The sequence below is a fragment of the Pelophylax lessonae genome, assembly GCF_965119305.1.
Source record: "Pelophylax lessonae genome assembly, chromosome: 11".
Classification (NCBI taxonomy): domain Eukaryota; kingdom Metazoa; phylum Chordata; class Amphibia; order Anura; family Ranidae; genus Pelophylax; species Pelophylax lessonae.
Genome location: NC_138778.1, coordinates 51,318,867 through 51,390,955, shown reverse-complemented (window position 1 = coordinate 51,390,955; position 72,089 = coordinate 51,318,867). Strand labels below are relative to the sequence as shown.

Below are 72,089 nucleotides of genomic sequence, written 5' to 3'. Positions count from 1 at the left end.
CACAAAAAAAATCGCAGATCGCCGCCATTACGCGTTAAAAAAAAAAACACCAAAAATGACAGAAATCTTTCCCTTTGTTAGTAAACGCAATAACTTTTGCGCAAACCAATCAAAATACGCTTATTGTGATTTTTTTTACCAAACATAGGTAGCAGAAAACAAATTGGCCAAAAATTTTTTAAAAAATTGGTTTTTACATCTTTTTTGGGGGGAATTTCATATAAAAAAATGTTAAAAATATTGTTATTTTTTCAAAATAAACGCTCTTTTTTTGTTTATAGCACAAAAAGTAAAAATCGCACAGGTGATCAAATACCACCAAAAGAAAGCTCTGTTTGTGGGGAAAAAAAGGACGTAAATTTCGTTTGGGTACGGCGTCGCACGACCGCGCAATTGTCAGTTGAAGTCGCACAGCGCCGAATCGCAAAAAGTGGCCTGGACGGAAGACAGCAAAATCCTCCGGTGGTAAAGTGGTTAATGACTGCAAGAAATGTCATACCTTTGTAATTGCCAACAAGGGTTTTGCGACCAAGTACTAAGTCATGTTTTGCAAAGGGGTCAAATACTTATTTCACTCATTAAAATGTAAAATCAATTTAAAACTTTTTGGAAATGCTCGTTACCTGTATAGAAGACACCCAGGAGCCAGAAATCTTACTGATTGATTTGGGATCAAATATTTATTTCACTCATTAAAATTAGTTTTTCTGGATTTTTTTTGTTGTTATTCTGTCTCTCACTGTTAAAATAAACCTACCATTAAAATGATAGACTGATCGATTCTTTGTCAGTGGGCAAACGTACAATATCAGCAGGGGATCAAATACTTTTTTGCCTCACTGTAGCTGAAATCTCCCACTTGTGATGCGATCCAATCAGTTAATACCCTTTTTTGAGCTACTTCCCATGCTCAGTAACTCAAATAATTACAGACCGCAATACATATATATTTTTTGCGGTTTGCAAGTGGTTTACTGTGATCATGGCTGAAGATATCCGTTATTACCGTTACCACCAGTTCGCCCGAGGAATGATTCAGCGGTGTGGCCATCTGCTCCCAGAGGCACTCTTTGAACGACTCTATGGCCTTGGAGGATCAGAGCGACGTCATGACGTCACTTCCGGTCCAGGCTGGAAGAAAAAAATACAAAAATTAAAGCAAAAGTTCAAAACTTGTTTTTTTTTTTTTATGTCTTTTGCTTTTAAAGGTAAAGAAGAAATTTTGGGTCTTTTTGACTCTAGAACTCTCCATAAAGAGGACTTGTCATCCTTATTTCTATTACAAGGGATTTGTGCATTCCTTGTAATAGGAATGAAAGTGATCAAAAAAGTTTGACAGCGTCAAAATAAAAGTAAAATAAATAATAATAAAAAAAATTTAAAGCGCTCCTATCCCTCCTAGCTCGTATGCAGAAGCGAACGCTTACGTAAGACACATATGTAAACAGTATTCGACCCACACATGTGAGGTATTGCCACAAACGTTAGAGCGAGAGCAATAATTCTAGCACTAAACCTCCTCTGTAACTCTGAACTGGTAACCATTTAAAGTGTTGCCTATGGATATTTTTAATTCCCATAGTGTGTCCCCATTTCATGAGCGTGCACAATTTTAAAGCACGAGATGTTAGGTGTCTATTTACTCAGCATAACATCATCTTTCACATTATACAAACAAATTGGGGTAGCTATTGTGTTTTTTTTTTTTTTTGTTTTTTTTTTACTCATTAAAAAATTAAAATGATTTTAATTAAAAAATACTTTTTCCCAAAAAATTGCATTTGCGAAACCGCTGCGCAAATACCGTGTGACATAAAAAAAATTACAACAACCGCCATTTTATTCCCTAGTGTCTCTGATGAAAAAAATTATAATGTTTGGGGGTTATAAGTAATTTTCTAGCAAAAAATAGGGATTTAAACAAAAAGTGCCAGAAAAAGCCAAGTTTTCAAGCAGGTAAGGGTGATGCTGTAATCTTGGGAGGCAGCCCAGGACACAGCATAAAGATGCGGAACTGTCCCTGCAAATTCAAGAAAGTTGGCATCTATACTGTAAAGTATTCATAACCCTTGAAATTTTCCACATTTTGTCAAACAAAAACGTAAATGTATTTTATTGGAATTTTATGTGATAGACCAACACAAAGTGGCACATAATGGCAAAGTGGAAGGAAAATTATATTCAACATTTTTTACAAATAATTATCTGAAAAAGTGTGGTGTCATTTGTATTATTCAGCCCTCCTGAGTCAACACTTTGTAGAACCCCTTATCGCTGCAATTACAGCTGCAAGTCCTTTGGGTATGTCTCTACTAGCTTTGCACATCTAGAGAGTGACATTTTCTTCTATGAAAAATAGCTCAAGCTCTGTCAGATTGGATGGAGAGCGTCTGTGAACAGCAATTTTCAAGTCTTGCCACAGATTCTCAATTGGATTTAGGTCTGGACTTTGACTTGGCCATTTTAACACATGAATATTCTTTGATCTAAACCATTCCATTGTAGCTCTGGCTGTATGGTTAGGGTTGTTGTCTTGTTGGAAAGTAAACCTCCGCCCCAGCCTGAAGTCTTTTGCAGACTCTTAACAGGTTTTCTTCTAAGATTGTCCTGTATTTGGCTCATCCACCTTCCGATCAACTCTGACCAGCTTTCCTGTCCCTGCTGAAGAAAAGCATCCCCACAAAATGATGCTGCCACCACCATGTTTCACGGTGGGGATGGTGTGTTCAGGGTAATGTGCAGTGTTCGTTTTCCGCCACAAATAGCAATTTGATTTTAGGCCAAAAACTTAAATTTTGGTCTCATCTGACCAGGGCACCTTCTTCCACGTTTGCTGTGTCCCCCACATGGCTTCTTGCAAACTGCAAATGGGACTTTTTCAACAATGGCTTTCTTTTTGCCACTCTTCCATAAAGTTTGAAAATAATGAAGAATTTGATGAAACTACTCATTCTGCACCAAAACTAAAAAAAAATTGGGAATATATCAAATGATTCTTTAGAATTTCCAATGGAGCTTTGTGCCAGAAAGATACATCAGAATCGCCGCTGTCGTCACTTTCCATACCTGATCACGAATTTTCCCCACGAATCGCTATCGCTTAGTTCTTCAAGTACTTCTCTGTCACTGTTTTCCAGTTAGTCTAAAAGCGCTTTTCCGCAAAAAGAACTCTTTTTGGACGCTATGGTCGTTCTCAATTTTCCAGGCACAACTGGAAAAGCACAGGCAGGGCACTGGAAAAGCCACCGGGAGAAATTCTGTGGTGAAATGGCATGACACAGTGTAATCCGTTAGGATAACAAATTTGTATCATGTGATTTGGTGTATTTACATTTTTGAAATTGCCGCTGATTCCACCCCCCCTGCCATGCAACACTCGCAGGGAAGGGTACCGGAAGACTGGTGCCGGCATCGGCTGAGCACACAGCGGGAGGATGGCGGGGAGGACGGCGGGGAGGACGGCAGGGGAGCGCAGGGGAAAGGGAGTTTGATTCTGGGGTAATCCCGAGTGTGGCTCGGGATTACCGCTTTTGGTACACTATTGGCACTTTTCCACTGCAAGTACCGGCTCGGCTCTACTCGGCCCTGCTTGGCCCGGTTTGCTTTTCCACTGCTGGTACCGCATGGTACGGTGTTGGAACGGTTCGGTACGGTACGGTATGGTTTGCTTTTCCACTAAAGTAGTACTAAAGTTAAGTGGGTGGGATAACAACGGGGTGGGTGGGATTCTCTGACCAATCAGTGGCTAGTAGTGACTGCATGCAAAGGATTGTGGGATATGGTACCAGGTATGGTACCTCTTGGAACCACAATCGAGGTAGTACTGTTTTTGAGAGCCGTACCGTTCGGTTCCATGCAGTGGAAAAGCGCCGCCGTACCGTATCGTACCGAACCGTTCCTACACCATACCATGCGGTACCAGCACTGGAAAAGCACAAAAGCGAGCCGAACCGTTCGGTTCCATGCAGTGGAAAAGCGCCATAAATTAACCCCGAGACACACTCAGGAATACCGCTAGGGAGGTTAAGCAGACAAACCAAAAGACATTAAGCATGCAGACGTGAAGATACATGATCTATGCAATGATGGCTGTAAAAGAAGAGATGGTGCCATACAAGGTGGCTACAATATCTCAGAAACTTACTTACCATTACAGTGCCCTGAAAGTATTCATACCCCTTGAAATTTTCCACATTTTGTCATGTTACAACCAAAAATGTAAAATTTATTTTATTAGGTATTTATGTGGTGACCCAACACAAAGTGGCACTTGGGTATACCGCTAGGGAGGTTATTATAATTTATGATTTTGTGTTTAAAACTTTATCATACCTGGGATGTCTACTTTCTTGTTTGGACAGATTTAAATGGGTTATTCTTAAGAATTTCAGGCCTAGAATATAAAACAACATATTTCCATGCAAAACAATGTACTGCTTTCAGACCGTCAGGGAGGTTAAATAAATAAATTTGCCTAAAAAAAGGCAACTAAGGCCTCGTTCGCAGGGGTGCTGAGGATCATAGTCCGTGAATGGGATGTGTGTTTATGCAGCCTAAGCTGCCAGGTGCTGCAAGCAGGCAGCCCATTCACATCTATGGGGAGGCAGTGGCTGCAAGGACACGGCTGCTTGTCCTAATTTGACAGACGTGTGGTTGAGCGACTATGAACGCAGACAGTGTGTCTAAGCTCTTACAGAAATGTAGCTGTTGGTGCTGCTATTTGCATCTCTGGAGATGCTGGCAGCCCTGTCCTTACCATCATACTGTATATACACCTGGCCTGTACCTCTGGAGCTTTCATGCTGTTCTTTGTCCAACTCCTGCAGACCCTGGATGTTTGGCTGGCTTCCACCGTTACTCAGGTGCATGTTATAGGAAGATGGGCTTGCCTCTATTTGTGCAGCTTAGCTGTCAAAACAGACTGCTGTTTATTTCAATGCTTCTTCAAAACCCCGTTTGTTGCGGAGGCAGAGATGGTCCACAAAATTGCCACAGAGCACACACAGCTGCAATTTACATAGCTATATTAAGTCCCTGTGGCATGTATAAATGAATCCTTCTGAAATAGAAAGGTAAAACCCTTCTATATTTGGTTTTTCGTCTTATACTGTAAATTTGGCATTATCTTGGGGGGAAAAAAATGAAACGAACACCGAGCAAAAGAAGTGAATCAAAGCTTGGCTTCACCATTGCATTATGGTAACACATATTTTACTGTAATGCAAGTTAACACACCATATGTTGTGGTGCCATTCATGCAATATACACTAACATGCAAAATACTGCATGTTTTTTTTTTCAAGAAAAATAACTTTTATTAAGGAAAATGGGGCAAACATTGTACAAACATTAGTAATTGCAACAGAAACATAATAGAAAGTACCAAGAGGGCACGTTGGAGTCGACAAATGGTGGTACAATGAATGCAAAAGAACCACAAAGCATGAAACATTACATCTTAATCCAAGACACTATAATTGGAACTCTAGTAAGAAATACTGCATGTTAACATGTGTGTCGCAACACATAGCAGTAGACTGAAAAAGCATAAAAGGGTCACAATACTTATCTGACGGTGGGCACAAACTCCTATATTTATTCTCTTTAAGAGCTATGGCTGCCAAAAAATCTTTTGTATAGAAGATACAGTACTTCTGAGGCTTGCTCCCTTGCTGCAACTTGTGGTTCCACCCGCAGGCTGCTACATGTGTCCTGTATGGGAATAGAGGTTGGAAGATTAGAGGAACTGAATTTATTCTCTCTTGAGAAGAGGAGATTAAGAGGGGATATGATCAACATGTATAAATACATAATGGGTCCAAATAGCAAACTTTGTGTTGAGTTATTCAATTTAAGGTCATCACAGAAGACAAGGGGCACTCTTTATATCTAGAGGAAAAGAGATTTTGTCTCCAAAAACAGAAAGGTTTCTTCACAGTAAGAGCTGTGAAAATGTGGAATAGACTCCCTCCAGAGGTGGTTCTGGCCAGCTAGATTGCTTTAAAAAAAAAAAAAAAAGCCTGGATTATTTCCTGGATGTACATAATATAACTGGGTACTAATACTTATAGGTAAAGTTGATCCAGGGAATATCCGATTGCTTCGTGAGTGGTGGATGCAGTCTTCTGGGACCTGTCAGTGTCCCAGAAGACTGCGGGGGGAGGGAGGGAGGAGAACTTTGTTTACCGAGCGCCGCGGCACTCAAAACGGAAGCAGGAAGCGGTTACCTGTCAAAACCGGGGACCCGCTCCCCCCAGCTCTGACAATTGCGCAAGAGGAGCGGGGGGACCAGTCCTTTGGGTGGAGTTCCACTTTAACCCACTATTGTATTGTAGCAGCAAATAGTTTTGGGGGAAACTAGAATTGGAGTCCGGTCGCAAACTTCGGGAAAGCAAACCTTTTTATTTGCTAGCGAAGAAGACTCAGCAATGACTACCGTAGAGAGGTCCTGTCTGACTGTTATCCCAACCAAAAGGCAAAGCTCTTACCTGGTCCTGAAGTGGAGCTCCAACTGCTTGGTTGGTTCCTGAGTCCGGGTTCAAGTCCGGGAGACTACGCTACATTCTGGCCGCCTGCTCCGAAGCCGCCCTGACAATTTGTCCAGTGGCGCCTGAAATGTAGTCGGGATCTAAGGGGCCAGCTCCGGACCGATCCCCACAAGTCGTGGTGGAACAGCCACCCATCTCTGATTTTCCACCTGGTTTCCCAGCCAATGCACCAAGAAATGTAGCAGCAAACAGTTTTGGGGAAAGCAGAATTGGAGTCTGGACGCAAACTTCAGGAAAACAAACCTTTTTATTCGCTAGCGAAGAAGACTCAGCAACGACTCAAGTCAATTTGCCAAGTGCCCAAATAAGCGTGTACATCACATATTTAACAGCAGTTACATCAGAGATACATATTTCCCTAACTAGTTCGGCAAGCAATACAAATGTTTCCTGTTACTTCTTATCTATGGCAATTAACATTCCCGGTTTCACACTTAGGCCTCATGCACAATGGATGTTATAAAAACGCCAGTAGCTTTGTAGTGAGTTTTTCAGCGTTTTTCAGCTTTTTTGCATTGGTGTTTATTAGCGTTTTTTGGCGTTAGTGGTTTTTTTTGGCGTTTTTAGCTAAAAATCACCTCTCTGCTATTTTACTAACTCCCACTTTTTCACAATGCAATGCTTGCCAGAATTGCATGTGAACACCCGTGCAATAAGATAGGTGCGGGGAAAAAAGGGTCCTACAATATTTTGGTGCAAATGTGGACCCTTTTTTTCCCTGCATCAAAAATTGTATCGCATGGGTGTGAACACCCATGCAATGCGATTCTGTCAAGCTCACTGCATTTTGCAATCTGTTTTGGGGTGTCATTCATGGAACATTAAGCCCCCGTTCACATCTGGCAGATTTGTCCCCAGACGCTCATGTGACTCCTGGGCTCTGTCCTCTGCCCGGCTGACAGCTATAGCGGGCGTGGCTGCGCACTGCCACTGACGTTAGCTGGGGAGGAGAGAGAGAGAGAGATCTGAGGAGTCACGTGAGCGCCGGGAGATGCTCTGATATAAGGTATAATCGGCTTTTTTTTTATACAGCACAGGCACAGGGATACATAGCTTACATAACAGAGGGGATGACATGCTTATACAATAGATATGGGAGCAGCAGGAGGGGAGGATTGTGGAGTGGATGGAGCTGACAGGCAGGGAGAGAGGGGGGGAGGAGGACAGAGGAGAGAAGAGAGGAGAGCTGCAGATGACGGAGGAACGTAAACTGACCACAGTGTCAGGGCTCAGCTGCCATGATAACCCGTGGTCAGTTTACAGGGGGGTAGGCAGAACCAGGCAGGATCAGCCAGGTATTTCAGGTGATACAGGGGTCCAAATTACACAGCACAAGCACTGTGCTGCATAACATGCTTTAAGGGAACAGGATCAGTTTTTTTTTTTTGCTTTTTTTTAACAAACACTTTTAACTGTCCCCCTTAAAAGGACCACAACTCAAATACTGGTGCAATATGCCTGCCATCCAGGACATACTCCCAATGTCCTGTACAATATATACAGACACACACATTGTATAGTGTAACTGTGGGTGTAAATACAGTATATAAAAAAGATTAAAGATTCCTTTATTATATTTTTTGTTAGGGTTTAAATGACATCTCTACTATATAGCACAAGATAATCTTCAGTGTATAATGACTTGTGGAAAGTCTATCTGCTAAAAGCTGAGTGAAGGCTTTGATTTTAGCTTTGATCATAAGGAATCTGCAACGTTGGATACATTAGTGTTTTAAAGATTTGCGGCCACTGTGCAATTCAATTAAACCCTGGAGACCTTTGTCAGACTTATTTCCCTTGCCAGCTTTTCCATTTACTTTTATACTAAGTCAGCACTGATATCTTCCCACTCTTCTAATCAGGCTTGTGCCAGGAAGTATGCATAATTTTTGTTCAATATACAGTATTACAGGAAAGTAACTGGGTAGGAAATACAGAGGCGTGCCCACGTTGGAAGCATGAAGTCAAACTCCATATTGGTTGACGGAAAATAACCTTCCAGGTGAACTTTATACGATGCTTGCGTTTTGAAGAATTTTACTGCAGATTGATACTTGCTTTCGTTCTGTAGATATTGTGGTAGGTCACTTTAGTTTACTCACATTATTACAGTGTTAAGTTGAAGGTCCTTCTTTTACCACAATCACATGTTTGGTCCCAGTGCTGTAGTAGAAAACACTGCAATCCCTTAGGGGCCCTCTCACCAGCAGCTGAGTCACTGGTACTGGTGTGTGGTGAGAAGGCTGAGGTGCTAACACACTTGACTTTAACCACTTAAGCCCCGGAAGATTTTACCCCCTTCCTGACCAGGGGGTATTTCGCGATTCGGCACTGCGTGACTTTAACGGACAATTGCGCGGTCGTGCGACGCTGTACCTAAACGAATTTGACGTCCTTTTTTTCCCACAAACAGAACTTTCTTTTGGTGGTATTTGATCACCTGTGCGATTTTCTGATCACGCGCTATAAACAAAAAAAGAGCGTCAATTTTGCAAAAATAACAATATTTTTCAAATTTTTTTATATGAAATTCCCCCAAAAAAAAAGTAAAAATCTAAATTTTTTAACATTTTCGGCCAATTTGTTTTATGCTACATATGTTTGGTAAAAAAAATTGCAAAAAGCGTATTTTGATTGGTTTGCGCAAAAGTTATTGCGTTTACTAACAAAGGGAAAGATTTTTGTCATTTTTGTTGTCTTTTTTTTTTAACGCGTAATGGCGGCGATCTGCGATTTTTTTTTTTGCGGTACTGCGACATTGGGGCGGACAGATCGGACCCTTGACTGACATTTTTGACACTTTTGGGGTTACCAGTGACATTTCTACAGTAATCAGTGCTATATATATGCACTGTTACTGTAAAAATACACTGGCAGTGAAGGGGTTAACTTTATTTGAGAGGGAGGGGCTGTGTGTGTCCCTAGGGGCGTGATTCTAACTGTGATTGGCTGTGGCTTGAGCTGTAGTTACACTGATCAACGGTCCTACATAGTAGAACCATATGATCAGTGTTTCTACACAGGGGAGAATGACAGGCAGCTTGTTTATACAAGCTGCCTGCCTTTCTCCCTCTCCCCTGACGATCGCAGAGTGAGCGGCAGACATCGGGTCCGCCGGTCACACGCGCGGGGGGGGTCCGTGACCGTGCGGGAGCGCGCCTCCGGCGGCACGCGCTCGCTCCCCAGAGCCTCACAGGCTAGTGACATATATATACGTCACTTTGCCTGTGAGGGGCTGACCGCCGCAGTATACCTACTTGCGTCGGTCGGCAAGCGGTTAAGTCGGTCATATTGTGCAACAGGGTCCTTCTCATCTGCCCCTCTTCTCTGTGCTGGGCAGCCCTTACTTAAAGCAGAGTTCCACCCTCAAAATCAACTTTACCCCATCCGCTTGCTCTAAATTACCTGAAAAAGAATTGGATAATTAAAATTTTTTTTGATTCACTTACCTTGTTTTTAAAGAAAATATACTTACCTTCCTTCCTCTCTCTGCGGCCGCGGCCCGCGCCATCACTTCCTCCTTACATTGACTCCTGGGAGATGAGCGTCATCGATCCCAGGAGTCTATGCGCCTGCACCGGCCTTGCTTGTCACTTCCGGTGCAGGCGCGTCATTCCCTTCGGTGCAGGTATGACGCGCCTGCACCAGAAGTGACAAGCAGGGCCGGTGCAGGGCTTTCTGGGACTTCGACGTCACAGAAGAGGACACCGAAGAGGACGCTCTGGCTTCAGCTGCCCACACCTGAGATGGCAGCACTGGACAAGACATTTTCAAGGTAAGTATTTCTTCTTACAGGTAAGTGAAACAGGGGACAGTTCAGAGGCTATCGTTGCTTAAATGCACTAGTCCTGACTGTCCTGGGGTATTTTTATCTAAAAAAAATTTTTCAGGGTGGAACTCTGCTTTAAAGTTTTACTAAGCCCAGGACCCTGCATTCACTATATCTGGTCTCCCACAGTAGACAAATGCAATTATTTAAGTGAATATAAACTGCTAAAAAAAACTTTTCTCATCAGCAGTATATAGCATTCTTGTGACCTCTATCAGTGTCTGGTTAAAGCTTGTAGGAGGAGTTTTCATTCTCCTCTGACTGTCCTATGAGGTGGCATGACCCCTGACCCTCTGTCTGGACAGTGCTGATTGGCCCTGTGCTGATCAAATGCACCCTCACAAGAAAAAAAAAAACTCTCTAGCAATTCACACCAAACTGAGCATGTGCAGAGTGACTCCAAAGGCTCTGTACTATCAGTAGACGAATTGGGGACAGTAAAAGAAGGGGAGGGTCAGAGAAGTCAGGATCAAACAGCCTTTTTACACAATGTTCAGGTTTAACCCCTTAGGTTCCACAGTGAGTAAAACAAGCATGCTGTACTGCATATACACACTGATTTCTCTGTTGTGGGTTTAGTAACACTTTAAGTAGAGAGATGCTGACATGGGGGCATCACTGCTACTCCATGCACCAGTTCACTGCAAATGAAGGGAAATATGGTGATGCCCCCTCAGGGGGCAGAGTCATGACACCCTACATTCACAGTAAAGTCTTCAGTCTTCCAGGTTTATTGGTGCTGGTCACAGTATTGCCAACCATCAGTATTTTTACTGGCAGCCAGTAAAAAATGGGCTCTTTTCCCTGCCAGTAATAAGAAAAGGTTGCCAGTAAAAAATATGGCTGTGACGCCCAACCAAGTGTCTGCTACAGTGTGTTTGGGAAGCAGGGGCGGGTCTGACTGAGGTGGTGCCTGAGCATATCGTGTGATGTCATGGTGCAAGGGAGCCGGCCCGGGCAGAGCAACCTGAGCCTTGTGGGCGGGTCTGTGGGACGGGAGCAGGACCACCTGGCGTGAAGATTGTCACTATGACTCAGGAGGGAGCTTGTCATGTCGGTGATCTGTGCTGCTGCACACTGCTGCCAGTGTCACTGTGAGAGTCAATTTCATGTGTGAGCTACTTACTATATCAAAAATATCATATTGTATTTGTTTGTAGTCTAAATATTGAAATTTGCACTTAAAACTGTAATTTTGCATTTTGGAAATGCCAGTAAAAACTTGGCTGTGCCAATAAATTTTGGATGTCGTGTCAGTAAATTTCACTCTGGTAGGTTGGCAACACTGGCTGGGCATCATTCGACCCAAAAGACTGAGGACCTCTCATGGCCAAGAAGAGGCATTGCTGGAGAGTGGAGACAGCTCCAATTTAAAAGTGAATACTGCTGTTTTCTGTTTGCTTTCACAGCATGGGCTGGTGGTAGTAAAAGTGTAGTCCAGAGGTGTGTTTTATGCTCTTGCTTGCTTTAGGCTCGGTTCACATATATGCGAGTGCAGGAAGGCTGCGAATTCGCAGCCTGTTCCCGCATCGCACACGCACCCCCGGCAGTTCACACTGCCATATGCGATACACTGGGGGTGTCAATGTAATCTTAACGACACCCCCAGTTTGATCGCATATCGCAGTGCGATCGTGCAGTTCGCACAGGATCGGATCGCACAAGTGTGAACCGCTGTGCGATCCGATCCTGATGCGGCTGCAAAAATGCCTCCTGTGCGTGTTTACTGCGGGAGCGATTCGAATTTAGCCATACAGTTTGTATGGCTAAACTCGCACCGCACAGCGGATCGCATGTAATGTGGGAGCAGTGCGCTCCGACATTACATGCGAACCCCGCACACGCACAAGTGTGAACCGGGGCTTAGGGTGTATGGTGTGCAGTCATTAGCACGACTGGCTTGCAGAAGCTTTTGAGTAGCTTCTAAACTGCTCCAGGGGGGATTTGCATTCAGTATGTTAGGCTGATATTTTATTTTCGTGTGGCTCTGATAAATAACACTACGCACCAAATTTGCTCTGTCCACCCATCATCCATGAACATCACAGAGGAGTCTCACTTGGTTTGTTGGAAATTAAAGCGTTACTAAACCCAGGTCCCTGCATTCACTATATCTGGTCTCCCACAGTACACAGAACATGGACATGCAATAGTTTTAGTAAATATAATCTGGTAAATCCCTTTTCTCATCAGCAGTATATAGCAATCTTGTGACTTCTACCAGTGTCTGGTTAAAGCTTGTAAGAGGAGTTTTCATTTTGCTCTGACTGTCCTATGAGACCCTCTGTCTGGACAGTGCTGATTGGCCCTGTGCTGATCACATGCACTCCCCCAAGAAAAAAAAAAAAAAAAAACTCTCCAGCAATACACACCAAACTGAGCATGTGCAGTGTGTTCCTTAGCCTCTGGTCAAGGGATGGATTGGGAACTGTGGAAGAAGGGGAGGATCAGAGAAGGCAGGATCAAACAGTCTTTTTACACAATGTGCAGGATTAACCTCTTAGGTTCCACGATGACAGGGCTTTTTTTCTCAGAGAAAAGGTGCAGGTACTCCCCCCTTTCAAGTCACTGCTTGTCTCTGCCCCCTATCCACCTCTAAGCACCATCCCACGGTTCCACCCCCTACTCACCTCCTAGTCCTGCCCCTTTTAGAGAATACAACCCAGATATGTTTTGGTGCTAAGGAGTTTGTATGGAATTTGCAAACAAAAGGCAGTAAACTAGATCCCCTGCAGGATCAATAGACCCCCCAGCAAAAATAGATTTCTCTCAGCAACAATAGACCCCCCAAGCAAAAATAGATCTCTCCCAGCAAAAAAAGATCCCTCCATCCCTCCAAGCAACAAAAGACCCCCCAGCAAAAACAGATCCCTCCCAGCAACAATAAATCACCCTAGAAACCACAGATCCCCAAGCAACAATAGATCTCCCTAGCCATAATAGACCCCCCCCAGCAACTATTGCTCTTCTAGGAACAATAGTCCCACCCAGCAATAGCCTCCCCCCAGCTACAATGCATCCACTTCAGCAACAATAGATCTCTCAGTACCCAGGAACAATAGACCCCTCCCTCAACAGCAGGTCTCTCCCATAAACAATTGACCCCCCCCAGCAAAAAAAAATATCCCCCCACCAGCAGCAATGGATACCACAAGTGACAATAGATCCCCCAGCAGCCAGCATGAATAGATCCTCCAGCATACCCAAGCACTCCTTGTCATTATATACATTCAGTGCTGGAGGTGCTGGAACTGCGTTCCCCCACGTTCACGCTGAAAAAAAGCCCTGCGCGGCGAGTACAACAAGCATGCTTTACTGCATATACATATTATGGTTGAGTTGTAGAGAACAGTGGGAGTGAGAACATTGCTGGTAAAACAGAAGTATAAATTCCAAAGAGTGGAGCATGTTGATGGAATCCCTTAGAAATACAAGAAGCCAGATTTTGATTCAGCCCACCGATAACTGAAAAATCAACTGTGGATAGATTGGCCTTTTAAAATATTATGACTGCTTGGGGAACATTCAATGGCTGTCTGTGCGTTAGATCGAATGTACTTTGGCCAAGCAAGGAACATGACACCTACCCACACAATGTTTATATAATTCACATTGCTTGCGTTAACTTTCATATGTTCTGCCTGAATCTTTATAAGAAAATAAACACAGTAATACGGGTAAAAATAGCGTATGACTAACGCTGTCGTTTTGTTCTGGAATTGCTAATTGTCACAAGTGGGCCCAGGCTATACTTTATTTCCCAGCATGTTTATATTTATGGTGGACGTGGGTGTTTCTTGCTCAGCTTCTACAAAATCACTTAGCAGTTAAACCGTGCAAACAGCGAACACTTTAGAGGGAAATCCACAGCACAGTTTATTTTCTGTAAGGCACTCTTATCTGATACATTGAAGCCAGCTATTCCAAAGAGTGGAGCATGAATTCCGTATGGAGGAAAGGGAATGTTTGGAGTCCTGTCTTATGCTAACAAAGCTGCTGCTCCATAGATACAGTGCAGTGAGTGAGCGTCGTCACCTAAGGCAGAACGTTCGTTCCTGGCAGTGAAAAAAGCCTGAAAAAAGAAGACAAATTTAGCAACCATATATAAGGACAGGTAAGTGGCAACATATTAAAATTCTGTTAGGTTTAAATATGACTAAGGGCCAGGGGCAGACTGGCAACTTTCAGCCCAGGGGGCAAGTAAAAGCAGAGGCCCATGATGCAGTGACTCGGCCCTGCTCCCACTCTCCCTTTACCTGTCCTTCTCCTGAACCTCATTCCAGTCTGAAGCTCTGCCCCCGGTACTTTCTACTCACTGGATGAATCGTGACCTGGCCAGCAGGGGGCAGTTGGGGGAAGCTGGGACATCTTGGTTGGGGCTGGCTGGGGGGAGGAGAGTCTTCAGTGGGGCATTAAACTAGTCTCTGCTCAGACACAGTTTACACCATCCTTGCTGGGGGATTCGAGGCCTGCTCTCTACCCTTGTATTCAACCTGCATTCAGTAGGTCAGCGGCAGGGAGTGTTCACTTCTCTTCACCAGGAATCCTTTATGCATGTCTGTAGCAGAAGCAGTGCAGCCTTTTTACGGGGCATAAAAGTGGCCCGGGGGCAATTGCCCCCCTGCCCCCTGGCCCAGTCCTCCCCTGCTAAGGGCTCTTTCACATGGCCGCTCAGTTTTTTATCCCCGCTGCGGCACTTTTTTTTTTTTTTCGCGGTCACGGATGACACTTGTGTCATCCGCTCCGTATGTCCGCATATCATCCCATCCATTTGCAGATGATATATGGACATAATGTTAGTCTATGGGGATTGCGGATGTCAGCGGATGACACCGATGACATCCGATTTTGCATCAGTTCAGTTTTTTTAACGGAGAAAAAATAGGGTTCTGTTCCGTTCCAAAAAACGGAACAGAACTGAAAGGACACAAGTTGGATGTCAGCGGATGGTCATACGCTGACATCCTTAATGCCCATTGACAAGCATTATGTCCGTATATCACCCGCAAACGGATGGGGTGATATACGGACATACGGAACATCCGTGTGAAAGAGCCCTATAAGGCCCCTTTCACACAGGCAGACCGTTCAGATGGTGGCGGATCTGAACGGATGCCCCATGCATCTCTATGGGGCATCGGATGTCAGCGGAGACATGTCCGCTGACATCCGATCCGTCAAATCTGGACGGATGGAAACCCTATTTTCCATCCGTCCAGCAGATCAGATGGGATCGGATAAGAATGGACAGACGGTCCGTTCCCATCCGATTCCCCCTTAGAGAACAGCGGAGACTTGACAGCTCTGTCTCCGCACACAGCACGGAGACAGAGCTGCCATCCGCCTGATCGATCCCACACTGAGAAAAACTGAGTCCGCCGAGGGACTCCTATGTGTGAAAGGGGCCTAAGAAAAAGAGTTGCCTTTGGAACCACTAGACTGAGCAACAGCAGTTTAACCACTTCTGGACCGGAAGGATTTGCCCCCTTAATGACCAGGCCATTTTTTGCGATACGGCACTGCGTTACTTTAACGGACAATTGCACGGTCATGCAACGCTGTACCCAAATAAAATTGATGTCCTTTCTTTTCCCACAATAGAGCTTTCTTTTGGTGGTATTTGATCCCCAAAATTTTTATTTCTTGCGCTATAAACAAAAAAAGAGCGACAATTCTGAAAAAAAAAAACAATAATTTTCATATTCTGCTATATAACATTCCCCCAAAAAAAAAAAAATTTAAAATCAAATTTTTTTAACATTTTAGGCCAATTTGTTTTCTGCCACATATTTTTGGTAAAGAAAAAAAATTGCAATAAGTGTATTTTGATTGGTTTGCGCAAAAGTTATCATGTCTAATAACTACGGGAAAGATTTATGTCATTTTCATTGTTTTGTTTTTTTTACTAGTGATGGCGGCGATCTGCGATTTTTAGCGGGGCTGCGACATTGCGGTGGACAGATCGGACCCCTGACTGACATTTTTGACACTTTTTGGAGACCAGTGACATAATACAATAATCAGTGCTAAATATTATGTACTGTTACTGTATAAATGACACTGACAGGGAAGGGGTTAACACTGGGGGTGATCAAAGGGGTTAATGTGTACCTAAGTATGCTTACTGTGTGGGGGAATGGTTCTATGACAGGCACAGAGAGATCGGGGTTTCAGCTTAGCTGAGACTCCTGATCTCTCCCTGCCTCTCTGACAGAAGACCCGCCTGCTTTGTTTACATAAGCAGGCGGGTCTTCTGTCAGTTTCTCTGACGATCACCGCTGCTCACCCTGCGGCCCGCCTCCCACTGTGTCTAAACAGCCGCCGGGACCTGCACGAAATCACATAGTACTACGTGATTTTGCGCAGCCGAGCAGCCCTGCCCCAGTAATACTACGGTGGGCGGTCGGCAAGAGGTTAATCATCAACCATGTGAGTTGCTAAATGTTGAACCTTCATTAAATGGAACCATATTGCTACACTTAGAGGCGCCTCTCTTCTCTTTTATACTTTGTAGCTCCTGCTGGATTTTGCTTATACCGTATATACTCGAGTATAAGCCGAGTTTTTCAGCACATTTTTTTGTGCTGAAAACGTCCCCCTCCGCTTATACTTGAGTCAAGGAAAAAAAAAAAATTCCCTGTCCGCTCAGACGGGCTTAAGCTTTAAAAATGGCGCCGCCCGTCGCATACATGTCACCGCGCACGCGCCGCCGCCGCTCGTGTAATTTCGGCTATTCCCGGCCTCTCCCGAGCGGCGCTGGGAATAGCCGAAAGTATACGAGCGGCGGCGGCGCGTGCGCAATGACGTGTCGGCGCCGGGCGGCGCCATTTTTAAAACGAAGGCGCCTCTGGAACAGGTAAGTGAAACAGCTTCACTACCTGCCATTATGCAGGGCTGCGGGCACACTACAAGGGATGCAGTGCTGCGGGCATGGTCCACCTGTACCATGCCCACAGCACTACATCTCCTGTAGTGTGCCCACAACCCCGGATCCTCTTGTACCATGCCAGTACCCTGCATTCTCCTGTACCATGCCAGTACCCTGCATTCTCCTGCACCATGCCAGTACCCTGCATTCTCCTGCACCATGCCAGTACCCTGCATTCTCCTGTACCATGCCAGTACCCTGCATTCTCCTGCACCATGCCAGTACCCTGCATTCTCCTGCACCATGCCAGTACCCTGCATTCTCCTGCACCATGCCAGTACCCTGCATTCTCCTGTACCATGCCAGTACCCTGCATTCTCCTGCACCATGCCAGTACCCTGCATTCTCCTGTACCATGCCAGTACCCTGCATTCTCCTGCACCATGCCAGTACCCTGCATTCTCCTGTACCATGCCCGCCGCCCTGCATTCTCACCCTAGGCTTATAATCGAGACAATGATTTTTCCCATCTTTTTGTGGTAAAAGTAGGGGCCTCGGCTTATACTCGGGTCGGCTTATACTCGAGTATATACGGTAATCCTCTTGTGGAGGTGACATTTTATGGTTACACAACCTATCACTTTGCTATAATCTTTTTATATGGACTATAAACTGAAGAATTTATGATTAAATGGTTGTGGAATGAATCATCTGAGTTTCCATTATTTCTTATGGGGAAATTCACTTTGATATAACAGTGCTTTGGATTACAAGCATGTTTCCGGAACAAGTTATGCTCACAATCCAAGGTTTTACTGTATAATAATAATACAATTTTTCTTTAGTGCGCTACCTGGACAGGAAATCAGTCGTGAGCAAGAAAATCCCTTACTAGGACCGGACTGATATCAGTTTTAAAAAGCCACTTCATATTTATAACTGCTTGTTTAAAATGTAAATTCAGGCAAAACATAACGAACGCTAAACCTGCTCTGTGCCACATTCTAAACCTAATCTATCTAACCCTGTAAAGCAAAAATCACTTTTCTTTTCTTTTCTTTTCTACACCCGATCCGGTCTGGTCCAATGCTGAGCTGTCAGAGGTGGATTGAGCGTGGAGATGGGTGCAGGAGAGGCATCCGACAACGGACGCCCCATAGTAAGTCTATGGGTGACGTCACTTCCCATTCATTTCACAGCCGTTGTCGGTCCTCCCCTGCTCAGACCTTCCGTCGCTGGAGACCGTACTGGATCCGCTACAGAAAAAGTAAGTACAGCGATTTTTACTTTACAGGATTAGGTAGATTAGGTTTAGAATGTGGCACAGAGCAGGTTTAGTGTTAGTTAGGTTTTACCCAAACTTACCCTTTAAATCATTTTTTAATCCTCATTTTAAATTGGGATGATCAGAGGGATTTCTGAAAAATTTTGTTGAAACAAAAATTTCCAATTTCACTCACCGGGCTACCATAGTGAAATTTGTTTGAAAAGCAAATATAGAATAAATGTTCTCATTTTTTAAGAGGGTATTTTTGATAGAAGGAGTTTAGTTATTGTAGTTCAGTTTTTTTTAATTTAGAGTGTTACTGAATTATTTGAACCTTTTTTGGGGGGTACTTTAACATTAACTGTGCACTGTCACTTCATTTTCCTTTTTTGATATCTGTTTTGTGTTTCTTTATTTCTCTTAAAAAAAGGTAAAATAATTAGGGGACATTTTTTTGGCAGAAGAACGGTCGCAAGAGGGTTGAAAGGAGTCTCCGTAACTCTCATTTTTAAAGCCACCTTAACCCCTTCACGCCGACCGTATGCAAATTTGCAGCCTCACTGGACTGGGCTTTTTTCCGTGGGGCTGCATATTTCCGTAACTCACTTTGTGCTAGGAGCGCGCTGCACGCCGTGCTCCCAGCACAGAGACCGGGGTCTCACGGAGAGCTCTGGGCTCCGTGCTAATGATCGGGACCTGGATCTCCCGATTCCGGGTCACCTGATCACTGTGATAGCTTCTGATTGGCAATGACAGTGATCAGTCTCTGTGAAGCCCACCCTCAATTTTTTTTTTCTGTGAATGGAGGAGAGAGATACTTAGTATCTCTCTCTCTCCTTGAAGAAAAAAAAAGTATGTGTAAACTAACTAAATAAATAATAATAATAAAAAATACAAAAAGAAACCTAGATCAAGGCTTGAGTTAGGTCAGTGCCAGGGTTAGTGTTTGGATCAAGGTCAGGGGTCAAAGGTCAGGGTCAGTATTATTTATTTTAAAGGATTTTTTATGTATTTATTAATTAATTAATTTATTGTTAGTATCATTAAGGGTCCATTCACACTAGCGCGACTTGTCAGGCGACTTGGTCGTCTGACAAGTCGCGGTCGGTCGCTCGCCATAGAGTAGTACAGGACCCGTTCTAATAGGAGCGACACAAGTCGCTCCGACTTAGAAAAAGGGTCCTGTACTACTTTGGGGCGACCTAGAGGCGACTTGCATTGACTGTGAAGTGCACCGCGACTTCACAGGTCGCCCCAGCAAGTCGTGTCGCCCCTGTCTGAATGGGCTCTTAGTGTCAGTGTAATTTAGGCAGGATAAAAAAAAAGCAAAATGGGCACTATTGTTTCTTGGCTGTACTACGGGTACAAATAACATACAGATATGTGGTATCACTGTGATCGTCAGGAGCTGGAGAATTTAATTTGGGTTGTTCTTTGGTGGAAGGTTATGGTAGTAGCAAGAAATATACAGCTAAATTGAAAAAATAAATATATATATATATATATATATATATTTTTTTTTTTTTTTGGGCCATTTTTTCTTCGATATTAATAAAAATCAGGAGATATCCATTACCATTTACCACCAAAAGAAAGCTCAATTTGTCCTGAAAAAAACAAGGTGAAATCCACCTGAATACACTCATGAGTTTTGATGATATAATGCAAAAATCAAGGAAATATTTGCACTTACATCAAAGATAAAAAGATAAAAATCAGCAATTTAAGTGCAAGACAAACACAATACAAACCAAAATACCAAAAAAAGTTGCGCTATGTAATATGACAGAAGTTAATAAATTAATTCATCATTAGTGAAATAAATGTCCATAAGGTGAAAATTAAGACACAATAAAAAAAAAGTCTATATCAACGTGTAAAAAAAAAAAAAAAACACCAGTGATAATATTAGTCCACATATACAAATTAGTCACAATGCAGCTGTACAATTCTTCTGTGATGAAAGAGCCTTAACCGCACAAAGTGTTTCCTTCACCAAAAATAGATAGCCTCTTACCAGAAAATCACGACCCTCAAGGTCTTTCAACACTTGTGGCATAACCCGGCCAGGGCCTCTGGGGCAGGAAGTATCAATAAGTGTATGGATCCAAAAAGGTTAATAAAAACACGTCCACCTCCACCTGCTATGACTTCCAGTTATATATCAATAAATGATGACGGGGGAGGGGGTAGTTGTTTTTGTGCACCACTGAAGTGCAGGACTGAGTTCCTTGGATGTTATAGAAAGGGAAATTCCAATATACACCTTTCTGTAGATAATGTTCCCTTATCTTCAACTGTTAGGAGAAATTTGACTTTTTACATTTTTGCTCCAGATGCAGAGTGCCGGGCTTGAACAGCTTTGATGATATGCACAGTTTTACTAACACTTTTCAAAGTTTCAAAATTATGCTTAGACTTTTAGATTTGTTTTACCCCTTAGGTGTGAATGGGGTTCATTTTGTTTTCTGTACACCAAAATGATGAAATTTCACCAAAATCTCCTGATTTTTACTGACATTTCACGGCCATATTCACAGAAAAACAATAATACAGATCACTCATCCCTTATTTAAACCCTCTTAAATAAACAAACTCAAGTTGAAAGCTTGTCCTGAATGAGCTCAACTATTTGCCCTGTTGCCCTTTTAGACTGTTAGATGTATTGTCTTCTTTGTGGCCCTGTGCCTAGACCTGAAATCTATAACAGAAGAAACCACTAAAACGTCTTCTGTTTTCGGTGCCTGAACAAACCAGGCCTTGATACCTACTATCAACCTAACAGAGTCGGCGGCATTTGGTTTTGCATGATTACAGGTCTCTAAATTACACTGTATGAGCACAAAGCAAACACATTTCATAAGTCAAATCTGCAAGCTAGCAAAGGGGATCTCATTTAAAAGGAGACGTTGGGTTATTTTCAGTAAGTACACATTTTGAATTATTATTATTAGATTTACCTGATAGTATTTACCTTAAAGGAGAAGTATAGCCAAAGCTTTTTTGGCTATATATCTATAAGCACAGGAGTGCAGTTAGTTCTGCACGCCTAGGACCTGTTTTCAGCTAAAAGCGGGCTAAAACTAGGGATGGACCAATTATCGGCAAAGCCGAAATATCGAGGGCCGATATGCACTTTTATATCGGAATCGGCCCCGGAGGTTATTGCCAATATTTCCGGAAAGTGCTTGTACCGGAGTAATGCCTGCAGCTGGAGGCATCACCAGCTGCAGGCATCACTCAGCTGTCATTACAAGGAGTGAGAGGGGACATCCCCCCCCCCTCCTGCCGCCTTCTGCGGCTCGCCCGGGTCTCCCGTCCCACCGGGAGACTCGGGCAACCAGCCTGCACGGCCGCCGAAGACCCGATCAAAGCCGCATTCAGCTCTGATCGGGTCTCCATGCAAAAATCCGGAAGTGATGTCATGAGTGACATCACTTCCGGGTACTGTCTGGCGCCAGATTTAAAAAAACGATAGCATTCAAAACAGCCAAACTTGGCGTTTTGAATGCTTTTAAGTGCAGAGGAGGGGTTTGGGGTCTTTTAGATAAATATCGTCCGGTACGCATTGGCCAAAATATCGGCAACGAAAACCGATATCGGTCGATCACTAGCTAAAATCCTCTGTTGGCTGACGTCACAGTCCCAGTCTAGGCTTTGAAAAGTTCCTGACCATATGGTCGGGATCCACCCGAATGCCTGGACCAGCATCTGGCTTAGCCTCTCAGCAAGCCACCGCCTGCACATCCCGGGGCTCCAGTGAGCACTGGAGGGGCAGAGCAGAGAGCCAGTGGTTGACAGCTATCAGCTGTATGCAGGTTGAAGACCACGAGCTGAATGATCAGCAGTGTTTTATTGCTCAGTTCTTGGCCTTAGAGGTGGCGAGGGACAGCTGCAGCTGGGATCGGTGCTGCAGCCATCTAGCTAAGTATGATTGTTTATTATTTTTTAAATCCTGAACTTCTCTTTTAAAGCCTTTGCCTTAATACTCACCCCACCCCAGTGTACAGGAGCTCCCTGTCACCAGGTTCTGATCTTCACCCCCTTTGGATTAGCCAAGTCAGATGTTTTTTCAGGCGTTTTTTTCAGACGTTTTTTTGCAGGTGTTTGGAGGCAAGCATTGATTCTAACAAAAATGCTTGTAATCTGCCAAAAAAGATGTACTTTTTTGAGCTTCAGGCGTTTTGCTTCAGGCGACAAAACGTTCATATGTGAACAAGGGCCATTGAAATGAATGGGATTTGCTGGTTGGGCGTTTTGAGACTTCAAAGATGAGCGTTTTACGAGCTGAAAACAGCTCAGGTGTGAACAGGGCCTTAGAAGAATGATCATGCCATATATTGAAAACATATAATTAGTAGCCTAGTAATTGATTTTAACTTAAGGCCTCATGCACACTGGTTTCTTGTAAACGTTGTTTACCCTGACAAGAGAAAATCAGCGTTTTTAAACTCACCTAAGCTGCATTTTTTCAAAAGAGTTTATCAGAGTTTATCAGAGTTTGGAGTGTGGGAGCTTATTTATTTCATTGGCCAGAATTCTAATTTATTCTGGCCATTGAAATAGATACAAGCTAAAGTGCTAAATTAGCGCTTTTCAGCGTTTTTTAGCGTTCAGCGTTTTCTGTGGTCAGAAGAACTGCTCTTGAATGCGATTTTAGGGCGTTCAGACAACAGCCCATAAACTCCCCTGCTGATAAACTGCTAAAAACATCCAGATGTGCATGGACACTTAGGATAACATAGAGGGGAGTTTAAGGGCTGTTAAAAAAACACCCAAAAACGTGAGTTTAACAGCAGCAGTGTGCATGAGGCCTAAAGGAAAAGAACAATTCAAAGAGCATTATAAAAAAACATTTCCTCATTCTTTCCCCGTTTCCCCCTTCTAAGCTACCCAACCTCCACCCCTCTTTGTTGTATACATCGGTACACTCCATCAGTGTTCCGCTGCATTGTTTACTTGTGACTGGGGCATCTTCGACTTCCTGCTGCCTGCCCATGTGCAGTAGAACCCCTATAGACTGATCTGTCTCCCAGAGCCACAGACGTCTAAGGGGTTTTAATGCGCATGCGACAGAAGCTAAATCCAACATTTATTGAGTGCACTGCCAATTCCCTTTAACCTTCACCAATCCCTACACATACCTGCTATGAGCTGAAATATAAAGTCTCCAATCACTTAAGTTTTTTGTCACTTTCTCTTATAGATCATGTGACATATAGAAGCTACAAATGAGTTATTACATTATATGACAAGTTATGACAAGAGAATGCCTGTGGTGGGAGCTAAGTTGCAGGTACCTGAGAAGATCAGCAGTACTGGTATTCAATAGGAGGTGTGCAAGGTAGTGTAGAGTATTTGGGCTAAGCCAAAATGGCACCAATACCTGGTGCATGCACAGTAGTAGCAGGAAGGTTATGATACTGTGTTTTTACTATGCATGGGTGGTTGCATTAACATCTAATGTAGGTCAGGGCCATCTACAATAGCTATACCCAGTAGAAAGCACATCCAGGGTGGTCCCTGCAGGATGTAAGTCTGTGTTGCAACGGGACAAGGCCTTCTAAATTCTGTCAGCCCTACTGTGCCTCCCTACCTCTAGGCTTCTTCTGTGGCTTTCACAAGCATTGCAATCTCTGGCCTGGCAGCTCATACCACCATCTCCTCTAGCTGGCCACTGCTGTGGCATCTGGAGTTATAGCTGACAGCAATTTACAGAGGCACTACTTACCCCTTTGTTACCACAATGCCTAAAACCTTCCCACCACTGCATTTTTACACCAAACTCCCTGTGTGCTAACCACCACCATAGCTAACACGCCTTCTCCTCCCCCTGCATCAAATCTGCACACCAACTTTTCCATCATACTACTACTTCTGACTCATATCCTCTCCCAGTGCTCTCACTTCCCCACACCACTTTCCACTGGAGCAACGCCTACTTCTGCACTCACTGTCCCTGCTTTGACACTCCAAAAATACACCCTTCCGTATTCACACACTTTTGCTACTATGTTGAAAAAAAAATCAGTTAAAGCGTATGAATTTAAAAAATACATTAAAATATAAAGAACTGTTGCAACAAACTGAATATGTGTGTATATGTGTGTGTGTATATATATATATATATATATATATATATATATATATATATATATATATATATATACCGTATTTTCCGGCGTATAAGACGACTGGGCGTATTAGACGACCCCCCTAATTTTCATCTACCGGTAATACTTATACTTAGGTTACCTTGGAGATATTATACTCGGCGTATAAGACGACCCCCCATTTTTGGGAGATTGTTTTAAGGGTTCAAAAGTAGTCTTATATGCCAGAAAATACAGTATATATATATATACACACACACACTGATCAAAAAATTAAAAGAACACTTTTTAATCAGAGTATAGCATCAAGTCAATTAAACTCCAGGGATATTGATCTGGTCAGTTAAGTAGCAGAGGGGGTTGTTAATCAGTTTTAGCTGCTTTGGTGTTAATGAAATTAACAACATCTACACTATATGGGCAACAATGAGACGACCTCCAAAACAGGAATGATTTTACAGGTGGAAGCTGCTGACATTTTTTTTCCTACTCATCTTTTCTGACTGTTTTTCGCTAGTTTTGCATTTAGCTAGGGTCAGTGTTACTACTGGTAGCAAGAGGTGATACCTGGACCCTATAGAGGTTTCATAGGCAGTCCAAATCCTCCGGGGTGGCACATCACAACATGCCATTGCCAGAAGGCAATTTGCTGTGTCTCCCAGCACAGTCTCATAACCATGGAGGAGATTCCAGGAGACAGGCAGTTATTCTAGAAGAGCTGGACAGGGCCGTAGAAGGTCCTTAACCCATGAGCAGGACCGGTATCTGCTCCTTTGTGCAAGGAGGAACAGGGTGAGCACTGCCAGAGCCCTACAGAATGACCTCCAGCAGGCCATTTGTGTGAATGTCTCTGACCAAACATTTGATTTTCGGGGTGTCTTTGAAATCAACTCTCTGTAGGTTGATCATTTTCATTTCCATCAAACGATGCTGCATCCTTTTGTTCCTAACACATTACCTAGTCAATATCAGTATAGATATCCAGCATGATATTTTTTCCCCTTTGAGATCTGATGTGTTTTCAAAGTATCCCGTTATTTTTTTATGCAGTATATATATATATATATATATATATATATATATATATATCTATATATATATATATATATATATATATATATATGAGCATCACTTACCTTTTGAAACCTGGAGTCATAATAAAAGTAGGGGTCTCAGTTGCATACATTAGCATATACATGTTGATGCTACACAGTGCCACTGAGCATGCGCTTTGGGTCTTGCTCTAAGTTATTAATATAAATTTCTTTGTATCTTTTAGGTCATTCAAGGAAGAAAAAACAATCACATGTGTAGAATGAACTAAAATCCTGCACTATTACTACTGGGAGACATGGTGCAAGATTAAGTGTAATAACCTGGAGCTTTGGCAAGAAACATAAAACTCACATATTGCTTCTCTCTGATGTAAATCTTGCCTACAACCAGTACTGCTTGTGGAATTGTCTGTTGACTGAATAAAGAGATGGGGAATTATCGGTTGCACATTCCTCAACCTCATGGGTAAATATTTTCCACCAGGGGCATTTTCTAAAATGTTGGAATCTGGCCTAAATTACTTCTAGCGTAGAATTTCATGAGAACCCTAGGTCTCATCGTAGTCCATCTTCATGTCTACTGAAAATAGGGGACAATATTTTTCAATGCAACATGCTGAATAAGCCTGAGGGTAAAGAGAACTGGTTTTATTTTCTGGATCTGTAAAACTGAGAGGCTGTGATATGATGCACTGTGTCCGCTGTCACTTCCGATTAAGCCATCACAAAAGGACAGTATGGATCCCGCCACTATTATGCATTGTGGCCTTCGTGATCTACTTCATTTACTTTTGTCCAGACTACTCCAATCCAGTGGATGTTGTAGAAGAGTTTGATAATCGTGTGTGTATGTGTGGACTTTGTAAGCCAAGTAAGCTAAGGACGCCATGGTTCGCAAAAAGATTCAATGCATCTGTACAACCTCTACTAGCAAGTAAGGATCAAGTGATTCCGCCTCACGTTCTAAAATGGTGGTTGGTGAGTAAAAAAGAAAGATATTTGATTTTTAAATATTTAAATTAATATTTAACTAGAGTGTTGGCTCTGTTTGGCACTTCTTAAAAAAAAAAATTTTATTCATCCTCACCTGGTTGCCGACTTTATCTACATGGAAGGCCTGCAAAGATGTGATCTCAAATCTGCAGTTCCCTAGTTTACTTACAGTGCCTTGCGAAAGTATTCGGCCCCCTTGAACTTTTCGACCTTTTGCCACATTTCAGGCTTCAAACAAAAAGATATAAAACTGTAATTTTTTGTGAAGAATCAACAAGTGGGACACAATCATGAAGTGGAACGAAATTTATTGGATATTTCAAACTTTTTTAACAAATAAAAAACTGAAAAATTGGGCGTGCAAAATTATTCAGCCCCTTTACTTTCAGTGCAGCAAACTCTCTCCAGAAGTTCAGTGAGGATCTCTGAATGATCCAATGTTGACCTAAATGACTAATGATGATAAATAGAATCCACCTGTGTGTAATCAAGTCTCCGTATAAATGCACATGCACTGTGATAGTCTCAGAGGTCTGTTTAAAGCGCAGAGAGCATCATGAAGAACAAGGAACACACCAGGCAGGTCCGAGATACTGTTGTGGAGAAGTTTAAAGCTGGATTTGGATACAAAAAGATTTCCCAAGCTTTAAACATCCCAAGGAGCACTGTGTAAGCGATAATATTGAAATGGAAGGAGTATCAGACCACTGCAAATCTACGAAGACCTGGCCGTCCCTCTAAACTTTCAGCTCATACAAGGAGAAGACTGATCAGAGATGCAGCCAAGAGGCCCATGATCACTCTGGCTGAACTGCAGAGATCTACAGCTGAGGTGGGAGACTCTGTCCATAGGACAACAATCAGTCATATACTGCACAAATCTGGCCTTTATGGAAGAGTGGCAAGAAGAAAGCCATTTCTTAAAGATGTACATAAAAAGTGTCATTTAAAGTTTGCCACAAGCCACCTGGGAGACACACCAAACATGTGGAAGAAGGTGCTCTGGTCAGATGAAACCAAAATCAAACTTTTTGACAACAATGCAAAATGTTATGTTTGGCGTAAAAGCAACACAGCTCATCACCCTGAACACACCATCCCCACTGTCAAACATGGTGGTGTCAGCATCATGGTTTGGGCCTGTTTTTCTTCAGCAGGGACAGGGAAGATGGTTAAAATTGATAGGAAGATGGATGGAGCCAAATACAGGACCATTCTGGAAGAAAACCTGATGGAGTCTGCAAAAGACCTGAGACTGGGACGGAGATTTGTCTTCCAACAAGACAATGATCCAAAACATAAAGCAAAGTCTACAATGGAATGGTTCACAAATCAACATATCCAGGTGTTAGAATGGCCAAGTCAAAGTCCAGACCTGAATCCAATCGAGAATCCGTGGCAAGAACTGAAAACTGCTGTTCACAAACACTCTCCATCCAACCTCACTGAGCTTGAGCTGTTTTGCAAGGAGGAATGGGCAAAAATTTCAGTCTCTCGATGTGCAAAACTGATAGAGACATACCCCAAGCGACTTACAGCTGTAATCGCAGCAAAAGGTGGCGCTACAAAGTATTAACTTAAGGGGGCTGAATAATTTTGCACGCCCAATTTTTCAGTTTTTTATGTGTTAAAAAAGTTTGAAATATCCAATAAATTTCGTTCCACTTCATGATTGTGTCCCACTTGTTGTTGATTCTTCACAAAAAAAATACAGTTTTATATCTTTATGTTTGAAGCCTGAAATGTGGCAAAAGGTCGAAAAGTTCAAGGGGGCCGAATACTTTCGCAAGGCACTGTAAAGCTAACCTAAACTCAGAAATTGAGGATTAGCTATTTTGGGGGGGGGGACATCTAGAAATGCTAATTGTGCCTAAACAGTAACCTGAAAATTTACCATTTGTCTGAAATTCAGTGCAACTCCTGTATTATATCTGCAGCATGAGGTCACTTTGTTGGAGATACAACAACTTTAAAGCTTAGCCTATTATAGATTAACTGCAGTTCACAAATAGGACAGTAGATGTCGCTAATGCTAAGTGATATGCTATGCATCTACTGTGATGTGCATTTCCTGTACACTGCACTGTACTTGTTGGTTATCTCTTCCTGTCTGTGTTTTATCACAATGAGAAGGTGATATGTTTTGCTCTCTGTGTTATGTTCCAATAAAGAAGCCAGTTCCTGTTTACTCCACAATGTCTGATCTGAATGGACTCCGCTGCACCCAGTGATCGCACTCTGCAACAGGTTATGGGCCCAGGATCCGGATAAAGTCTTATGACCAGGTGCGGCCCAGGCAGAACAAAACCTTCAACGGGAGACAGTGTGACTGATGGGGAGATCGACATAAGGAAGCTTTCCAGTGACAGAAAGACTGTTTATATATAAAGGAGGGAAAAATGTCCGGAAACTCAGAACTTAAACTCTCAGTGGTCAAGCTGAACAATGACAATTATCAGCTATGGAAGTTTAAAGTGGAAATGCTATTATCTAGAGATGACTTGTGGGAGGTTACCACCACAGAGAGGCCACAGGACAATAATCAGGACTGGGACAAGAAAAACAGACAGGCACGGGCCACCATAAGCTTACTAGTGGAGGATGATCAGCTCATACATATACGCCATGAGGACACAGCGAAAGGCATGTGGGACATTCTAAAAAGACTGCATGAAAGATCCAGTTTAAACAGCAAGCTGTTTCTACTGCGGAAACTTTACAAAATGAGACTTAGCAGAGAACAGGACATGCAGGAGCACATAAACGCAATGCCGGAAGTGATTGCACAACTCAGATCAATCGAGGAGAATATAACAGACAGCCACGCAGCAGCTAATTTGTTATGCAGTTTGCCCAATACATATACTGCATTGATCAATGCACTGGAGACACGGCCTGAGACAGATCTGACGCTAGCATTTGTAAAAACCAGGCTCATAGATGAGTATCAGAGAAGAAAGGAATTAGTGCATGACCCCACAGAAACCAACACCAGAACCGCTCTTAAAGCTACAGACGCAAGGTTACACAGGAAAGAGACCAGAGTGTGTTTCAGATGTCACAAACAGGGACACATAAAGAAAGACTGTACTATATGGAAAGCAGAGCAAAGAAGACAGCGTCCATCTTATGCTAAACAAAAGGTCAAAGCCACAATCAATGATCCATGGGAAGGAAACTGGAATGCCACATTTAAAGCGACAGGCAACCATAAATGCCCAGGCTGGTGCATCGATTCGGGGGCAACCAGTCACATGACAAGTGATAGAAGTTTTTTCACAGAACTTGATCTGAACAACAAAGAAACTATTTATCTTGCAGATGGAAGCAAAAACATGCAGAAGGATATGGGCATGGAACCCTTGTATGCCCTGATGATGCGGGACACAACCTAGCCATACCAGTGAAAGATGTGCTTTATGTTCCTAATCTAGAAGGAGGACTCTTATCTGTGAAGCGTCTGACAGCCAGAGGACTCACTGTAACATTCCAAGGTGACAAGTGTTCAATCCTAATCGGCAACCAGACAGTAGCAAGTGCCAAGCTGTATGATCATCTGTATCACCTCGACACAGCGAAGGAAAAGGTGAGACTATGTGCACACAAGCACAATGACATATATGGCACAGACGTCTAGGTCACAGACACCCAGAATGCATACAGGAGCTACAGAGGAGGAATCTGACAAGGGATCTAACAATATCCTCTTGTCCAGTTATTGTTAAGTGTGAATGTTGTATTAAATCCAAAGCTACAAGAGCAACACTTCCCAAAGTCAGTCAGAAGAGAGCTTCAAGACCACTTGACTTAGTTCACAGTGACGTGTGTGGTCCCCTAACCCACCTACACCTGGAGGCAACAGGTACATTGTGACTTTCATATATGACAATTCAAGATACACAGTCACTTACCTAATGCAACACAAGAGTGAAGTTTTTGACAAATTACAAGACTATATAATAAAGACCAGTAACAAGTTTCAGAGGAAGCCTCTCATACTTCGGAGTGACAATGGAGGTGAATTCACAGGATATAAGATACAAGAGTACTTAAAACAGAATGGAATAGAACATCAAAAGACAGTCCCATATACACCAGAACAAAATGGAGTAGCTGAAAGAAAGAACAGAACTCTGACTGAAATGATCAGATGTATGCTGACAGACTCTGGACTACCACAAAAATACTGGGGGTGAAGCAGCTATGACAGCTACATATTTGCAGAACAGACTTCTTTCCAGAACAATAGAGAAAACTCCATATGAACTTTGGCACAATGAGAAACCAAATGTAAAACACCTAAGAGTTTTTGGATGCAAAGCATTCATCTACATACCTGAAGAAAAATGCACCAAACTCTAAAAAAGAGCATTTGAAGGTATCTTTGCTGGATACAGTGACAATGTCAAAGGTTACAGAATCCTTAATCCCAAAACAGACAAGGTTACCATTAGCAACAGCATAACTTTTGTTGAAGATTTAAGAGACAATGTAATGACAACAGTAGAAGCAAGAATAGAAGGAAAAACTGACATTGACCAGCCTATCTCTGTAACTTCTGAACAAACAGTTGAAGTGAGTGCAGACTCTACCAGTACTGAAGAGCAGATACAAGAAGGCTCAGACACAAAACTGAGACGTTCAACAAGAGAAAACAAAGGTAAACCACCTGTACGTCTCTCATACAAAGCAAGTACTGCCAATATCAATGAACCTGCGACCTGGGAAGAAATATCTCAGCTTTCAGAACCAGAAGCAAGTAAATGGATAAAGGCTGCTGATGAAGAGATAAAATCCATGCATGACACTAAAACATGGACACTTACAGAGCTACCACCTGGAAGGAAAGCCATAGGCTGTAAATGGACTTTTAAAGTGAAATACAATGCAGATGGCACAATTGAGCGATAAAAAGCAAGGCTAGTAGCCAAGGGCTATTCTCAAAAATATGGAGAGGACTATGACGAGACATTTGCACCAGTAGTCAAGCACACTACAATACGGACTTTACTGACAATAGCCATCACAAGGAAAATGCAAGTGAAACATTTTGATGTGAAAACCGCGTTTCTACATGGCGAGCTAACAGAAGAAATTTACATGGAACAGCTGCCAGGGTTCAAAGATGAACAAAGGCCAGACCTAGTTTGCAAACTTCGCAGGAGTATATATGGTCTAAAGCAAGCAGCCAGAGCGTGGAATATAAAAATAAATGAAGTGCTTACACATCAAAACTTTCTGAGGAGTAAAGCGGACCCCTGCTTATACACAAAGAAATTGGCAGACAGATGGGTCTATATGCTTATTTATGTGGATGATATCCTGATTTGCTTTGAGCAAGAAGGGGATGAAGCAGAAATACTAGAAAAATTAAATCAGAACTTCAACACCAAAGATCTTGGCAACATAAAGAGTTACCTCGGCATCCAGATCGAGAGAGAGGAAGATGGCAGCTTTCTTCTGAACCAAAGACACAAAATACAAGAAATAATTGAAACATTTAGAATGGAAGACGCCAAACCAGTAAAGTCTCCTATGGAAACCAATTACCTAAAGATGAATTGTCAAGATAACCCATTACCTACTAATACTCAATACAGGAAGGCAATAGGGAAATTGCTATATCTTACCACTGCTACAAGACCGGACATTGCAGCAACTGTTGGAATCCTATGCAGAAAGGTTTCAATGCCAAGTCAAAAGGACTGGAATGCTGTAAAGCGAATCATTCGCTATCTTAAAGGGACTTTGCACTGCAAGCTAAAGTTACCAGCAAGTGATGAAAGCACCTTAACAGGATATGTGGATGCTGACTGGGCAGGAGACACCAGCGACATGAAATCTACCACTGGTTACTTATTTTTTCGGTCAGGAGGTGCCATCAGTTGGACTAGTAAAAAGCAACTCTCTGTTTCACTGTCGTCTACTGAAGCAGAATACGTTGCTGCAGCGCAGGCAAGCCAAGAAGTCATATGGCTGAGACAGCTATTAACAGATTTGGGTCAACCACAGTTGGGACCAACAGAAATCTATGAGGACAATCAAGCATGTCTTGCACTTGCGCGCATGGAAGGAGTTAATTCAAGAACCTAGCACATTGATGTGAAGTTCCACTTTCTTAGGGATCTTCAAGAGCAAGGTCTTCTTGAGTTACTTTATTGCCCAACCGAGGATATGACAGCAGATATCCTTACAAAGCCTGTGACCGCTGAAAGACACTCAAGTCTTACAAAGAAGATGGGTTTAATAGACTAAGCCTTAGCTGTTGAGAAGGGGTGTTGGAGATACAACAACTTTAAAGCTTAGCCTATTATAGATTAACTGCAGTTCACAAATAGGACAGTAGATGTCGCTAATGCTAAGTGATATGCTATGCATCTACTGTGATGTGCATTTCCTGTACACTGCACTGTACTTGTTGGTTATCTCTTCCTGTCTGTGTTTTATCACAATGATAAGGTGATATATTTTGCTCTCTGTGTTATGTTCCAATAAAGAAGCCAGTTCCTGTTTACTCCACAATGTCTGATCTGAATGGAGTCCGCTGCACCCAGTGATCGCACTCTGCAACACACTTTAGGTGCTACTGCCTTTGACTGCTAGAAATATAGGATTTGCAGTGAGATATGGTGATAAGACTACAGTGTGGCTTACTGATCTCCTTGGTGGAGTGAAAACTGTACCTGAAGACCTGCAGCGCAAGGATTTCACTGCTTCTGTTTTATATATATGTGCTTCCGCCACCTCCCCTATTGCTCCTTGATCATTATCACACTCAATATCAGATCACTAGTTTTTATGGGGTAGGTCTGACATGAGCGAGCAAAGCCTTGTGCTCTACCAAAATAGGCACCTACACACAAATAAAGACAATACTGTGTAATTGTCTTTTATTTTTTACAAGCATTACAAGCAACATTACAAACTCCTAACCTGTCTGCAAACGAACTTATAAAAGTGTCAGAAATCATCCCTTAATGGACAATAACTTGCACATTTTCCATTATGTACCGAACAATATCACTGAACTAATTGCACTCTTCGATAAATAATTACATAAGAAATTCAACTTTTATAAATAGTCATAAATCATAGCAACTGTAAAATCAATGTTTATTTTTATATGTACAAAAGGTTTACCACAGTTCTGCTCCAGGATGATATCCTCTTCACACTCAACATTGGGTGCCAGTTTCCTGTACAGCTCAGCTCACCTTTTCCTTCATTTGAAAAAATGGAAACTTCTCGGCCTGCGCACTTAGTTCTCGTTATACCAACTGCAGGCTATATCTACAAATGATTTCAAAGCTTTATCCTCTGCCCCCATGGCCCCATCCTATAATATATATACTGTATATACACAGATAGGTGGTCAGCAGACCTCAGTGTTCATTTGGAGCCAGATGACTGGTCTGCTATAGACCAAATCTTTTTTACAGCATGTGGCGGTGCTGGAAACCTCATATAAGGTGGGGAGATGGTACCTAGTCCCAGCCAGGATCTTGAAAATGTTTCAAACTATTCCCCTGCACTCTTCCAGGGCTGCAACGACCCAGGCACACACCTGCACATTTGGTGAACTTGTCCTGTTGCTAGTAAATTCTGGCCAGACATTTTTGCACTTCTTTCAACTTTGAGAAACCCCTTCACCCAGACCTAGTAATTGCACTTCTCAACAAGGGCCCCAAAGAACTCACCAAAAAGAAGTTTCAGCTTCTCCTAGCTGGGACCTGGAAATCCTCGAGCTTGTGCCTTGTTGGAACAAAACATAGGATCACCCAAGTTATCATCCATGCTATAATTGAAACCACGTTGCAAGAAAGGGTCACTGCTTTTATTGCTTTAGGGCGGCCATAGATTATTCACCAGCACTGAGCTTTAACTCATCCCTATTAGAACCCTGCTAAATAAATTTTTATTTTTTTTGTCACCAGGATTATCTAGGCCCCACCTACTGACATCCCCTGGATCCCCCTCCCCCTCCTTTTTTTTTATTCCCTCCTCCATCCCTGTGATTCTTGATATAGTATGTTTGTTGGTATACATGGGAACTGGTCCTCCAATATATGTTGTTTTTCTCTTCTCTTATTAAACATTGAAACTCCCTGCTTGTCAGGCTGCCTGTTCTTACACCACTCCTGTGTTGGTATTGATATGATGAGCTGGAAGCTTCTTCAATACATGAAACAACTTTACTTCTATGGAGGATAGCAGTACATATCTTAAAGCGGAGGTATACTAAAAAAAAACCCTGCAAGACAAAGGCATAATGAGCTAGTATGCATCGCACTATACATAATAAAAACATTTTAACAAGAAAAAATGGAAATTTCTAAGACAACCTGCCTGACGAGCTGCAGTGCGTGCGGTTGTGTTGCCCACTACTGTAGTGTTGTGTTCTCATGCCATTCAAATTAATTCCACCGCATTGCAAGCGGTAAAGCACTTAAATAGCCATAAATTACTATACAATATCAGTGTGAATAGGCACTTACAGTATTAGTGAAGTTGTGGTTAATTAAAAAAAGAATAAATGTTTTGCAAGCACTTTCTTCTTGCAGATGAGAAACTGGACTTCTCAATTCATATTGCTGTTGTGCATAAATTGAGTTTTAAGGAATTAATTTGTAGAACTGAAACTAGTGTGGCTCAAGAAACCAGGCCATAGAAATATTTGGAGTGATTTACTAATTGAGTGGGTGTGCAATGCAAATTTAGCATCCTCGTTATCCTTTGTAATGTTGTTTTGGTTCAGATGCCTTTTTAGTGTTTATCATATTTTATATTATGCAGAGTCTCCAAGGAAAAAACAATGTGAGTGACATTCCTGGGATACTTGATCAGATGTTCAAGGTTATACCCCATGGGAACCCATATGAAGAAGTGTATAACAGACCATGTCGAACCTGTGCTGTTGTGGGGAATTCCGGTAACCTTAAGGGATCACACCATGGGAAAAAAATTGATTCCCATCAACTTATTATCAGGTAATAATTCCACATTGTCAATGGACTTTCAAGTGGCTAAACTTTTTTTTTTATATCTATCTGAAGTGTTGTTCCTCAGTAACCCACCATCTGAATTGCTGATTCTTGGAAGGTGCAACTACAATTATGGGATAACTTCTTTAGTAATTTGTTTACTGATGGCTCTACCTGTCTGATTTATTGATAAAGTAAGTATTTATTGCTTATGATACAATATTGCTTTTATTCCAGTCCAGTCCTTTGCTGGCATTTTTTGTTCACATGTAACAATCAGTATTTTTTGCTAGAAAATTACTTAGAACCCCCAAACATTATATATATATATATATATATATATATATATATATATATATATATATATATATATTTTTTTTTTTTTTTAAAGCAGAGGCCCTATAGAATAAATTGGTGGGTTTTGCAATTTTTTTATATTACACGGTATTTGCACTGCAGTTTTTCAAATGCAATTTTTTGGGAAAAAAATACACTTTTTTGAATTTTAATGCAAAAAAAACCACATTACATAACCCCATTTATTTGTAAAATATTAAAGATGAAGTTATGCAGAGTAAATAGATATCAAACATGTCACACTTTAAAATTGCGCACACCGGTGCAACGGCGACAAACGGCGCAAATTTTACTATCCATAGTGGTCGCTTTACAGGCTACCGCTTTAGATTTACACAGGAGGGCTGGTGCTAGAATTATGATCTGACATTCAGGGTGATATCTCACATGTGTCAGAAAATCGTTGTTTGCGTGCGTGTGGGACCAAAGCACGCATTCGCCTTTTTGCGCAACCATGGAAGGACTGGAGGTACTTTACTTTTTTTTTTTATTATTATTTTTTTATTTATTTTTCACACTGTTGCTTTATTTTTTATTTTTATCACTTTTATTGCTGTAACCAATTGCTTTGAATGTAAACATCCTTGTGACAGCAATAGGCATTTGACGGGTACTCTTTATGGAGAGGTCTGGGGTCTATAAGACCCCAAATCCCTCCTCTGCACTTAAAAGCATTCAAAAACAATAAATGTTTTGATTTTCAAAAAATGGCGGCAATGGTTTCCAAGTAATATTATGTCATCGCTTCGGGGTTACTATTATGAACAGCCTGATCCCGGTGACCAAACATGATGTGGCGGAGGCAGATTGGTTACTAGTTTGGCTGCTCCCTCTCATAGAGGCTGAAATCAACTCAAACTCTTTTTTTTAAATAAATACAAGGGTGAGTCAATAATTATCCCTATTCTATTTCTATGTAGCACCCTCCTAGGGCGGTGCTAGAGAGTGCATAGTTTTTGGGTTTCCCTGCTTAACAGGGGGACTGTCAGGCAAATGTAAATACTCTCTGCCTAAAAGGGAGCAGTGATCCATTGATAGGGTCTGCCAAGTGTGATCATATGCTGCGGATGTTGCCTGCAGGTTTCACACTGATACAATAGGACGGGGCATATTGGGCAGTGGGAGGAATCCTGACAAATGGGAACATGGGTGTAGATACAGCCCTAGCCAACGGCAGAGGATAGTGTCTCAAGGCATGCTGGGTGACTGTATATATACCATGAGAGCACGTGTGCACTGGGCCTTCTGCTGGAGAGCGGGGTCCCAGAGGAAGGGGGGGGGGGGTCGCTGCACCTCCTATTTACATGCTGCCATGCGGCCTCAGGTGGTCAACCTAAGGGCCCATGTGACAGAAGCTTCAACCCAGATGTCCTGCAGAGCTGACTGAGAGGGGGATATGCCTGGAAGGATCTTGTCCTGGGTACTGTGAGTACAGATCTATGTCTAGGGGCCTGTTCGGTGAGGGCCATCCCTTCAAGCTAGTGAAGTCAGTGAACAGGTGCCAGCTGAAGAGAATACTGGTTAGTGTCCTGAAGAATCAATGTTCATTGAGTCTGCTGCCAGAGTGAGCAAATTACTTATTCTTCCATACAAATGCAGTATGGTTCAGGAGAGGATCTGCTATTCAGTTCAACAAAGTGAGGCCAAGTGAGAGTTTTCCTCCTCTGTGCATAGTTAAAGTTGGAGTTCTCACAAATCCCTTCTCCTATCCAAGTTCTACCAATAAATTAAAAATAAAAACAAATCCCCTAGACTGGTCATTGGATAACGAACAGATGAGTGTGTACCTGGACAAGTAAAAGTACCCAAGCAACTGGCTGCAGGATAATCAGAGGGAGACCCAAGAAAATCTATACCCAGTGACCCCTACGGGGACAGTGATACATCTATAATTTATTAGAACAGTAAAGAACATACAGTTACATTATTTTTCAACCTAGTCCCCCTGCTTTTAAATTTTTAAATGCTTTTGTTCCAGTGTTCCACAAACTTGTATATATACTTGTATATACACAGCCATGTACAGCTTCTTGCACATGTTGGTCTGTGACAAACTGATGACCTCTCAAGTCAGGGGTGCCCAACCTTTTGAGAAGTGAAGGCCATTTAAGTGATTGGCAACTGGTCGCGGGCCACAATGAGCAGATAAGGCGGATGGCAGGTCACAGCCCGCTCTACTCTATGGGCCCTCCGATTCCCCCAGATGGAAGGCGACTAATCTCCTTGGTAGGTATTTTTAGGGGATGAAATTGCAGGTAGGCGGGTGTAAACGTACACAAGTCTGTTTACATCTGCCGCTCCATAGGGATGAATGGTGGGTCCGCCTGGAAAAACGGACAGGCATGCCCGATCAGGCCGATGATGTCAAAGGGGCCTAAGGATGCTTTCACACTGATGCGCTGCCATTTACCTGCTCCGTAAGTGAAACGCAGTGCACCATTGGCTTTCCTGGGGGTTAGCTGCAGTTTGCCATAGACTTCTACTATAGCCGGCAAGTGTGATGCACTTTCTGAAAACGCACCAAAAGTCCTGCATTCAGGAGTTTTGGTGCGCTTTTTAGAAAGCACACCAAACCCACAGGTAATAACAGAAGTCTGTGGCTCAGTGCAGGTAACCCACAGGTGCACTGGACTGCACTGCACCTGCGGACCAGTTTGAAAGGAGCCCAGAGTAACCAGTGCAGAGAACCGATATGCCCATAGCTATTTAATTTTAATTAAATACTGACCTCAATTTTCACTTTTGGTATTTCTCCGCCTGTGACAGGACCCACTATACCAGAAGCATTGGCTCTGCTCTCTACTACAGCCGAATGCTTCCGCGGGTTACCCATCTGATGATCTGGGGTGTCAGATGGGTAACCCGCGATCTGGACGGTCCGACCCGCCATCCCAAAGGCCACAGGTCGCAGGCCACATCAGAGTGCACCCCTGTTCTAAGGGTATCTTTAAAGCAGTGTTCCACCCCCCCCCCCAAAAAAAAAAAAAAAATTAAAGTCAGCAGCTACACATACTGTAGCTGCTGACCTTTAATATTAGGACACTTACCTGTCCTGGAGTCCACTGATGTCGGCACAGCAGCCGGTTTTTGCACCGGTTGTCGGATGCTGCCACCGCCATTGCCAGTAAGGGAAACCTTGCGGCTTCACGGCCAGGTCCCTACTGCACATGCGCGAAGCGTGCTATACTCTCTAACTGGCCCCGAAGCAGAGGAAGAAGGAGGGAGTAGGAGGGGCCCGAATTTCTGATGTACCTTGCCGCGGCGAGGTCCAACAGAAGTGGGGACAGCGTACCTGTCAAAAAAGTGGCACCAGAGGAGGGAGGAGACAGATAAGCGGAAGTTCTACTTTTGAGTGGAACTCCGCTTTAAGGATAATGCTTGTCTGACAGTTTTGAACTTTGTATACATTTTGAATCCATTTGTATACACTTCAATGTGGTAAAGCGCTGTCCCCATATTGTGATGAAAGTCTTTAATAGATTTCAGCTTCTGGTATACATTCAGACCACATAAAACAGATAACTGCTCGCTGTTTTTATTTGGTGCGAAATAATAGGGGATTGCCTGTTTGCTGTACAACAACAGCAAAGGAAACTGAGTGATGAGAGTCAAAGATATGATAAAGCAAAGATATGACAAAGGCGCAGAAATCAGTACAGCCAACCTAAAGATTATAATAGCAAAAGTGTGGATAATTAAAGACCCCCCTTGTACATAACTATATTCATTTGTGTTTTTATATTGAAGTTTAGCTTTGGCCCAGTTCACATCTAGAGATTTGGGATCGCGGGCAAAATCCCTGCAATTTCAAATGCCATTGCAATGCTGGCAAAACGTAGCACATGTGTTCGGGTGCCATTCATTTTCAATGGCACCTAAATGCAGTGCTGTTTTGTCACAATTGTCATGCAATAAATTGCTTCAAGTTGCAAAATGCTAAGGTGTAAATGGGGCCTTAAAGTGAGGCTGCCAACTAATTAAAAGTGTTATTAAACCCAAAAGCAAATATTTATTATATTGCAGCTTATCAATTCTTAGATTTGATGGCTGCATTTGATTTATTTTTTAGGCTTTTTTCCCTTTAATGTCACCTGGATCTAGCCAGTCTGATTTTTTTTCAACTTTCTATAACAGACCAAGCTATGCAGACACAGTAGCAGTTAGAGGGTTGAGATAATTAATTTACCACTGACAGGAGTGCTTACAATGAACAGCTTTTATTTATCATGTAAAACCTTTATCACAAAAAAAAACAGTTGCTGTAACTGCAGTGCGATCTGGGGTCTGGCTTCAGATCGTTAGTGTATCTAAATCTACTAATCCATCTAACACTCCCCTCCCCCCAGACTGACAATGCTGCTGTCCAAAGGTGTACCTGTGCTCCTTCCTCCAGAGTGGGGAAGCTCTAATACAGAGGTCTGTTACTGGCCAAATCACCAGATGAAAACAGAGGGGAAAAAGCCTTAAAGTGAATTTAAACTCTCACAAATACCCAGTGAAGTGAACAGCCTCCGATGATACACAGAGATTAAACAAATCTCCCTACATAAGTTTTATTTCTATATCTGCTGTCTTCAACTTTCTACACTGTTTAGAAAGTGAAAATTGTGTTAGAATTGTTTCTTCCTGTTCCAGCACTGGGTGTGGAATCTTGGCATACACTGTGTCAGCTGATTGGAGGAAAGGCACACACCCCCCTCCACATAGGCAGAGGAAGGAAGAAACATGCTGTGCACTGGGTGTGGAGTCTTGGCATACACTGTGTGTTAGCTGATTGGAGGAAAGGCACACACCCCCCTTCACATAGGCAGAGGAAGGAAGAAACATACAGAGCTGTGCTGTGAATAGACCAGCTCTCTACTAATCTACCTCTATGCACCCACCCCAACACAAATTTCCAGCTGCTTTTATCTCCTGTGTCGGAGAGCTTGTCAGAAGTTATCATGGTGATAATAGAGGAATGGAGCAGCAGAAAGACACGAGACACAGGGCCTTGGGGAGAGATAAGTAAACACTACAGATATATGTGCCCAGGTCAAATTTCATGAATGGGGTTTTCATCCACTTTAAAGAGTTTGTTACCCCAGCATTTCATATATCTGATATGCGCCTGCTGTACCCCGTACTTGTATGAAAATGTAGCCTGTTCTCTTTGTGTTGCTTAATTTGTGAGAAATCCTTGGTGATCCTGCCAGTCCCTCTGCTTTTCTATTAAAACTGACCACACTAAGCAGGAGAACACAGTCCCTCTGCTTTCCTATTAAAAACCGACCACACTAAGCAGGAAAACACATTGTGGTCAGTTCTTTAGCTGTGCTGGGAACTCAGCCTGCTCTCCTTCATTCACTGGAAAGCTCAGTGCACTGGTTCTCCTCCCCCAGTTCTCTTGCAGCTGAGAACAGGGGGAACAGATTGTATGTGATCATGATCCCTTAAAAAAATGGAAAGAAAAGTAGGTAAAAACGGAATAGGTTGTTTTTACAAGGTGATCATTTACAATCACTTTAAAAAAGAAAACGGTTTAATTTTGTTACTCAACTTCCCAAACGTCAAGACTCAGGGCTGCCTATCTCCCATTCTTCTGTTCTATGAGAATGCCCATATTGGCACCATTTAATTGGACATGAATATGACAAGTAGGTGGGGCTTGGGTGCAGAGGTGGGGTTTTTAAGCCCTTGGGCAGGCCACAGACGGAGCAAATTTTTTTCTGCAATTTCGGTTTGCAGGGAAGAAATTTGCACGATTCCCCCATCAACACAGGCAGTGCTGACAGGGGAATCCTTCCTGCCGAGCAATTGTCTGCTCCCGGTAGGGGGGGGGGGGAGCAGTGATTGCTAGCAGCTACAGTATAGCAACCACTAGAGATAATTGCAAGTGAATGAGGCAAGTGAATCGATTAACTTGGTACATTCAGCCTACCCACACACGGTTGGCATCTCAGCTGGTTCCTGCTTTAGTGACAGATTGGAAAGTGGATCATAGAGCAGATAAAGAAGGATTTGTAGTTAACTCCTTTTTGACACCATAGCAGAAATGGGCACACAACAGGTGATTTTGTTGCCCAGAGCAATCCATCCTATTCTTTGTCAATAACGTTCCTTGGAAAAGCGACAGCTGCAATCTGATTTCTTATCCAGGATAACAAAATGTACTTTTTGCCTTTGTTTCATGTTATAAAAGAAAATGTTGGCTTTGCATAAAGACGTATCGCTTCTGATAGGCTCCCTCTGTTCTCACTAATCCTTTGTCCCACACTGATCAGCCAACTTCCCTCAGCTCTTCGGATGATGGCAGCTGCATTACTTGGCATTCTTTTGCCAGGTAATGAAGCTGCCCCTCTGGCTTCTCCTCTGGGCTCTTTATTGTTCATTGGCCTGTATCCAGGCAAGGCAACCACAGCTCAATTTCCAGGTGTACTGTTCCCCAGGTAGAGTCTGTCGCTCTATCCTCTTTGCTTCCTTCCCATTAATCCTAACTCTGTGTCAAATTTAGGCATCGCTGACCCTATGCCCAATGCTCAATGCTTGTGATAGGTTTTTCCACTTGCCTCTCTAGCCCTGTCATTAGTGTGTACCTGAATCTTGACCAGCCTGTTATGTAAAAATGTCTCTTGCCAGCCACTTGGACCAAACATTGCCTGTTTACTGACCATGTGTCTGTCTGTTACCTGGACTGACATCGTTCCTCATCTATCTGATGATCCTTCAGCTAAGGCATCAGTCCTAGCCATATTCTATGGATATCCGTATTTTTCTGAACCAAAGACACTCTTGTCCCAGCTTTGCTCTGCCTCGTGTGCTGCCTAGCCAGACAATATACAGTAGAATCATGTAATACATCCTGGGGCAACCCATTTGTTGTGACGTTAGAACCCTCAGATTGATTGGTCTTTAGCTTAATTTGTTGCATGATGTGGTTCTTGCCTCAGTTCCTGCCTTACCCACCCTACTCTCACTGCTACCATTACTCTGGATGTCCATCCCTTTTCTTTCTAAGATTTCATGGATGTGTGTTCAGAGGAGTTTCAATTTTGCCTTCTCACAGCACATAGAACTGCCCTTTTAACCCACTGCCCAGTATTATCTCCCCTAAACGTGGGTGATGAAGTCATATACTGAGGACAATTTACAGAAAGTGTTTATTTGTTCTTTTTCTACTTCTAAGACAGAAGATGGGTGGCACAATGCACCCCTGCATGGTCCTTCTACTCTTAAAGCCCTGCAGAGGTAAATTGAAATTCATAAAAGATTCTCTGTCATTATTTCTCCACCTACTGCGCTTACCAAGAAAGGGGTTGATGTGGCCGACTGGACTTCGAAAGCCATCATAGGCCTTTGAAGCTTTAGCCTTCACTTCTGCTGCATTTCTCATTTATCTAGATCCTACCCTACATTTTGTGGTTGATGTTGATGCCTTTGAGGTCTAAGTTTGGGCAGTTTTATCATACAGTACTCATCCTGGTATGCTCGCTGGTCATTCTTCTTCACACGCTTTTACTTTTCAAACTACTTCTCAGCCTGTGACCAAAAACACGAATGCTTTCATAGCTCTTTCATAGCTTTGAACCCTAGTCTAAAGACTGTCAGGAGATCCTAAACATTTTGCCTCCCTTGGTTGTGGCAACTCTTTCTCTGGATCTTTTGTCCTCCATTTTGCAGGTTCGAATTTCTGCTCCTGTCGACCTCCCTGCTGGTAAGCTGTTTGTGCTATCCACACTAGTACATAAAGTTCTGTCTGAGGAGCATAGTAATAAAGTCACGTGAAGTCTGTGTAGGCTCCAAATCTCAGGTCCAGGCCTGATGGATAACTATTACCGCTACTCTTTCCTACTTACCCATGAATTAATTTTACCATGAATTTTATCATGGAGCTTGCTCTCTCTCAAAGTAATATAAGCATTTGGGTCATTATTGACTATTTCAGTAAGATGTCACATTTTGTTCAAATTTTACATATCGTTTTTAGTCGTATTTGTCCTACGGTTGTTCTTTCTTATGTCAACAGTCAACACCCCAGACCATGTTCCTTCTCCAGCATGTCCTTCACTACACCGCAGGATGAAACCACCATACAGAAATTTGCTTACCTAATTTTTTTTTTATATATCCTTGCTTAAACTCCTTTATTAGCATACTGCCTCTTATGCTCATTCTTTGGTGTTAGTTTATATAAGGGAGAAGGGGAATAAAATGGGTAGTTGGAGAGGTACAATGGGGTCGGCATATTGGGTATAATCTGTAATAATAAATATATAAATATCCATAACGTAATGTTGATATTACTTTTTAAGGAAGCCGATAACCCAATATATCTAATAGGATAAAACGGGAAGGGGGGAAAAATCTGGACTTTGTGTGAGGTGTGTGGAGTCGGTGGGCATAATAGATCGATACAGTCACCTGACATAAGGTAAAAGATTTAATGTATATCATATGTAAATCTCAAAAAATGACATGAACAGAACATGCATGATACATATAGTTACATATATGTGACATACAGTCAAAAAGGCAATGAGGAACATCTTAAATGCAGAATCATGCAAAATTGGTGAAATATATATTGGGATGGGGGTCATTGACGATGTAATGTATATAGTCCAAATATAAAATATTATAGGGGGACACATCTATATTAGGCTTGACGCGTTTCATGGATATTCCCACGCATCAGGAGCAGATGCATCTCAAATAATTATTAAAACGGGGTCAGTCTAAAAGAAGGTAGTATGGACAGTAAGCCAATAGCCAAGAAGTCTATTCCGGGAGCTGTAGGGGCCCACACCACGGCCCAGGGCGTACCAAATATACATTCCAGGGTGCATGTAGATAGCCAAAGTATTGAGTTGTGATGTCACAGACGTTAATCTCCAGTGATTTCTATAGGGGTAAAAGTGTAGGTTAGTATATAAGTGTTCATTGGTGCTATGTAGCACCAGTGAACACCTCACACCTCACACAAAGTCCCGTTTTTCCCCCCTCCTTCCCGTTTTATCCTATTAGATATATTGGGTTATCGGCTTCCTTAAAAAGTAATATCAACATTACGTTATGGATATTTATATATTTATTATTACAGATTATACCCAATATGCCGACCCCATTGTACCTCTCCAACTACCCATTTTATTCCCCTTCCCCCTTTATATATACTTTATCAGGGATGGAGACAGTTAGCCTTGGATGTGCATTGCCTCATTTAAAGTCCCAATTGTTTTGTCACTGTGGCTGTTTTTGTTTGTCTTTTGTTCATGCATTTACTTTGGTGTTAGTTATTGGACAATTAATATTTGAAATGAACTGAAGATCTTTTGCTCTCAAAGGATAAGGAATTCATTACATTACTTGGCCCACTGGAAAGGATATGGACAGGGAAGAGAGTTTCTGGTACCAGTTGCCCACATACATGTGGATACACTGGATACTTTCATTGTTTACACTTGGCCAAACTTGCTCCTAAGGGTCCAGAGATCCCTCCTTAAGACTTACCTCTTATAATGGACTCTCTGCTGCTGCTCTGCATTTTACACTGACCAGCTTTCCAGAGGTCCTCTGACAACTCAGGCATTTTTGCTCCTCAGCATCCTGTTTTGGGGCAATAAAGCTACCTCTCTGGCTAATCCTCTTGTAGCTCAATCCTCCCAGCTTGCCTCCTATTGATCCTAGTCCTACATTTGTGTGTGTCAGAGTTAAGCCCCACATGCCCTGCATCCAGTGCTTGTGATTGGTTTTTCCATGTGCCTTACTTGCTGCCATTAGTGCACCTGAATCTGGACTTGCCTGTTATATAACCCATGCCTGTCTTGTCTCCCGCCTGGACCAACCCCTGCCTCTTTACCGATCATGTCTTTGCCTGCTGTCTGGACCATCCTTCTGCCTCGTTCTCTGATCATACTGTAGCCAAGGTAACGGTCCCAGCCATCTTCTGCCTCCCATTCATCTGTATCTTCTTGCTTGAACCACAGGTACCCTTGTACCTACTTTTTTTTCTGCCTCTTATGCTACCTAGTATAGCATTGTGTAATGAGTCCTCGGGCTTGCTTGTCCTCAGGAAATGGGGTTTACTAAAGGTGAAGCTATACTAGGCAGCTATATCCTCTTACTACCTCTTAAAGCGCAAGCATTACACTTAGCATTGGTAAAAGCTGTAACTCTCTCCTACAAACTTTGCCATCACTATAATTATGGTTGCCTACTGAAATCCAAATGTTAATTACGGAAAGAGTTTTTATACTTCACAGCAGGGCGCACCCTTCCTGAATGATCACCAGATGTTGGAGGAGGAAAAATTACATAAAAGGAAAAATAACATTGTTAAAATTTGTGCAATATTTTTGTGTCTGTCTAGGAAATGTTTTTTTTTTCATCTTAAAACTAGCTTTGAACATAAATATGCTTTTTTGAGTGTGCGAGGAAACCTGCTGTTAAAGTATTATTTAATTTAAAAAAATAGGGTTTTGTAAACGCCAGAAAGAAAATTGTCTCTGATTTGTGAAATTGTGAATGAATTTACTAGTGGATTGCATGCTGGAGATGCCTGCAGTTTTTAGTTGTAGCATACAGAAATCTAGAGATAAGGTTTCTTTTATGTTTAGTAGACACATGCCTGTGGGTGGAATAAACAATATGAGTGGCGGCTCCATAAATATCATCATGTTAAACTTTTTTTTTCTTTCTGCAGCTGTAGAAAAAGTTTCATACAGGCTTGTCAATGCAATCTATGATTTCTGTACAGGGGTCAAAAGCAAAATAGAGTCTCATTTTGAACAAAACAGGAACCAGATGCTGAGCTCACGTGGTTAATATATACTAGCACTGGCAATGAAATGCCGAGCCTTAAGAGGAGTTCTGCCTGGAGAAAAAAAATGAAAAGTCAGCAGCTACAAATACTGTAGCTGATATCTTTTAATATATAGACACTTTAGCGGAGCTCCAATACCCAGCCTAGGTATCTCAGCTGTATAATCCTTGAAGCTGAGGAAGTACTAACATGTCCAAGGCAACCCCCCGTACCTGGACGACACACAGTTCTGGTAGTCAACTGGTTTATTGAACACTCTCGCACACAATATATACAGCACAGGGAAGCATCCCTCTCCCACTCAGATTACCCCATCAGGTCAGGGGTTGCCTGACTACATTCCTATGCAGATGAAATTGTATACAGAAATAGAATTAACATATCTAAAGAACAACCAACACAAACCGTATACTATTTCCACTCAGCAACTAACAGATGACAATTATTCAATCAACCTGAGCCAATTAAGTAGCAGACGGCCATCCTCAAGCTCCTGGAATACATTACACATTATCTCAATACACATCTAAGCATTGCTTTGAATATTTAGGAGTCACAGGCTTCATGGCAACAGGCTATAGGTCTCACAGTGTAAAGTGGGATTAAATCTTCATATTTATTGAGAGATATTATTATTATTATTATTAAGGATTTCTATAGCGCCAGCAATTTACGCAGCGCTTTACAATATTAGCGGGAGATAGTACATATACAATACAATAAAATTCAAGAGGATTTAGAGGGCCCTGCTCAGAAGAGCTTACAATCTAATGGGGTGGGGCAGGTGTTACAAGAGGTAAGAGTAGGGAATGAGCTGATGGCAGATTAGTTGGTGGTGTGATAGGCTTCACTGAAGAGATGAGTTTTCAGGGATCGCCTGAAAGCAGCTAGAGTAGGAGATAGCTGTACAGGTTGAATATGGTTGATAAATATATCACTGTCCCACTTGAAGCAATCCAAAGCACACTCTGTGTGCACTTACCTGTCCAGGTAGCCCACAATGTCCCACCCCAGCCAATTTTTAGATCGGCTTCCGGCTGCTGCTGCCGCCGCCATTCTTTCTGAGAGAGGTCAGCAATGAAGCTTTTCGGCTTCACAGCTAGTTTCCCTACTGTTCATGCGCAAAGCGCACTGTGCATTCTCATAGGCTCGGCAGCGGGGAAAGGAGAGGGAGGACGGAACTTCCGGTGGATGGTGCTGCCACGCTGTCTCCCGGAAATGGGGAAGGGTACCTATCAAAAACAGGTACCCTTCCCCATGAAAGGTGCCAAATGTGGCACTGGAGGAGGGAGGAAGCAAATGAGCAGAAGTTCCACTTTTTGGTGGAACTCCACTTTAGTGGGCAATAGATGGGTACCTGTTATGGCATGATGATTTACGGGAGGGGTGGGGCATGCCAGATTTAGAGCTAAATTCTAAGAATAGGTACGTATGATTCCAGGGTCCAATGCCTTTCTGGGTTGATAACTATTATTACAATATATACCGACATCTCCTGGTACCACCTGTTAGGAAGCTCTATAAGTTTAACCACTTCAGTCCTGGAAGGTTAAACCCCCCCACCAGACCATTTTTTTGTGATACGGCACTGCGTTATTTTAACTAACAATTGCGTGGTGGTGCGATGATGTACCAAAAAAAATGCATGTCCTTTTTCTCTCACAAATGCAGCTTTCTTTTGGTGGTATTTGATCACCTCTGAGGTTTTTATTTTTTGTGCTATAAACAAAAAAACAGCGACAATTTTGAAAAAAAAAAACAATATTTTTTTACTATAAAACACCTCCAATAAAAAAAATATATAAAAAAAAATCGAATTTCTTCATCAATTTAGGCCAATATGTATTCTGCTACATATTTTTGGTCATTTTTTTTTTTCCAATAAACGTATATTGAGTGGTTTGTGCAAAAGTTATCGTGTCTACAAACTGGGATGTAGTCATGGAATTTTTATTTATTTATTTATTTTACTAGTAATGGCAGCAATCAGCGACTTATTGTGGGACTGCGATATTGCGGCTGACAAATCGGATACTAAGGGACACTTTTATGGGGACCAGTGACACCAATACAGTGATCACTGCTAAAAAATATGCACTGTAACTGTACTACTGACACTGGCTGGGAAGGGGTTAACATCAGGGGTGATCAAAGGGTTAAATGTGTCCCTAGGGAGAGCTTGCTAACTGTGGGGGAGGTGCTTTAACAGTGGGAAGGAAGAGATACATGTTCCTTCTTGGCAAAAAGACTTGTGGAAAATAAATTAAATTGTAACAAAAAAATGTTAAAAAAAATTGTTAAAAAAAAATTAAATAAATAAAAATTAAAAACTACTGATACTGTCTGTCTACTGCAAAAGAATATGAAGTAATATATTTTAAAAAATGAATAGGAAACTGCTGACACCATGCCCTGCCCTACTGCACCCTGTCTACTGCCCCCCCCCCCCAAAAAAAAAAAATAAAACAAAAATAAAACTGTAAAAAATAATGAAAAATAAAATAGTAAAAATAAAAATAATTACACCATCTATTGCCCTACCGACACCATGCACTGGCCCCCAAAAGTATTTTGAAAACTTAATATAATTAAAATAATATTAAAAAATTAAATTGTAAAAAAAATAAATAAATAAAAGTGTACCAAAATAAAGAAATAAATATTAAAAATAAAGAACTACTGACACTGTCCACTGCCACTGCACTTTCCTTCTCCCCGCAGCGCCGGCATCTCTAGTGTGGACACCCGGCTGTGACAGCTTGCAGCTTCACAGCCTGGTGCGCACTGCACATGTGCGAGTCGCACTGTGTGTCCTGAGTGGGACCTGTGACATGTCCCAGAAGATTGCAGGGAGGGACGGGGGAGAGGAGAACTTCTGATTGAGCCACCTAGGTGGCCCGAGCGGAAGTGGGAGCGGGTACCTGTCAAATCTAGGTACCCGCTCCCCCCTCCCCCCCCCGCCAAAAAATGAAATGCCGGATGTGGCATGTCAGGGAGTCAGGAGGCCTTAAAGCAGAAGTTCCACTTTTGGATGGAACTCAGCTTTACCTTCACAGCTTGGAGCTTACGCAAGGCGAAGGACTCTCCACTTAGCCCCATAGGACAGCACTAGATGCCTGAAGATCCAACCACCAGCACTGTCATGTGGGAGGACAGGGAGTGAGTCACACCCTTCCCTTCACCTGGTACTTTGGGAAAGGGCAGAAGGGGACAAGGGAAAGCAGTGTGTTCAGCTAAGAAGGAGAACAGTTGAGTGAACCTGCAAGTTCAAGTAAACGCCTGTATAGACAAACAGAAGAGATAATGCAGCACCATTTTTAACTTGTTTTCAGCACATCTTCTACATTTGCTCTGGATCTGTACCCTGAAAGTATTGCTGAAAGACTAAAGCTCCGTACACACGCTACGAATTTCCGCCGACCGGTCGTCCGTCATTTTGTCCAGAGTGCGTGCCCGTTGGTTGGAATGTGCTCTAGACTGCACACTAATTTTCCCGTACGACAGAATTCTACTTCAGAAGTGATGTCATGTGTTGGATTGCTTTCTATGTGTTCTTTCATCTCTGAGCATGCCTAGTCTTGCTCATAAGATTTTTCCCCGTCGAAATCTCTACTAATGAGACGAAAATCGAACGTGTTGACAGAGGACAAAAATTTTAATGCCTGCACATCAGGATTTTGTCAGCCGAAAAGTCTGAGTCGGCTGTCGAAAGCACAATACTAACAATCCGAAAATCGGCAGATCGGTCGTCGGACGAAATCTCCCTTCCGAATTTCTTATCGTGTGTACGGGGCTTAAGCTGGGGAGTTTGGCTGGCTAATTCTGATGTTTACTGGTTAGGACCCCTGGGCTCTGAACACCTTAAATATTAACCCTTATATTTTGTATCTGCCAACAAAATCTATACCTACGTGGAAACAATTTTTGATTTAGGGCAAAACTGGGCACACCAATGATTTTGTGCCTATAGACTACACTGTATTAACCCTGCACTGAAATGCTATGTGTTTTCTAACTATCTGCTCTCTTTACATTTTTTAGAATGAACAGAGCTCCCACTTCCGGATTTGAAGAAGATGTGGGCTTCAAAACCACTCATCATTTTATGTATCCAGAAAGTGCTATGCACATTTCAAAAGGAGTCCATCTAGTGCTGGTGCCTTTCAAACTGCAAGACCTTAGGTGGATTACCAGTGCTCTCTCCACAGGAGAGATCAAGTTGTACGTATCCAGTGATAAAATGCTTGTTTGACTATGGTTTTACGGTGTAGGAATAAATGGACAGATTTTACAAGTCACCGTAGCATTATGCAAAGTTGGGTTTTGATGACCAGTCCTAATTTTCTGTCTAAAAGAGGCAGAGCCTGGGAAAAAAACAGCATGGTAATGGTTTTATCCATATACTGTATGGGCATAGCTGGACAGATATGGAATCAGGGAGAGATTTATATACTCTATACTATTTCTTTACACTACCTGGCAAAAGGTTTCTGGATACCTGAGCATCTGTCATTATGCTTTATAATATACAAAAAATAACCGCGCTAAGCACAAAGTAATATAAGTGAATCAATAAATAAAAATAATGGGATAAATATAATAAGCAGCAGCTATAGTGGGAAACACTAGAGACAAAATTATAAAGAATAGCCGCGCTGATTTGGCTGATTATGAATCAAACTAACAGAACAAATACAGATATTCAAATCATATAAATAAATAATCAATACATAAATGAAAATCCCAATAGATAAATGCAAAAAAATGCCAAGCTAGGCAGTATGCTAAATGTCCAAATGAACAGCAGAAGTCCAGTGCAGGGTGTTGGGTGCAGAAAGGAAATCCACCACCATATGTTGTGACTGCCTCCGCTGTCAGTGAGACAAGCAAGAGATATGCTAAGCGCTTACCAGATCATGGATAAGTAACAGCATTCGTTTTAAAGCAAGGACCTCTATGGATTCAACAGATGGCGTAGTGCCTCTCCCAAGACAATCCACACATGTGCAGAGAACCGCGATGTCTACCAGATACCATATACAGCCGATCTCCTCCAGAGCTCAGTTACCCATAGGATATGCAAAAGAGAGGGGCCACAATGGTGTAGTATGTACGAACAGTTTATAAAAAAACAAGGTAAAAAACTCACATTTCAGATGACAATAATAGCGCTATACAAAGACCGTTCCATAGAAATCCGCCGCCCGACTTCCGGGTGCACCGTGGTGACGTCAGCACGCCCTCCCTACGCGTTTCGTCACAAATGACATCTTCCTGGGGAACCAAAACCCCTCCAAATTTTTGCATTCAGTGTTTCTGTTAAAAGGTACTAATAATGCTAGAGCATACAGAGACAATTGTGCACTTCCAACTTTTAAGGTAGTTTGTTGGACCCCTTTCACTGTACCAGCATGACTATATTCCTGTGCTCAAATCCAGCTTCAAAAAGACATGCTAAGGATCTCAAATGGCCTGCACAGACCCCTGAGCCTAACCCTTTTGAACACCTTTGACAGGAACTGAAATGCTTACTGTGAGCCAGGTCTTCTCAAACAACTTCAGTTCCTGACCTCACAAATGTTTTTTTTGTTAAATGGGCACAAATGCTCAAAGGCACACTTCAGATTCTTGTAAAAATAGCTGCAAACTGGGAGCCAACTCAATATTAATGCCTGTGATTTTGGAATGGGATGTCCAACGAGCTCTTATAGTGTGATGGTCAGATGATCACAAGTTTTTGACCATATATATTAAGCATATCCTGTGTGTGTGTGTGTGAGTGTGTGTGTGTGTGTGTATACAGTATCTCACAAAAGTGAGTACACCCCTCACATTTTAAAATATCTTTTTGTGTGACAACACTAAAGAAATTACACTTTGCTACAATGTAATGTAGTGAGTGTACAGCTTGTATAACGTTGCTGTCCCCTCAATATAACTCAACACATAGCCATATAACTATATTATATATACACACTTTCATTACATAAAGTATTTCATACATAGCAACCGTTTTAAAATTCTTACTTGTCCACTGTCGCTTCTAAGACTGAGAACTGAGCGATCAAACACTGCTGATCGCACAGTTCTCAGTGCTCCGTAAGCAGAGAGATTATGACTGTCTGCACTGACCCCCCCCCCTCCCCCCCATGCTCACTGTAAAGGGGGTTTGAGCAGCTCGCTTATTTGCCTACTTTTAGGCTTGTAACTCAAAGTATTGGAGCCAGAAAGTTAGCAAGACAGATTTCAATTCCAGAGTTTCTATGAGAAATGGTTTCCTTTAATTAGCTTAGTCTCTCCAGTGTTTCCTATTAAAATTAGAACATAATAGCAAAATACAAATTATATTACATATACCCAGTGAGGGGACTTGCCCCAGGTGATACACAGAGATGAAACCAATACTCCTACATAAGTTGTACCTATTTGTCTGCAGTCTAATTTACTCCACAGCCATTCAAAGTCCAGAAATAATAAAGCTTGTCTGAGCTGTCAGAAAAGAGGGGGCAGAGAGCTGAAATCACACTTAGTGCTCTAGAATGAGACAAGCACACGATATAGCGGGATATGCTTTGTTCCTGTTTCATGTCTGAGGTTTACAACCACTTTAAAGCATTTGTACCAAGAGTACAGTATTTGTAAATTTATGTATATGGTACAATACAATAGTCCATTTACCTTTGAGATATTATTAACTGGCATATAATTTACTGTTTTTCTTTCCAGTACATATACAAGGGTCAAGCAGTACATTCAAGCTGATAAAGACAAGGTGAGCCCAGAATAACTAAAAAACAAGACATTTTACCAGGGCTTTGGCCATAGGTATAAGTGGAATGATTTCAGCAAAACTGTTATACCCCATTTTATTTCAGTTTTTAGATGTGCAGGTTTTTAGGTGTATTAAAGATAGTTCTATGAATTTTATTTATTGTGCTTTTGTATTTGTGTTTCTTCCTTTTTTGTGTGTATCTTATCATTATTTATATACTGTCACATCATTTTTTCATTTTGCTTTCTATAAATAAAGAGATATAAAAAAAAAATAAGGCTAATGAAGGACTGCACAAAAACAGGTCCAGATTTAAAAAAAGGTGAAAAGAGCTTCCAAAATCCACAAGAGTCATTTAAAGCTCATTTCAGCCTTTAACCTTTCTAGCGGTATTCCCGAGTGTGGCTCGGGGTTGGTTAAATTTCAGTGCCAAAAGCAGTAACCCTGAGCCACACTCGGGGTATCGCTAGGAAAATCGCTGGATCCTGGAAGAGAGGGTACTCACCCTGTCCCCGGGATCCAGCAATGTATCCCGGTGGGGTGCGGCGGCGGATCTTCCTCCCGATGCTCTGTGCCACGGCTTCCGTCTCCTGCGACGTGACGCTCGCAGGGGGGTGGAACCGGCGGCAAATTCAAATAGTAAAACACACAAACACACTGATACATTGAAAAATAAAATAAATTCACATTAGTTTGCCCCCCAGTGCCCTTTCCTGCAGTTTTACTGTACTTTTTATGTATATATATATATGTATATATATGTATATACTGTGTATATATATATATATATACACACACATATATATATAGATAAATATATGTATACATATATATCTATATATAATATATGTATGCATATATATATATATATATACACAATAATACTTTGACTTATTTATAGTTATTTATTATATTATAATTTATGATTTTGTGTTTCAAACTTTATCATACCCGAGATGTTATAAAGAAGAACGCACAGTAAAATAAAAATCATATGTAAATAGTTGGTTTGGGCTGCTCATTCTTAAGAATTACATGCAAAATAATGGTACCGCTTTCAGCACCTAAAATCGGAAAGAATCATACCGCCAGGGAGGTTAAAAACCACCAGAAAAAAACCTAAGTTTTACCCTTTCATTCACTCCAAGGGGTTGAACCCAAACAATTACATTTCACTGTAATGATTTTATCTAAATGTATTACAAGAGGTGCAGGGCACACAGATCAGCTGAATGTCAGGAGTCCTTCATATCATCTCTGAATTCAGATTTTAATATTTAGCTGACTTGTTGATCTAGATCAGTAGTCTCCAAACTCAGCCCTGGGGCCTTTGGCAGCCTTTATCCGGCCCTTGAGGCAATATTCCTGCCACTGACACCAACAATGATGCATAATTCCTTCCATTGACAACAAAAATGGGGCACTATTCCTCTCTACTACACCAGATCAGATCGGACATTGTTTTTTCCCACTGGGCACAGTCCAGCCCTGCTAAAGTCTGAAGGACAGTAAATTAGCCTTTTTTTTTAGAAAGGTTGGAGTCTCCTGATCTAGATTGCAATGTAAACAAATGTCCAGAGTGAAACAATGTTTGTAAATCTTTTATCCACGGAAATATAGGAAAATATAATACCGTATTTCCCTAAAAAAAAGACTGGTTCTTATATTCATTTATATAAGATATATATATATATATATAAACAGTAGGGCTTATTTTTGGGGTAGGTATTTTCATGTAATCTGTATTTGCCAGTTCCTGTCTTCTCTGATCTTCCCTCCCTACCTTTCAGGAATCCCCAATGTTAACTAGGCTAAAGTGGTTGTAAAATCCTATAATCCACTCTATTACAGTTTTATCCAATGTGCAATGTGTGTGTTTCTGTAATATTATTGTGCCAAATACCTTTGTTACAGTGCCGTTGGGCGCTTACGTGACCCGCTGGAGCTCTCCTTTCCGCTCCGAGCACTGCAGAGGGAGGGGCCTGAGATCTCCCACTGACAGCTGGGAGAAGAGGAGGGGAGCAGCGGGAGGTCAGGTGAGCGCCGAGCGGCGCTGTAACAAAGGTTTTTGGCACAATATTTTTACAGAAACACACACATTGTACATTATATAATACTGTAATAGAGTGGATTATAGGATTTTACAACCACTAGGGCTTATTTTCAGGGTAGAGCTTATATTGCTGTCATCCTGGAAAATCATAGTAGGTCTTATTTTCATAGTTACATATAGTTACATAGTAGGTGAGGTTGAATAAAGACAATAGTCCATCCAGTTCAACCTGTGTAGGTGTGTGTGACTGTAATCATCTAACATAGCCTTTAATATCCTGATCCTTGAGATGCAAGTCTAAGAGTCTTTTGAAAGTCACCATACTACCCGCAGAAACCACCTCTTTCGGTAGACAATTCCACAATCTTGTAGCTTTAACGGTAAAGAACCCCCCACGTTGCCTGAGGTTAAAACGCTTCTCCTCTAATCGCATTGTATGTCCTCGAGTCCTCATGCAATTCCTTGGAATGAACAGCTTTTTTTCTAAGCTGAGATCCCCATTAAGATATTTATAAATTGCTATCATGTCCCCTCTCAGACGTCTCTTCTCCAGGGAGAATAAATCAAGCGATTGCAGACGCTCCTCATAATCAAGGTCCTCCAATCCCCTAATTAGTTTAGTTGTCCTTCTCTGGACTCTCTCCAGCTCCAACACATCCCTCCTGAGGACTGGCGACCAGAACTGGACAGAATACTCCAGATGCGGTCGGACCAGAGTTTTATAAAGTGGAAGGATTATAGCCTTATCTCTGGAATACATCCCTTTCTTTATGCATGCTAATATTCTGTTGGCTTTGGAAGCTGCCGCTTGACATTGCATGCTGTTGCCTAATCTATCATCAACCAATACTCCCAGATCTTTCTCCATTTTTGATTCCCCCAAGGGTTCCCCTCCTAACGTGTATTGTGCTTTTATGTTTTTAGTCCCCAAGTGCAAAACCTTACACTTCTCCACGTTAAACCTCATTTGCCATGTCGTTGCCCACTCCGTAATTTTGTCCAGGTCATTCTGTAGGATATCTGCTTCATGCTGTGCAGTTATTGCCCTGGCCAATTTTGTGTCATCTGCAAAAACTGATAACGAACTACTGATCCCATCCTCAATGCTGTTTATGAATAAATTGAACAAGGTTGGTCCCAGGACTGAGCCCTGGGGCACCCCGCTTACCACATCAGACCAGTCTGAGTATGCGCTGTTTATTACCACCCTTTGGACACGGCCTTTTAGCCAGTTCCGTATCCAAGAGCAAACCTGCTGTCGATACCTGCAGACCTTATTTTATAAATGTAGGTCTTATTTTTTGGGGAAACACGATAGACATTTTACACTTCAATGTATGCTTATATAATAACTACTGTGTTAAAATCTGTGTTGATTTATTTTTAGGTATTAATCTTTAATCCAGCTTTTTTCAAATACATCCACGATAATTGGACAAATCATCACGGGAGGTATCCATCTACTGGAATGCTGGCTGTCTTCTTTGCTCTACATATATGTGATGAAGTGAGTATGTCCAATGACAGCCTAGCTACATAATTATTAAAGGTGTAAAAAATCTCCACACACATTTTACACCTTAATGCCTAACACCTCACACCTAGTAATCCCATTATAGTTCTGTACCCCTGCATGGGATGATTTGTGACTATGTTCTGCGCTGGCAAAGCTAAATTTCATAAGCCTGGTACACACTAAGAGTTTTTTTTGGGATGAACGAAAAAAAACCTGTCAGCTCCGGTCAGATCGGCAGTACTAACTATGCAAAGTTAGTGCAGCGATCTCCCCCTCTGAGCTGTTGTGTTCTGACAGGGGGACCCCCCGCCAGAACACTCTGATCAGCACTCTCTATCGTTGGCTGATAGTTTTCCAGCATGCTCCTCTGACATACACACAATCAGAATATCGGTCGTTTTTTATCCCGACATTCAGCCTGTATGTATGGGGCTATAAGTGTCCCCACACAGAGATGTATTGCAGAAGGGGTGGGGAGTGTCTGACTAGATCTAACAGTGCTGATATATTGAGCGCACTGATACTAAAGTTGGGTATAGACGGTTCGAATCTAGGCCGGTTCCTGCTGAAACGGCCAGAATTCGAATCATCTATGGGTAGGCTGAATGTACTCAAGTTGATTGATGGATCAACTTGGGTAAAACCAACCTGCCTGATTTTAAATGTGATTATTGCTAGCTAGCAGCCTGCTAGCAGCCTGCCGGGAGACAACAATGGCTCTGCGGGAGGGATTTCCCATATCAACAATGTGTCAAATTGAAAGTCGTCCGATTTTCGCCTAGTGTGTACACAACTTTCAGCAGCCGATGCCGACATTTTGAACGAAAAAAAAAACGGAGGGACAAACACCAAAATTTTTTTCGTCCGTCCCCAGACGACCGATTTTCGTTAAATGTGTATGCAGTACGTCCGTGAAAAATCAGATACGAAAGACCGGGCATGATCTGAAGTTGCTGACAACCCGGAAGTCTAGGAACAAATGTGCCAAAAAAAAAAGAAAAATCGGACGAGAAATTTGGTGAACATTTATGCACTGTCAACTAAAAACGGTAATGAACGCTGAGAATACAGAGAAAAATCGGAGGATATTTTGTCCGATTTTCGTCAAGTGTGTACGGCCCCTAACAGTGCTTACTCATTATAGTGTCTATCTATACCAGACGCTGCGCAGTCTGCATGCCCTCAACATGACAGTTTTTGACAAGTTACGTGATGTCACAAGGGGCGTGTTCTCTGAGTGATGCCACCAGATGGCCACGCCCCATGGCTATATAAGAAATGGTAGACAGCGGGAGCTGACACAACAGAGGCAGCCAGTGTCATTTTTAGCGGGTCAGTGGCAGCAAACGAAGAAGACATCACTGGAGAGAGAAGAAATCACTGGAGAGAGAAGAAACACCTGACGGAGAAGATGGGAGGAAGAAGACAAGTTGGAGCTACGACAGGGGACATTCTTCGTTTTTAATAAAAGACTTGTCAAAAACTGTCTCTTGTTTTTTTTGTAACGCTACACTTCTTTTTTTTTTTTTGTGAATGGGTAGTGGTACAATGTACCTCATATCCATTCACATGGGGGGCACTGGGATCTGGGGGCCCCCTTTAAGAGGGCTTTCAGATTCTGATAACCACAACCGTGTTTTTTTTGCACAATTTTTTTTTTTTTGCCTTTTTTTTTTTTACTTTCAGCTCTCAGTGGGGAACCCGTACGACAGCTGATGACTCATCGGTTTTTGAGGATGCGGCAGACGACTTCCCAGCCCACTCCTTAACAACCAGCTATATTCAGTGTTTTTACAGGGAAAAAACAAACACAAATCGCATCACAAATGCAACACTTGTGTTTCTGGTGGGACTCCATTGAAGTCTATTACACGCAAAAACGCAGGGAAAAAAGTCCCTGACCCTTTCCAAAAATGCACCGGCTGCAAAACGCATAGATGTGAACTTATAGGAAACCATGTTAAATGGATTGTAGTGCGTTTCTGTAAACTGCAAAACGCACTAAAAAACGCATAGGTGTGAAAGTGGGGTAAAGGACAAGGAGAAGCACACCCCTTAGATTCCCATGTTTTTAAAAGGATTGCAATGGAATTAGGATGATGTGGTCAAACAAAACCGGAAACCAGTTTACTGACTCTTCAGTCTTTGCTTATTTAAAGTTTATTGCATTCTTTATGTAACAAGAATCTGAGTCACTGGTACAGTATTGGTATCAATTTCAAATTAATATAGGGATCACAATTTAAGGCAATTGGAAGCAGGTCATAATTTTTGAAGTTGTTATTTGACAGTGTCTTGTGCTAATTGTGATCTTCTTTCTTCTTCCTCCTTAGATATCAGTGTTCGGGTTTGGTGCAGACAGGAATGGAAACTGGCACCACTACTGGGAAAAGAACAAATTTTCAGGGGCCTTCCGCTGGACTGGGGTGCACAATGCTGAGTTTGAGTCTGAACTCCTATCTATGTTAGCCAAAGAAGGAAGGTTGAAATTTTACAAGGGATAGATGTATTTCTAAAGCCATAAGAGAATACTGTGGGTTTTTTTTTTTGTACTTTGGTAATAAAAAAATGCTGCTCATGATAAATTGTGTGCTAATGTTGGTTTCTTATTGTACAACAGAGAAAAAAGTGGAGTGGGGATGTTTACAGTAGATGCCTGCCATTACATTCATTAGCCAAAAAAGCTAAAAACGCTTCTATGAGTTCATGGTTAAAGTGGGAGTATACTCCCATGGTTGACATTTACCAATAGGTAAAACTATAGTAAGGCTTACCTATAGGTACAGTAAATATCCCTTAAACCATATTTCTGAGCGCCACTCATCGCTCAGGTGACTGCCCGACGCTCTCCTCCCGGCTGATGTCAGCGAGGGATTCTCAGCCCCTCCCACTGTATTTCTCCAATCAGGAGAGGAGAGCGGCGGGCAGACACGTGAGCGCCGAGAGGCTCTCTAAAATAATGATATACAGATACATATTTTTTTTCTATAGTGCACACGCTGGGGCACATAACATCATTAAACAGAGGGGAATCTATTAAGCACACAAAGTGGCTTTACAACCACTTAAACCCAGAGAAGGACACAAAAGTGGCTTTCTGGGCTATAAAGGTAACAACAAGCATCTTACGGTATGTGTTTTTGGGTATCACTAGGAGTCGCAAACTTATTACTACAGTCTCCATAAAGAGAAATCATCACATATGCGCAAGCACAAAAATCTGAATTTTTAGTCATAAATGATTGTATAGATTTAGGTCCACGTCCTAGGAGAGCAAAGATACCACTCACCTACTTCTACAGGTTGTTTCCTCGCTGTCTGGACCAGCAAAGGAAAAATACATTGCGGGTTTCTTGCTGGTAAGCATGATTTTGCAGCATTTTGGCCAGCGAGGGAGCAACTCAGTAGAACAGCCTTTCTCAACCTTTTCAACACAGAGGAACTCTTGAAATAACTTTCTGGTCTTGAGGTAATTGGGAAGAATTACCCCCTTACAGATAGCTGAAAAGATCAATGGAGTCAGTGCGAACTTATCTGAGAGGCAAAAACAGTTCATTGCTCAAGGAACCCCTAGCAACCTCTTGAAGAACACTAGATTCGATGGAACCCTGGTTGAGAAACCCTGCAGTAAAAACAGGTGATTGTTCTATTAAGCAATCTTCTTACTAGAGAGAGTTTCCATCAGCAATAAGAACACTAGCATAACGGGACCTAACTGAAACATTCAGATTTCCCCCCTTATTTATCTTTACTTACTATGCCTGTGTGTGACTCTGGAAGTTAGAGGTTAGATGGTTAGAAGTCAAGTTGCTTCTTTGTCAACGGCCTCAGCTAACTTACACTCTGAGCTTCAAGGAGTGCATAACAGTCAAAGGGGTCAACTCACTAAGAGTTAAATAACGGCAAATAAAATGCGGTAAAATACCGCATTCGGTAAATCAGTTGTGAAAGTTCAATTCACTAAGAATTTATCGTTAAATACCGAATGCGTTATTTGTTTGATTTAGCAGTAATTACCACATTATTTAAGTAAGTTACCGCATTGAGCTGTTGCTAAGGAGCGGACTTGGATTTGTCAAAAAGCAGCCTGGGGTCAGGGGGGACTCCCAGGCTGTTCTTTCACAAATAGCTGGTTGCTAAGCAGAGGGTCGGGAAGCTGGCTGCCCCATTATTAACAACCGATGACTCATCAGCTGTCAGCAGGCTTCCCCACTAACAGCTGATTGTAAAAAAAAAAAGGAGACAGTCAAAAAGTATGAAAAAAAAATAGCGTAGGGTCCCCCCTCAAATCCATACCAGACCCTTATCCAGGCATGTAGCTCAGCAGGTCAGGAAAGGGGGGGGGCAAGCGAGCAGAACCCCCCTCGAACCAAGCCACATGACCTCAACATGGGGGGGTGTGTGCTTTGGGGCAGGGAGGGCTGTGCCCCCCCACCCCAAAACACCTTGTCCCCATGTTGAAGGGGACAAGGACCTCCTCCCCACGGCCGTGGCCAGTGGTTGTGGGAGTCTGTGGGTGGGGGGCTTAGCGGAATCTTGAGCCCCCTTTCACAAGGAGGCCCCCAGATCCCCCCCATGTGACTGAGTATGGGGTACCTTTACCCATTCACCAAAAAAGTGTCACAAAGTAAGAAAAACACAGGGACAGTTTTGACAAATCCCTTATTAAAAAATAAAAATAAAAAAAGCAGTGTCCCTGGATGTAAATCCATCCTCAATCATGATGCCTGCCGCACTGCTGGAACCCGGAAAAAAAAGAGCTCCACTCCCGAACACAGCTGGCCGCCGAATGCCTCCTACACCTATGACATTTCTTATATACAGCTGCAAGAAAAAGTATGTGAACCCTTTGGAATGATATGGATTTCTGCACAAATTGGTCATAAAATGTGATCTGATCATCATCTAAGTCACAACAATAGACAATCACAGTCTGCTTAAACTAATAACACACAACAAATGAAATGTTGCCATGTTTTTATTGAACACACCATGTAAACATTCACAGTGCAGGTGGAAAAAGTATGTGAACCCTTGGATTTAATAACTGGTTGAACCTCCTTTGGCAGCAATAACTTCAACCAAACATTTCCTGTAGTTGCAGATCAGACGTGCACAACGGTCAGGAGGAGTAATTCTTGACCATTCCTCTTTACAGAACTGTTTCAGTTCAGCAAAATTTTTCGGATGTCTGGTGTGAATCGCTTTCTTGAGGTCATGCCACAGCATCTCAATCGGGTTGAGGTCAGGACTCTGACTGGGCCACTTCAGAAGGTGTATTTTCTTCTGTTTAAGCCATTCTGTTGTTGATTTACTTCTATGCTTTGGGTCATTGTCCTGCTGCAACACCCATATTCTGTTGAGCTTCAGCTGGTAGACAGATGGCCTTAAGTTCTCCTGCAAAATGTCTTAATAAACTTGGGAATTCATTTTTCCTTCGATTATAGCAATCTGTCCAGGCCCTGACGCAGCAAAGCAGCCCCAAACCATGATGCCCTCACCACCATACTTCACAGTTGGGAGGAGGTTTTGATGTTGGTGTGCTGTGCCTCTTTTTCGCCACACATAGTGTTGTGTGTTTCTTCCAAACAACTCAACTTTGGTTTCGTCTATCCACAGAATATTTTGCAAGTACTGCTGTGGAACATCCAGGTGCTCTTGTGCAAACTGTAAACGTGCAGCAATGTTTTGTTTGGACGGCAGTGGTTTCCTCTGTGGTATCCTCCAATGAAATCCATTCTTGTTTAGTGTTTTACATATTGTAGATTCGCTAACACAGATGTTAGCATTTGCCAGTGACTTTTGTAAGTCTTTAGCTGACACTCTAGGATTCTTCTTCACCTCATTGAGCAGTCTGCGCTGTGCTCTTGCAGTCATCTTTACAGGACGGCCACTCCTAGGGAGACTAGCAACAGTGCTGAACTTTCTCCATTTATAGACAATTTGTCTTGCCGTGGACTGATGAACAGCAAGGCTTTTGGAGATACTTTTATAACCCTTTCCAGCTTTATGCAGGTCAACAATTCTTAATCATAGGTCTTCTGAGAGCTCTTTTCTGCGAGGCATCATTCACATCAGGCAATGCTTCTTGTGAAAAGCAAACCCAGAACTGGTGTGTGTTTTTTATAGGGCAGGGCAGCTGTAACCAAAACCTCCAATCTCATCTCATTGATTGGACTCCAGTTGGCAGACATCTCACTCCAATTAGCTCTTGGAGATGTCATTAGTCTAGGGGTCCACATACTTTTTCCACCTGCACTGTGAATGTTTACATGGTGTGTTCAATAAAAACATGGCAACATTTCATTCTTTGTGTGTTATTAGTTTAAGCAGACTGTGATTGTCTATTGTTGTGACTTAGATGATGTTTAGATCACATTTTATGACCAATTTGTGCAGAAATCCATATCATTCCAAAGGGTTCACATACTTTTTCTTGCAGCTGTAGGTAAGGGCAGGGCAACCTGGTGATGTCACCTGGTGCCACCCCCACCCTCGTGATGTCACGGTCCGGAGCACACCGGCACTTTTTTTTTTTTCAATAAATACCGCATTTTCGTTATTATTATTATTTATTTTTATTTTTTTGTGAATTGGACTGCATGTGGTAATTTATGCAATTGAGTAACATAATAGCGTTATCCTTATTACCATGTGGTAAATGTTAGTGAATCGAATTACAAAAAACCCTGCAGTTAAAAGTATTGAGGAGAACTGAAGCGCTCTGTAAATTTTAAATTTTATGTACACCTAGAAGCTAAAGATTATCCAGAAGCTAGAGAATACACTTTGAAGCATGATAGGCAGCTCAATGGCCAACTGAAGAAGAGCCAACAGCAGGTCGGCACCAGGCTGTCAACTGTAAGGTAATGGCTTAGCGTTGTCAGCCTGCAACAGAAAGTAATGTTACTGACAGGATCTCCAGGTAAGAAACTTTGTAACAATAAAAAATGTTTGCTTAAGAAAACTGTATACAGCTAGACATGATACCAAACTTACATAAAACAAGTTTTGCTTTTACATACACTGTATACAGTATCTCACAAAAGTGAGTACACCCCTCACATTTTTGTAAATATTTTATTATAAATTTTCATGTGACAACACTACAATGTAAAGTAGTGAGTGTACAGCTTGTATAACAGTGTAAATTTACTGTCCCCTCAAAATAACTCAACACACAGTCATTAATGTCTAAACCACTGGCAAGAAAAGTGAGAACACCCCTAAGTCAAAATGTCCAAATTGGACCCAAAGTGTCAATATTTTATGTGGCCACCATTATTTTCCAGCACTGCCTTAACCCTATTGGGCACGGAGTTCACCAGAGCTTCACAGGTTGCCACTGCAGTCCTCTTCCACTCCTCCATGACGACATCACGGAGCTGGTGGATGTTAGAGACCTTGCGCTCATCCACCTTCCGTTTGAGGATGCCCCACAGATGCTCAATGGGGTTTAGGTCTGGAGACATGCTTGGACAGTCCATCACCTTTACCCTCAGCTTCTTTAGCAAGGCAGTGGTCGTCTTGGAGGTGTGTTTGGTGTCGTTATCATGTTGGAATACTGTCCTGTGGCCCAGTCTCCGAAGGGAGGGGATCATGCTCAGTTTCAGTATGTCACAGTACATGTTGGCATTCATGGTTCCCTCAATGAACTGTAGCTCCCCAGTGCCGACAGCACTCAAGCAGCCCCAGACCATGACACTCCCACCACCATGTTGGACTGTAGGCAAGACACACTTGTCTTTGTTCTCCTCACCTGGTTGCCGCCACACACGCTTGACACCATCTGAACCAAATAAGTTTATCTTGGTTTCATCAGACTACAGGATATGATTCCAGTAATCCATGTCCTTAGTCTACTTGTATTCAGCAAACTGTTTGCAGGCTTTCTTGTTGTGCTTCATCTTTACAAGAGGCTTCCTTCTGGGATGACAGCTTTGCAGACCAATTTGATGCAGTGTGCGATGTATAGTCTGAGCACTGACAGGCTGAACCCCCCCCCCCCCCCACACACACCCCTTCAACCTTTGCAGCAATGCTGGCAGCACTCTTACATCTATTTCCCAAAGTCAACCTCTGGATATGACGCTAAGCACCTGCACTCATATTTTTTGGTCAACCGTGGCGAGGCCTGTTCTGAGTGAAACCTTCCCTGTTAAACCGCAGTGGCCACTGTGCTGCAGCTCAGTTTCAGGGTCTTGGCAATCTTCTTAAAGCCTAGGCCATCTTTATGTAGAGCAACAATTCTTTTTTTTCAGATCCTCAAAGAGTTCTTTGCCAAAGGGTGCCATGCTGAACTTCCAGTGACTAGTATAAGAGAGTGAGAGCAATAACACCAAATTTAAAAACCCCTGCTCCCCATTCAGGCCTGAGACCTTGTAACACTAGTTAGTCACATGACACTGGGGAAGGAAAATGGCTTATTGGGCCCAATTTGGACATTTTGACTTAGGGGTGTACCCACTTTTGTTGCCAGCGGTTTAGACGTTAATGGCTATGTGTTGAGTTATTTTGAGGGGACAGCAAATTTACACTGTTATATAAGCTGTACACTCACTACTTTACATTGTAGCAAAGTTTCATTTCTTCAGTGTTGTCACATGAAAAGATATAATAACATATTTACAAAAATGTGAGGGGTGTACTCATTTTTGTGAGATACTGTATATATAGAAAAACCTGCGCTTGGTGAATGCAATGTGATAATAAAATAAATACAATTGAGGATAACAGCAGCACTCACAATATTGTACACAACAATATGGCAAAAACACAATGCCTCAAAGACAATGTCTATTCAGATAAAACATACGTCAGGCAAAGCAAGGAGATAAAAAAATAAAATAGTCTGGTGCGCTAAACTTAAATGCTATCACTATTAAGTGATAAGGACCACAAACATAACAACCTGTGATAGTGATAACGACACCGGATTAAGAGCATCATGGGCCTGGTGCTGAAGATTTTGGTGGGCCTTTTTATGGAAATAAGGCCCCTTTCACACAGAGTGGACCGTATTGCGATCCGCTCCGGCACTTTTTTTTTTCACGGACACGGATGACATTTGTGTCATCCGGTCCGTATGTCCACATATCATCCCATCCGTTTGCGGATGATATACGGACATAATGCATGTCCTTTCCTTTTTGCGTCCTTTCCGTTTTTTAAACAGAAGAAAAATAGGGTTCTGTTCCGTTCCAAAAACGTAACAGAACTGAAAAGACGCAAATCGGATGTCAGCGGATGGTCATCCGCAATCCCATTGACATGCATTATGTCCGTATATCACCTGCAAACGGATGGGGTGATATATCGACATACGGAACGCCCGTGTGAAAGGGGCCTTAATAAGATAAAAAAGCAAACAATTTTTTGCTAAGGAAGTGAGAGTGGGTCCCTGTCAAATCTAGGTACCCGCTTCCTCCAAAAAAATGACATGCCAAATGTGGCATATCAGGGGGTCAGGAGGCCTTAAAGCAGAAGTTCCACTTTTGGGTGGAACTCCACTTTAAACAGAATCTTAGTCACTATATACACTGCACACTCATGCCAAAGTTGTTGTACCCACATATTACTCATTATTATTGTGCCATAAGGGAGAAGATGGAAGAGAGACAGAGAGGGGGAAGGGAGGGGGGTAGGGGAGATGTAAACCCTAATAAAAGGACATTTTAAATCCTGTGTATCAAACAATAATGCATTATAGTGTGGCACCAAAAAGAAAATATTTCTCCACCCAAAACTGAAGTTCTGTATATCTCTGATATTATGTGCAATACTATTCCTAATAATACTAAAAGGCCACCAGTATCTGGGTTTAAAGTGTAACCAAAGAGAACGCTTTTATTTTTATTTTATTTTGGATAGAGTAAGGAGGGGTTAGCCTGGGTTCACACTACTGCGATGCGGGAGCCACCGTCATTCCTGTGCGAGTTCCCGCATTGCATCTCCCCGCAGGCAGTTCACACTCCGCTCTGCAAACAGCTGCTGGTGTCAAAACAAAAGGTAATGACACCCCCAGATTGGTTTGCAGATCGAATTTGGACAGGAATTAGATTGCATGGGATCCGATTCCAGTGCGGGGGAAAAAAAGGTTCCTGCAGCATTTTCTTGGGAATGCAATGGGAGTTTAGCCATACAAAATGTATGGCTGCATTCGCATTGCACAGACATCCCATGTGATCTGCATAGCAATGTGGTGCAAATCGCATGCAATGTCTGTGTTTGCAATAGTCTGAAACAAGACTCATACCCCTGTCAGCTTTTTTTTTCCAATCTGTGTCCCATTGAGGAGATTTCTCTTCACTTCCTGTCCCATAGCCAAACAGGAAGTGAGAGAAAATCCCTCCAAAGTAAGGGAATCCCTGGTTGTCACCAGAACTAGTGTCACCATTGGATGATTTCCCCTCTATTTCTGCTCTGGGGACACCCAAAATTTAGGGTTTTCATTTACTTCCACATTTGATGATAACAGTAATCAGGACAAATAGAGACAAACAGAGAGGGTAAATCTCCCTAACAGGGACATAGGCAGTGATGGAAACCTGACAGAGGATCTAATCCCTCTCGAATCTATCAACAAAGTAGAAAAAAAAAAATTGCATTTAGTTATACTTTAACAATGTCCTAAAATGTTCTGTGAAGTGTCCGCTTAAGTGTAGAAATTCACTTTGCACCTTATTTTAATTCCTTTTTTTAGGTATTGCATGTGTAGAAAGTAAAATGAGAGCACATTGAATACCTAAAGAGAGCGACAGAAATAAGGTGGAGTTCAAAGTGAACCATACTATTACCTGCATGAATTGGCATTTGGGGGGGGGGGGTAAAAACATGCTGTGAAGAGATATGATATCACCTCCTCACTGCCTGTCACTTTTTAGTTTAGTGACAGTGCCTGCTGCAAGTGTGTACAAGCCTTTGGGTTCATACTAGTGTGCTGCAGTTTGGCCGCATTGTTTGTGTATCCGCAGTTTCCTGCGTTTTACCTGCAGTTTTAGCTGCCTGCAATCCTATTGATTTCTATTAGGTTGCACTTTATTGCTGCATTTTCTGAAAGTGAACCAAAGATGCAGCATGCAGGAATTTTGTTGCGCTTTCAGAAAATACAGAAAAAACATGCAACCTAATAGAAATCAATAAGACTGTGGCTTAAACACAGGAAAACTGCGGATACACACGCAATGGGACAAACCATAGTAAACCAGTGTGAACCCACTTAAACGCACAAAGCACTGAGCACTACCATAGGCTGATGACACATGTCTTAACACTTTGGCTGCAGTTTTAACAGCTAAAGCTGGAGGAAAAAGTTAAAAAGAGGGGGAGGGAGAGAAGAAAGGAGGCAGGGGAAGAGTCCAGTCACTGAGCTTACATATGGATGGTTCCTGGAGGCTTATCAGTCACACATATCCTGTTCATGTTGTATCTGTCGGCTGCTCTGTGTATGAATTCCCGCCCACATGGCTCCTTCACTTCACTGCACAGACTTCACAGTGTGGGAGAGGGGCGGGAGAAGGCAGAGCCAATCCAGCCTCTCTCTTCTTCCATTTGTGCAGGGGGAACTGTGCTCTGTGACACTGTAATAATCACACTGAGCCAACACAGGTGCAGCCAGCCACCCCTACATTTACAACACAGCTTCTCCTGTCCCATAGACGTTTATGGACAGGAGAAATCAGGCTCATGCTGCTGGCTGGGTGGGCCTATCTTAAGGGAGGGGGCCTGGTGCTGCAGCTCCAATAGCCCCTATGTTAATCCGGCCCTGAGTGATAATACAATATAACAATGTGTGTAACACAGGTGCTACCTACAGAAAATGAAAAAAGGTGACTGTGAAATACTCCCATAAGGGTGTATTAACAACCAATATAACCAATAACACAATGTGCACAGATGTCACAATATAGTAAAATATTGACTATAGTGATTCCCACAAACAAATAAAATTAAACGAGAGATGCCCCAAAATAAAAGGGGTTGTGATAAAAGTCCAGTGAATAGTGTCCCAAATTGAATGTCCAAAACCCTAAGGTTCTGGATAAACGAAGAGCACTGATGTCTTCAAGTGATGAAATGGACTTGCATGGTGAATATTCCAAAACAAAGCGTGTCTAATTCTTATATTGTGAATCCCACCACCTTTAGGGTTTGCTTCTTACCAGCAGGTGGAAATATAAGGGCAAAAACAGCCACCCCCAAGAGTGATGACTCCCTGTGCAGTAGGAGGGATAGTGCGCTTCTTCACACTCTGTGGAAGAGATACCAAAATAGCCTCTTACCAGATGGATGCCGTTCTGAAGCTTATGTCTGACCCTTTAAGGGTTTCCCCCGGTCTGTCACAATGGGTCAACGCTCAGGTCACTTGTCGGTGATCTTTGGTGGTTTTCTATGCTCCTTTAACTTGATTCCCAGATATTCTCATGTATTTGATGAATGACTTGATAAGCTGCCTTGATAGTTCATAGACCTTCAAATATCTCCAGAATCAGAGTCATCTTTACAAACGTAATAGTCCTCTAAGTCCTGGAAGGCCATGTAGGTGTATAGAGACCACTTAATCAAGTTCCACTTGCTCAGAGTTCCAGCAAACAAAAAGGCGACCGAATGGCGGTCTGCCGACATAAACATGGCAGACCGCTGTTCTGTCAATGATGAACACAGGGATCCTGTGTTCCTTCTATTTAGGGAAGACAGGTCTCTGTGTTCATCCAGCGAGCCCACCCCCCACACAGTTAGAAAGCATCCCCTAGGCACGCATTTAACCCTTTTAACGCCCCCTGGTGTTAATCCCTTCCCCGCCAGTGTCATCAGTACAGTAACAGTGCATATTTTTAGATGTCACTGGTCCCCCCAAAAGTGTCAAAAGTGTCAGTTAGGTGTCCAATTTGTCCACCGCAATGTCCCAGTGCCGCTAAAAATCGCTGATCGACCATTACTAGTAAAAAAATAAATAAAAATGGCATCAATTTTTCCCCTAGTTGGTAGACACTATAACTTTTTGCGCAAACCAATCAATATATACTTGTTTGGAATTTTTTTTACCAAAAATATGTGGCAGAATACATATTGGCCTAAAATGATGAAAACAATGAGATTTTTTTTATTGGGAATGTTTTAGAGCAGAAAGTAAGAAACATTGTTTCTCTTTCGTTCATTGACAGACACAGCTTCAGATCTTCATAACCATTGGGTTATACTGCCCCCTACAGGAGTAGGACACTAGGCAGAAAAAAAGTCTGCCTAAGCCCATGGGCAGTCCCAGGGAGTATACTCCCTCTCTCTGCTATAGGCACTCAGTTTAGTTACAAGCAGTGTTAGAAGAATTACAACTCCACAGAGAGGTGGGTGCTGTGTCTGTCAATGAACATCAGAGAAATGGATTTTACGGTAAGTAAAAAATCTCATTTTCTCTTTCGTTCATTGACAGACACAGCTTCAGATCTTCATAACTGTTGGGGCGTCTCAAAGCAGTGTTAAACATGAGGTTTAGGAACAGCAAAGAAATTCCCAAGGCTAAACCGTAGCCAACCAGACAACAGGAGCTCAAACAAAACAACTGGAGCCCCCTTGAAAAAAACAGTACACCCTCAAAGAGGATCAGGTCCTCTCAACAGCAGCCTGCAAAACCTTGCGGCCAAAATAGGCATCCGCAGATGCCAATGCATCCACTTTATAAAACTTTGTGAAAGTGTGCACCAGCGACCAAGTGGCCGCCTTGCAAACCTGCGTCACTGACGCCTAATGATGGAAAGCCCAGGAGGCACTAAGAGCCCGAGTAGAGTGTGCCTTAACAGGGAAAGAGGTACCTGACCCTTGATGCAATAGTCCTGAATCACTGTCTGTCTGATCCATCTGGAAATGGTCGCAGAGGAAGCGGAAAACCCTTTACGAGGCCAATCCGTAAGCAGAAAAAGAGTGTCTGACTTTCTGAAAGACTCTGTAGCTGCCGGGTACACCCTAATTGCCCGGACCACATCCAGGACATACAAGGCAAATTCCTTCGGATGTTTAGGCCTGGGACACAGGGAAGGCAACACAATGTCTTCATTCAAATAAAAATAAGAGACAACCTTTGGAAGGAACAACGGACAGGGGCGAAGAACCACCTTATCTCTGTGAATCACCAGGTAAGGTGAATGACAGGATACACCGCCAGTTCCGACACCCTGTGCACAGAGGTGATAGCCACCAAAAAGGCCAACTTATGGGATAGCGTAAGCAGGGGAATCTCCCGAAGATTCTCAAAAGGGGACTTCTGGAGGACTGAAAGCACCAAACTGATGTCCCAAGGCGGCAACAGAGCCCTAGTCTGCCGAGTCAGGAGAAAGGACCAGGTTCCTTGCTGAGATCTTTGGTCCTGGCAATTTTTTCTTTTTGGATAGAAATTTTTTTATCCTGGATTTTTCCTGTGAGATCTACAATCAATTGCTGGACTGGGCGACGGGCTGGATAATCTAGATCCAGTGGTCACCCCAATCTGGCCAATGACAGCGCGCTCCACGCTAGGTCGGCTGCGACATAGCCCCTCTGGACGGGGGCTGGCATGCGAGTTAAATGGCTCACGAGGTCGCATACGACCCGGTCTCGACCCGAGTCACAGGGTTTCTCCTGGCCGACAGCCCCCCATTTCGATGGAGAGGGGTTCTGTCTGGGGCAGTGCCTACCTGGTTTCAGGCATAGTGAGCAGCTGTTCCCCCTCTCCCCTTGGAGGAATTTGGGGTAGACATGGGCCCCTCCTTGGGAAGGTTGAACCCCCAGGTTTCCCTCCTTCCAGTCAGGCACTCCCCCTTTTTCATCTGTCCCTCATCCTCCCCCCCCACCTCCCCTCCACATATGTTGGGGCTGTTTGGGTGGTCTGATCTACCTCCTGGGGTGGGGGCAGGGCGCTATGCTGGCGAGGGGGGGGGTGCGCCCCCGATGACCAGACAATTGGC

At 42.5% G+C, this 72,089-nt stretch overlaps 1 protein-coding gene across 1 annotated transcript; it reads left to right on the top strand.

The window, feature by feature from the left end:
• The first annotated feature begins 26,150 nt into the window (after positions 1 to 26,150).
• Positions 26,151 to 59,738, top strand: LOC309567179 (CMP-N-acetylneuraminate-beta-galactosamide-alpha-2,3-sialyltransferase 2-like). Its single transcript, XM_082272538.1, has 6 exons — positions 26,151 to 26,658; positions 35,467 to 35,660; positions 50,854 to 51,033; positions 53,539 to 53,584; positions 57,025 to 57,144; positions 59,487 to 59,738. Exons 1-6 carry the CDS (start codon positions 26,365 to 26,367, stop codon positions 59,655 to 59,657), a joined length of 1,005 nt encoding a protein of 334 aa, XP_082128664.1. The 5' UTR covers positions 26,151 to 26,364; the 3' UTR covers positions 59,658 to 59,738.
• Positions 59,739 to 72,089: the final 12,351 nt, after the last annotated feature.

Bases quoted from the DNA above. Each gene is read 5' to 3' on its own strand.
- LOC309567179 (XM_082272538.1), top strand. From the start codon at position 26,365: ATGATGCACTGTGTCCGCTGTCACTTCCGATTAAGCCATCACAAAAGG. The intron at 35,661-50,853 runs GTAATAATTCCA...TACATTTTTTAG, and splicing joins TCCCATCAACTTATTATCAG to AATGAACAGAGCTCCCACTT. The intron at 53,585-57,024 runs GTGAGCCCAGAA...ATTTATTTTTAG, and splicing joins TTCAAGCTGATAAAGACAAG to GTATTAATCTTTAATCCAGC.